A 72,089-nucleotide genomic window follows, 5' to 3' on the forward strand; every position below is an offset into this window, starting at 1 on the left:
ATCTATTGGCTACATATTTATTTAGTTTATTTTGCGGGAACCTTTTGAAGACTTGGTTCAGGAAATAAACTGTCATAATCTAGGGCCGTTTGAGTAGTATTTTGTCCAGGGAATTGTCAGAACGGTGGTAGCTAGATTGTTGTTGTGGGCACCTTGTAATCTGCAGATTTTAGTCAAATAAGACAATATTGAGAGAATGAATTTCCTGATGATAATTACACCCATTTTGTGGTGTATATAAACAGGTTACAATCGTACTACAATTATTGTGTACTATTGTACTACAGAACATATACAAGGTAAGTAGTTACAACAATATATATTCCCTTGTAACCTATTCCTAATAGGGAACAAAGACTCACACTAACACTCCCCCTCAAGTTGGCGCATATACATCAACCATGCCCAACTTGCTTAGTGAGTCATAAAACGCATTCTTGGAAACTCCTTTGGTAAGTACATCAGCAAGTTGCTCTTCAGTTGGAACAAAAGGAAAGCTAATAATTTTGGCATCTAGCTTCTCTTTTATAAAGTGACAATCAACCTCCACATGCTTAGTACGATCATGCTGTACTGGATTCTGTGATATGTCAATAGCTGCCTTGTTGTCACAATACAACTGCATGAAATTTTTGAGTTTGAAACCCAGATCACGTAACAGATTTCTTAGCCACAACAATTCATACACTCCGTGAGCCATACCTCTATACTCAGCCTCAGCACTAGAACGTGCCACAACTTTCTGTTTCTTACTCTTCCATGTAACCAAATTACCTCCCACAAAGGTGAAGTAACCTGATGTCGACCTCCTGTCTGTGATATTTCCAGCCCAATCTGCATATGTGAAGCCACAAACCTCAAGAATGTTGTTGTGTTTAGAAAACAGTACTTCCCTTCCTGGAGCTGACTTCAAGTACTTCAGAATTCGCATAACAGCATCCATGTGACTCTCACTCGGATTATGCATGAATTGACTCACCACACTCACTGCATATGCTACGTCTGGTCTAGTATGAGCCAAATAAATCAAGCGCCCAACTAACCTCTGATAGCGAGCTCGATCAGTAGGTACCTGATCTGGATACTCAGCTAAACAATGGTTCTGCTCAATAGGAGTGTCAATATATAGGTCTGCAATCCAACAAACCTGTCTCTGTCAGCAAGTCGAGAACATACTTCCTCTGGCACAGATAGATTCCTTCTCTCCCCCTGGCTACCTCAATTCCTAAGAAGTACTTAAGCTCACCCAAGTCCTTCATCTCAAACTCAGAGGCTAGTTGTCTCTGCAACCTATCTATCTCAACAGTATCATTACCAGTGATTACCATATCATCCACATAAATAATTAGAGCTGTTACCTTCCTTTGTTAATGCTTGAGAAACAAGGTGTGGTCTGAGTTGCTCTGCCTGTAACCAACCTTCCGCATGAATTGTGAAAATCTTCCAAACCAAGCACGATGTGACTGTTTGAGACCATACAGAGATTTTCTCAACTTGCATACAAACTCACCAGGGGAAGCAACTACATACCCTGGTGGAAGGCTCATGTACACTTCCTCAGCTAACTCTCCATGAAGAAATGCATTCTTGACATCAAACTGTCGGAGTGGCCAGTTTAAACTAGCAGCGAACGAGAGCAGAACTCGAATAGTATTCATCTTGGCAACAGGAGCAAAAGTTTCATCATAGTCTATACCATACGTCTGAGTAAATCCCTTTGCTACAAGCCGTGCTTTATATCGATTCACTGATCCATCTGCATTATGCTTCACTGTAAACACCCAACGACAGCCTACAACCTTCTTGCCTTGTGGTGGAGGCACAAGTTGCCAAGTATTGTTCTTCTACAACGCCTCCATCTCTTCATCCATAGCCTTCCTCCACTTTGAATCACCCAACGCATCCTGCACTTTGTTAGGTACTGATACAGCAGATATTTGATTCACAAATGATTCATATGACTTAGACAACCTCCTAGTGGACATATAGTTGGCTACTGGGTATTTTGATTTGGCAATAAGAGAAGGTTCATATCTTTTGGCTGATTGACCTCGAGTAGTCCTATGTGGTAACACATATTGTTCAACATTAGACTCACTACTACCAGTATCAGTGGATGGACATACCTCAATTGGATGATCTTCAGTACCAGGAAGCTGTAGGTCAGGGGTAGAAGCGATGGCAGGAAGGGCAGTTGTGTCTTCAACCTCATTCGGAGGAGTGGAAATTGGTGCTTCTGCTACTGGAGGTAGCGAGCTAAGAATCTCAACCGGATCACTCAAAATACCTCCTGGCGGTGTTCCTTCTGATTCCTCCCCCTCTCCATGATACAGTTCTGATTCCTCCCCCTCTTCATGATATAGCTCTTCAAAATATAAATTCTCCCCCAGAAGAGCTGTATCGGAAGAGGAGAAATAACTCATGTCTTCAAAGAAAGTAACATCCATAGTGACATAATACCTTCTGGTTGGTGGATGATAGCACTTGTACCCCTTCTGATAGCCTCCGTAGCCAACAAACACACACTTAAGGGCCTGGGCATCCAACTTAGACCGCTGATTCTTGGGGACATGGACAAAAGCAACACAACCAAATACACGAGCGGGAAGATTATGAAATGATGGTAAGGAGACATGAGAGGCGAGAACCTCAAATGGAATTTTGCCCTAAAGGACACTGGATGGAAGACAATTGATAAGATGAGAGGAAGCATGTATAGCATCGCCCCAAAGATACTTAGGCATATGAGCACTAAAAAGAAGGGCACGAGCCATATCAAGTAAATGTCGGTTTTTTCATTCGGACACTCCATTCTGTTCTGGTGTTTGTGGACACGTGGTTTGGTGAACAATCCCATGGTTTTGAAAAAATTCTTGGAACACATGGTTAACATACTCCCCCCCATTGTCAGAACGAAGGACTTTAATGGTGCTATGATATTGTGTTTGAACAAGATTACGAAATGTTTGAAAGGCAGGAAAGACTTCATCTTTGGTTTTAAGAAGAGCAACCCATGACAATCTCGTACAATCATCAATAAACAACACAAACTATCGCATACCCGATACAGTAGGCTCTCTAGAAGGTCCCCAAACATCAGAATGAATCAACTCAAAAGGAATAACACTTTTATTAGAAATACTAGGAGAATAAGTAGCACGATGACTCTTGGCCAAAACACATGTTTCACAATGTAAAACTGACTCATCCACACCAATAAACAGAGTAGGCATGGTTTTTTTTCATAAGACTAAAAGATGGATGCCCTAAATGGTGATGCCACAACCAAATTTCACTTAGCTTATCAGAATTCGAAGTCAAAGTGGCCCGGGACTGTACCCCTGGTTTCTCTCCTGCGTATGTCTGATCCAGATGGAACAACCTGCCCCTCAGATACCCCCGACCGACTATCTCCCTGGTGAGAAGATCCTGAAAAATCACATACATAGGATAAAAGGTTATAGAGCATTTAGACTCAGTGTTCAATTGTGGGACAGATATCAAGTGATGAGATAAGTCAGGCACATATAACACATTATGAAGTTCTAAAGTGGGGCTAATACGCACTAACCCTGACCCTAACACAGGAAAAGCGTCACTGTTGGCATTGGTTACATAGGATACTGGTGGGGAAGACAATTTAGTAAACTATGATTTGTCATAAGTCATATGATCGGAGGCACCAAAATCAATAATCCATGTATCAGAACCAACAAAGTTAGAAACCTTTAAAGCCATACCAATTTTACCTCGACCAGCTATAGAGGCTGTAGAAGTAGTTCCACCGGCTGTATGATGATCTTGGCCAGCCACTCCATAGAAATCTGGTTCTTGAACCAATTGAACAGCAGCTGCTTTTGCCTTAGGACGATAACCTTGCCTTTTAGGTTTGAGGTGCGGATTCAGTTTCCAGCAAGTCTCTCGAATATGCCCAACATCGGTGCAATAAGAGCACTGAGGACGAGGACGATTAGCATAGCCGGGCAGAGGTCCTTGCTGATGAACTGGGACTGATCTCTGCTGCTGATGAAAAGGTGCTGGTGCCTAAATAGCGAGGCTGGATACTACAACTTGTGCCTGTTTGAGACTTTCTTGCTGAGACTCATCCTTACGAATGCATGTAAAAGCTGTGGTCAAGCTAGGAGGATCTGGCATTCTAAGCAGTTCTCCTTTGGCACTGTTATGTTTGGTATCAAGTCCTCGCAAGAATGCATGAACCCGCTCAAGTTCCTTTTCTTTCTGGTACCATGCAATATCCTCCTGGTTCTTGATCTTGCAAGGACGCTTCTGATCAATTTCAGCCCATACATTCTTCAGCTTGGTAAAAAACACTGACACTGGTTACTCGTTTTGTTGCATTCCTGCAGCTTTGCACATCAATTCATGAACCTGTATAAAATCAGACTCATTTGTATAGAGATCTCCCAATGTCTTCCATATCGCCTCAGTAGTTTCACATTCCTCTACCATCTGTAGCACATCATCAGTCATGGCTCGAAATAGAACCGACATTACAAACCCATCATCATCTTCCCACTTAGCATAGGCCTCCTTATCATCTTCACTAGGAGCCTTGATTGTTCCAGTCACATGCCCCATTTTGTGTATCCCACGGAGATAAACAAACATAATCTTCTTCCATGTTCGGAAATTGGTACCAGTGAGTTTGGTACCCCCAAAAGAACCACCTTCTGAGCTCTTGACAGAGACTTCAACCCTCTAGACCTCATTGGTCTTAGAACTTTGACTTTCACTGTCAGCACCACCCATTGCAATAATACAATAGAAAAATATACGAATTTCAAAATACGTAGCGGAAATAAACAAATAGTAACAATTGATTTTTTTATTTTTTTTTTGGAACCTGACTGAGTTTGACCGAGCGCGCGGGTTGACTGAGTTTGACCGAGTAAGAGAGTTGGAAAGGACGCCGACTGAAGCAGGTGACTGGAGAGGAGGGGACACTGATTGGCGACGACGATCGGAACGGAGGGCGCTGGCAGTCTGGACCGCAACTGGACTGGGCTGCTACTGGAGTGCAACGCTGCTACTGGAGTGCAACGCTGCTACTGGGCTGCGACGATTTGGACTGATAAGCCGATCGAAGGTTAGCGCCGGCGAAGACGAAGCCGATCTGGACTGACTGAAGATAAGACGAAGTCGATCGGAGATGAGGCCAACCAGACTGACTGAAGATGAAACACGACCGGTCTGAAGAAGCACTGGATTTGACTCGGCCCGATGGAGGCACGGACTGGTGCTGGTATGGAGGCACGGACTGGTGCTGGTATGGAAGTTTGGAACAGAGGACGAGTCCGATCTTGGGACAGATGAAGGACGACGTCGTTTGGAGTGAAACAGACAGACAAGGAGCCGATCTGGAAAGATGAAGGCTGCCGTCAGTTGGAGAAGAAACCCTAACAACCGGGTAAAAAGGATTTTCCTCTAATTAAGAGAAAAATAAAGGAAAAACAAAGAGACAAAGTCCGATCTTTGCTTTGATACCAAGTCAAATAAGACAATATTGAGAGAATGAATTTCCTGATGATAATTACATCCATTCTGTGGTGTATATAAACAGATTACAATCGTACTACAACGTACTACAACTATTGTGTACTATTGTACTACACAACATATACAAGGTAAGTAGTTACAACAATATATTCCCTTGTAACCTATTCCTAATAGGAAACAAAGACTCACACTAACAATTTTGAACTATCATTACCTCATCTGTTGGCAATGATTGAATTATCTTTGCGCTTTACTATGAACTTGGACTTGAAAATATAAACCCTTCATGCAGTTACTTTTGCACGATAATCGTCAATTTTTGTGAACTGCACCGGAAGCTTTTAGAGTTAGAAGTTGCCAGGCCACTTCAACTTCTTACATAACAGCATATATGATTCACAGGCAGTATTCATGGTGTTTGTTGGTTTTGATATTGGGATTATTCTTTTATACTAGTGTGAATGATGGTATTTTAACCAATGGAGAGCAATCTGCTCATTGTATAAGGACTGAAGGATGTCAGAATAGTATTAGGTTATTCAGTGTTTGAGAAGCATATGCAGATGCTCTTAGAATATCTGGTGTTTGTATTATAATGTGATGAATTCCATTTTGGAAAATTCATTCAAAGTCCAAAAATCAATCACTATATTATTGGATGTTATCCGGGCATATTTTTTTTGGCTAATTGCGGTCCAATGACTCATCTGTCACATATGATTTATTTCATTTTTGTTCAAGTAAATCCAGAACATGTGTCTGGCTCAAACTCGAGGTTACTTGATCTAGTTGAAGTAGGGTTTATATTGAAGATATTCTCGGAGAATCTTAGGAGATATCCAACCAATGTACGATTATGTTTCCATGTACAATTCTATCTCTATGCTTGTAATCCTCTATATAAAGAGGCCTCTATTATCAATGAAAGTACGACTCAATTCTCTTCAAATTCAGTTTTCCTTAAACACGTTATCAGCACGAAGTCCTAACCCTGAAACAAATAACCAAACCTGATTCAAGAAGCTATAAACCTTGAATCCAAATACAAAACCTTGAAGTCTTTTCTGCCTCTACCTCACAGCTTGAAGAACTCAATCTCAGGAGTCTAGAACCGGTGGCCCCACCCCAAGAACAGGCCTGAAACCTACCGAACCGGCCACCGGAAGCTCCATACAACTCGCAGCATATATTCCACCGGTTCACTACCTTTTGAACCTCCGATTGCTACTAAATTTTGCCCACAGTAGCATCTCGACCTCAGAATTCAGGAACCGGAAGCAGAACAAAAAAAACGGATCTAAATGTTGTTGAACCGGCCTTCAGAAAACCCGGTAGAAGAGAAAGAAAAGAAGAAAAAAAAAAGGGGGGGAGAAGAAGCTTGGCCCAGAAAGAAAGAAGAAGGAGCCCAGCCCAAAGAAGAAAAACCCAGAAGCCCACTGACCTGACCCGGCCCACTGACACACTTGACACACTGCCACGTCAGCACTTCCACATCAGCAACAGGACCCACTGCCACGTCAGTCCCCCGATCAACGTTGGTCAACCCCCGGTCAACGACTTTTTAGGCCACTTTCCGGCCATTTTTCGGCGACTTTTTCGGATGACTTTTTCTGGCGACCTATTTCGAGGTATTTTTTACTAAACGTTCCTGTTTTTTAATTCAATTTCTCTTCTTTTTCGGGGACTTGCAACATCCCTTCTTCTACCCCCCTTTTCTTCATCATAGGGGAGACTTAATTAAGCCGAACTGTAGAGGTTCGTGCTCACTCCAAGCTTGGAGCTTGTTGAGATCTCCAAACTTAGAGTTTGTAGAGAATTTATGATCAACCACTTACGTCATTGTTTCGATCTAATCCAATACCTCTTGAAATTGAATTTCTTGGAAGCAATTACGCTAAGAAATTCCTAATTTCTTAGGAGCGACTACGCTCAGAAATTTTATATGTTTTTGTGGTAGCCTTTTACGCTCCGAAACTAACCCTAATTTCTTGTTCTCTTTCAGGATGAGTAACTTGAACAAATTGGACTTTGCTCCATTGGGAACAACTGGTTATGGATATCACAGGTGGGTTCGTGATGTCCGCCAGCATCTCAAGGCCGATGGAATCCTAGATACAATTCTTGAGCCTAGCCAGAACGTGCTAACTGTTGAGCAACCTCAAACTTTGGAAGCCAATAGAGCAGCCTTAGGGGCAAATAAGGCGAAAGCCATCATCCTAATGACTCATCATATGGATGATCCACTCCAATACGAATGTATGAATGAAGAAGACCTAGAAGGCTATGGGTCTCACTCGATGAAAGATTTGGCAACGTCCGTGACTCCCTCCTTCCTGACCTAGAAGTGAGATGGCACAGCCTCCGCTTCTGTGATTTCAAGTTAGTTCTTGACTACAACTCGGAATCACTTCGCATTAAATCCTTAATGGAATTCTGTGGTAAAGAGATCACAAATGCGATACTGATTGAGAAGACTCTCTCTACCTTCCTCATCTCTGCATTGATGGTTGCTAAGAACTATCGAATCGATGTTACTGCAAGACGAATCACAAGGTTTCATGAGCTCATTAGAGCTATGAATGTCGCTGAAAAGCATGACAACATCCTTGTGAAGAACAATAATTCAAGATCCGTGGGAACAGAGCATATTCCGGAATCCAATTATAGTCCCACCCCAAAGAGAGGGCGCCAAGAACGAAACCCTAATCTTAGGAATACATTTGGACATTCTGGTCCATATAATCACTCTACTTGTGAAGGTAAACGTCAAAATAGGCGAACATGGAACCGAAGAGGTCAACATGGAAAGAGAGAGGGAGGCAACGCCTCTGGCCATGTTGGTGGCGCCACCAACACTAAGAGCCATCTAAATGACGCTTTCAAAGAGCCTCAATCAATGGAGTTTGAGCAAAGATATATATGTTCTCGATGTGGAGTGTCTGATCATTGGGCACACATTTGTAGAGCTCGTGAAGAAATTGTCACCGCCTACAAAGCATATTGTGAAGCAAGAGAAGCTCACTATGTGGAACAAGAAGATCAAGAAGATGATCTAGAGTGAAGGGTTGAAGACTATAAATCTGGTTGGGATCAATAGATCGCCAATTCTGTTTAAGTCTTTATTTTTCCAAGAGATGTAATAGGCAATTGCCATATATTTTTGTAGTAAATGCCAATGGTTTAGTTTTTCTTCAAAGTAGGCTGACTCAAAGTAAGTGTGATGTCTAGGAAGGTTCTGAAATTAGTGGTACTTAAGCGAGCCTTGCTCTACCGACGTCTCTCTACTTACCTAGTCACATTTATTTTGGAATTACCAAAAGAAGTTAGACGACTACCATTGTTTTGCATTAGCTATCATTTTGGATTAGATTTTCTTTGGTCAAAGAGACAATGATGTAACTCCGTTGGCTTATGAATAAAATTTCGAGTTCTTTTCATTATGACTCCATTTTGATTCTGAGCATATGACTTTTGTGACTACGATGGCTGGGCCATCAGTATTAATTCAAGGACATGGAATAGCCCAAGTTCCACTTGCCAAATGGCACCTTAATTACTGTCACAAAAACTCTCTACGCTCCTAGGGCCAATCGCACCTATAAGTAGCCAACGGTTTCCATGCGAAAAACGCATGTAGAGAAAGAAAATGAGTTCCTTTGCAATACCTCTAATGATTGAGAACAAAGGAGCATCTTAGAGAAGTTTATGTGTGTCTCTAGTGGATTCTATGTCACTATTCGAGCTATTAATCCAATAAAGTTATGAGAGAAGATCTCTTAGATTTAGACACATATTGGCTTTGTCACGATAGGATAGATCATCCTAGTCATGATATGATGATCCTTCTACTAAAGACTTTACATGGACATCATTTCTTTCGAGCGAACCAAATCATGAATCAAAAGTTGATTTTTGGACTAAGTGTGACCGAGGCAGCTTCCTAGGGCACCGCCTCTGTCCACCACTTGCCTAGGGCTGGCGCAATCCTTATCCATGACGCCATGGATGGCGTCCATTATGGTGATGGCGCCCTAGGTGATGCTGCAATCACCAACTTGCTTCAAATAGCGTTTCAGACGCTCAGGCCTAACCAAAATTCTCATTGGTTGCTTCTAAAACCTCTCGCTCGTTTTACAAAGCCCGTTCCTTAGGGAAATTAGGACTGAGACAGTCCTATGCAAAGGATATGAAAATACTCATTATGTTCTTACATAGAATCATGGATTCTATGGACTGATTCAACCAACTTGAGGACGTTTAAATATCTCATGATATTGGTTGATACGCAAACACGCTGGTCACGTGTTTTGCCATTGTTCACTTGTAATGCTGCTTGTGCTACACTCCTAGCAAATATCATATGACAACGGACTCACTCCCCGAATCATCCTATTCCGTCAATTGGACTTGACGATGCTAGCAAGTTTACATCGAAGACTTTCGATAGTTATTGCATTAGGACTGATGTTAGACATCATATTCCCATGAACACACCCAAATGGTCTCGCGGAAATGTCTACGATGGTAGTTCGGCCATTGGTAATGCACACTAATCTCCTTATATCTGCTTGGGGTGATGCAATATCGCATGCAGCTTTGCTAATTCGTCTACGAGCTACCGCCACTCAATCTACCTCTGCATTACAACTAGTAACTGGGTACAAGTATCGTACTTACGCATGTTTGAGTGTGTCATTTATGTGACAATTGGGCCGCCACAGTGCTCTATGATGGGTCCGTATAGACGAATGGGCAACTACGTTGGATTTGAGACTCCAACAATCGTCCGGCACTTAATGCCCTTGCAAGGCGATCTCCTTACTACTAGATTTGTGGGTTGTCACTTTGATGAGACAGTCTTCCCGTCGTTAGAGGGAGATAAGAACACGGATGTTCAACAGGAACGACATGAATTATCGTGGTCTGTCCCCACTATGTCTTATCTCGATCCCTACTAAAGTGACGAGATCACAAAAATATGTTGCAAACATGCCTGCAAGGAAGGACATCCCTACGAGAGGACGTAGCGCCACCCTACACGGAGGTAGGCATGGCACCAACGCCAAAGAGAGTGGCACTCTGGCGTTACAGGCCATGGCCCCAGCTAGGATGCTTGAGAGGCCCGTAGGTTCGAAGGATGCTTTGGTACACTCCAATCCTTTGATCATCGACACTCAAAATCCGTCTCATGAGAATCTTCCGGATAATGGTTATCGTTGGGAGACGCCTCAACGTCAGAACCTATTCATGAGAATATAGAGCTCTATGAAAATTACACTAGTGTACATGAGACGTGGGATAGAAACTCCATCATAATTGATGATGTAGTCACGCACTTCGTTGCACATGAGTTTGTTGAGTCCGATGATATCAAATCATACTCCGTTGATGAATGAATGCCAACGTAGAGAGATTTGGCCTAAATGGAAAGATGCGATCCAGGTTAAGATGGATTCTCTAATGAAGCTGAAGGTTTTCGAGCTAGTGATGCCAACACCTCCTAACATAAGACCTGTTGACTAATGGGTCTTCGTTAGAAAGCGTAGTGAGAAAAAAAGATGGTAATCTCGCCTTATGGCGCAAGGCTTATCATTAAACGCCCTGGAATCGACTACGATGAGACATATTCTCTCGTAATGGATGTCATTGCACTCCACTACCTTGTCAGTTTGGTAGTTTCCAAATAACTGAACATGCAGCTTACAAATGTGGTCACTACGTATCTCTATAGGGATCTAGATATGGAATATACATGAAGGTCCATGATGAACTTCATTTACCCAAGTCAAGTGGCTCTAGACCACGGAGCGCGTTTACAAAGTGATTGAAACGCTCGCTAAAATGACTACTTGATTGGGAAGGGATATGCCCACTCCTTTCCATAACAAGTTTCATATTCCATCGCGGTACATGTTAGACATGATCTTCATTAGAAGCCCTTAAAGAGTTAAGGGAAATCACTGAACACTTGAAATTCGATTTTGAGATGAAGGATTATGGGAGAACACGATTATGTCTCGGTTTGGAACTTGAGCATCGTGTCGATAGATGCTTAGGCATTTTAACAAGGTCAAACCTTCAAGCACCCCCATGATCGTCCGTAGTCTTAATCCTGAAAATGATCCTCTTCGTCTGAAGGATGATGATGAAGATGTGCTAGAGGCAGAAGTGCCTTACTTGAGTACACCGGACATCTCATTTGCAGTGAACTTGTTAGCTAAAGTATAGCTATGCGCCAACGTGACGCCATTTGGTTGGTGTAAAAGATATCTTTCGGTACTTGAGATGTACGATTGATATGGGCTCGTTCTATCCCTATATAGAGATGATGGATTCAGACCTATCACACACCAGGAACGCCACCAACACTGGCCTGCGTCTACTATCCCCATCCCAAAACGACATGTATTTTGGAAGGTTTTGCTGATGTTGGGTATCTTTCTTACCCACACAAAGGTCATTCCCAAAATGGTTAAGTGTTCACCATGGGTAAACACCGTGCTATCTTGGAGGTCTACATAAATAGACCCTAGTCGCTATATCTTCGAACAATGCAGAGATTATTGCTCTTCACAAAGTGGTTTGTGAATGTATATGGATTGGATCCATAATTACGCATGTTCGAACAATTGTGGTTTGAAGTCTACCACAGATAAGCCTACGAGCATTTAAGATAATGCTGCTTGTTTTGAATAAAGAAGCAAAGGCTACATCAAAAGAGACAACACCAAGCATAATCAGCAACAACAGTCTCTTCTCAAGATCAAAGTGAACTAGGTTCGATCTGAGGACAGTGTGGCAGACTTGCTCACTAAGTCATTGCCTAAAATATTCCACTTTCGAGAAACATGTTGGTAGCATCTTTTGCGGAAGTTATCCGAACTCCCTTGACCGTTGTCATCAAGGGGAGATGCATACATCAAGGGGAGATGCCTACATGTATGGTCTCGAAACGTGAATGGTGTGTTGTGCTCTTTTTCCCCTTCGACCGAGGTTATTTTTGTTCCATAGGGTTTTTGTTACTCGGCAAGGTTTTTAATGAGGCAACGAGAGGAGCACCACGTTTGGGCGACACAAGGGGGAGTGTTCAAGTAAATCCAGAATATGTGTCTGGCCCAAACTCGAGGTTACTTGCTCTAGTTGAAATAGGGTTTATATTAGAGATATTCTTGGAGAATCTTCGGAGATATCCAATCAATGTACGATTATGTTTCCATGTACAACTCTATCTCTATGCTTGTAATTCTCTATATAAAGAGGCCCCTATTATCAATGAAAGTACGACTCAATTCTCTCCCAATTCAGTTTTCCTTAAACAATTTTCAATTTTATCCAACTTAATTTTATACTTTTGCATGCCTATTATACCTTTTTGTAATAAACTGTAGTAGATTGTCAACTTAATTAATAGTAATAATTAAGGTCAAACAAGATTTCATCGAATAACATATTAACTTTAACTAATAACTTTTTTCATGATGCCTCGTTTAGTTTGCGAAAAGAAAATTAGTCCGTTGGCCTTTCCTATGAGCATGGGAAAATGAATTTCCCACTAGTTTCCTTACCAATGTTTGGGAATGTCAAAAAAGTAATCTGAAGATGTATTTTACTTTCCTTTCCAATGTTTGGTTTGAGCATGAATAGGAACATAAGCAACATTAAATTTCCAATAGTATCCCTAATATCTAAACATAAACAATTCAAGAGTCAAAAAATTTGTGGATAAATTGGTAATTGTTTAAGGACACATCTCATTTATGTGTCTAGCCCAAACTCTAAGTGACTTGTCCAAGTTGTAATAGGGTTAGTATTAGAGATATCATCGGAGATATCCTATATATTCATTGTATGATTCAGTTTCCTTGTAAGACGCAGATTCTTTGCTTGTAATCCTCTATATAAAGAGGCTCCTATTATCAATGGAATACACAGATCATTCTCTTCTGATTCTCTATATTTCTGATTTCCTAAAACACATTATCAGCACGAAGCCTTAACCCTGATTCAAGAAGCCAAAACCATAAATGTGAATACAAAACCTTGAAACCCTTTTTGCCTCTGCTGCACACCTTAAAGCCCTCGACCCCATGAGTCCAGAACTGGCTGCATAACTACCAGAAATGGTCTCAAAACTGCCGACCCGACCTCCGGAAGCTCCAAACGGTCTGCCGCCTTCCTGACCGCCTACGGCCTCCAAACTTGATCACCATCAGCTCCTCGACGCCAAAATTCAGGAACCGGAAGTAGAACCTCAAGAATCGGTCTGAAAGTTGCTGAACCGGCAGCTAAGTCACTGAACCGTAAGCAGAAAAATCGGACATAAGCTATTTAGAGTAGTTCAGTGGCCAGAAGCATCTTTTTCCAACCAACTTCTGGCCAAAAGTTCCCGCGACCCCCCCGTTTATCATTTTCAAGGTATTTTTTTCACTAAAATTCCTGCTTTTGTGCACTTTTCTTTAAGATTTCAATTCTTTTCTTTCTTTGGGGATTCGCAATTTTTCTTCTTCTACCCTCCACTTCTTCTTTTATGGGGAGACCTAAGCCGAATTGTGGGGGTTCGTGCTATCTCCAAACTTGGAGCTTGTTGAGATCTCCAAACTTAGAGTTTGTAGAGAATTTTTGATCAACCACTTACATCATTGTTTCGATCTAATCAAATACCTCTTGGAATCGAATTTCTTGGGAGCGATTACGCTCAGAAATTTCTATTGTTTTTGTGGTAGCTTTTTCTGCTCCAAAACTAACCCTTTTTTCTTGTTCCTTTTTAGGATGAGTAACCTGAACAAACTAGATTTTGCTCCATTATGAACAACTAGCTATGAATATCAGAAGTGGGTTCATTGTGTCCTCCAGCATCTCAAGGCCCAAGGAATCCTTGATACGATTCTTGAGCCTACTCAGGACGTGCTAACTGTTGAGCAAGCTCAAACTTTGAAAGCAAATAGAGCAGCCTTGGAGGCAAATAAGGCAAAAGTCGTCATCCTAATGACACGTCATATGGATGATTCGCTCCAATACGAGTATCTGAATGAAGAAGACCCTAGAAGGCTGTGGATCTCGCTCAAAGAACGCTTTGACAACATCCGTGACTCCCTGCTTCCTAACTTAGAAGTGAGATGGCACAATCTCTGCTAGCTTCTATGATTTCAAGTTAGTTCTTGACTATAACTCAGAAGCACTTCGCATTAAATCCTTAATGGAATTCGGTGGAAAAGATATCATAGATATGATGTTGATTTAGAGAAGTCTCTCTACCTTCCCTGTCTCTGCTATGATGATTGCTAAGAACTATTGAATCACTGTTACTACAGGACGGATCACAAGGTTTCATGAACTCATTGGAGCCATGAATGTTGCTGAAAAGCATGACAATATCCTTGTGAAGAACTATAATTCGAGATCTGTGGGAACAGAAACTATTCCGGACTCCAATTATAGTCGCGTCCTAAACGGAGGACGCCAAGAGCGAAAACTTAATCTGAGGGATACTTTTGGATGTTCTGGTCCATATAATTGCTCCCCTTGGGAAGGTAACCGCCAAAATAGGAGGACACGGAACCGAAGAGGTCAACATGGAATGAGAGAGGGAGGCAACGCCTTTGGCCATGTTGGTGGCGCCACTAACACTAAGTGTCATCCTAATGACGCTTTCAAAGCACCTCAATCATAGGAGTCTGAGCATATAGATGTATGTTCTCGATGTGGAGCATCCAGTTATTGGGCACACATTTGTAGAGCTCGTAAGAGTATTGCCACCACCTACAAAGCATATTGTGAAGCAAGAGAAGCTCACTATTTGGAATAAGAAGATCAAGAAGGTGATCTCGAACTAAGGCTTCAAGACTTCAAATCTGGCCAAGATCAAGAAACTGGCGATTTTGAATAAAGTCTTTATTTCCAAGAGATGTAATAGGCAATTGCCATATATTTTGTGCTAAATGTCATTGGTTAAGTTTTTCTTCAACTAAGCTCATCCAAAGTGAGTATGATGTCTAGGAAAGTTTTGAGATAAGTGGTACTTAAAGCAAGGTTTGCTCAACCGACATCTCTCTACTTACTAGTCATATTTATTTTGGAGTTACCAAAAGAAGTTAAACGACTACCTCTATTTTGCATTAGCTAGTTTTAGATTAGATTTTCTTAATGGTTAAGAAACAATGATGTACACCGTTGGCTTATATATAAAATTTTGAGTTTTTTTGTTCTAACTCCATTTTAATTTTAAGCATATTCATCTGTGACTACGATGGCTGGACCATCATGATCAGTTCAAGGATATGGAATAGCCCAAATTCCTCTTGCCAAATAGCACCTTGATTACTATCACAGAAACTCTCTACGCTCCTAGGCCAATCAAACCCTATATAGTGAATATATAAGATGGGAAGGTGTCAGCTTTCCTTGGAATAATTCATCATTGCGATCCATCCAAATCCCACGACAAAAGAAGGCTACCAAAATCATCTCATCTGGAGATAGGACTATAAAAGCATGCTGTAACAGACATAAAAAAGAAGAATTGGACCAACCGCCCATCGCTTCACGGAATGAGGTAGGGTGACTAGGGTCCAAATGGCCTTTGCTTTTGGGCATCGTCAAAGTGCGTGCAAAACAGTCTATTGCGATAATTTGCACCGAGAACAAATAGGTGAGGAAAGAATATGCCTGCGATAAAGAGCAGATGCCAGTGGTAGAATATCATGCACAACCCGCCAAATCAAAAGATGTATCGCCGGTGGAACTTTTAGAGACCAAATCGACTTCCAAACTGGATCCAGTATTGAAGATGAAGTCCCTTCTTCGCCCAAATCATGTTCATGAATAGACTGCAATAAATGATAACACTGCGAACACTGTACCTTCCTAATTTAGTATAATGCCAACAAAGTTTGTCAGGGACTGGATGCAAAGGTAAAGGGATTGAGAAAATTGCAGCTGCCTCAAAATCTAAAAAACTCCGTTCTATAAGAGTACAATTCCAACCACCATCTTCATTAATTAAGCTGGAAGCCATGGAAATTAAAGGATCTTCATTAATTAAGCTGGAAGCCATGGAAATTAAAGGATCTTCATTAATTAAGCTGGAAGCCATGGAAATTAAAGGTAGTAATGGTGGAGAAGACACCCTGAAAGAATAAGGAATAGACAGCCAAGGATCCTCAAACACTCGAATTGATCTTCATGAGTTTAGCACGAGGTGGAGGTCGGGTCTGGGTTTGACGATAATGGCGGTGCGATCAATAGCTGGCGGCTTTCTCGTGATGGCTGGCCATGTTTAGGTTAGGGGATGGCCCTGAGCAGCGTCGGGATCTCTATCCAGGCTAGACTGGCTTGCCGGAGGTCGGGAGTTGGTCACTCTTCTGCTGTCGTCCTTGAGTTGCTCAGGGATTTGAGTTTGGGTGGCAGCGACATCAGCCCTAGCGGTGGCTCAGGCTTTGAGCTTCCACTTTTGTTAGGATCTGTTTTGTTGTTTTTAATTTTCCTCTTTATTTTGTTAAGATGGATGGGGAATCTGCGACCTCTCTGCTTAGACGAGATGTTGCCAAGGCTGGTTACACTATCTATGCCTCTTTGATGCCCCATGGGTAGTGATGACTAGATTTTGGATGTGATTCATAGGATTTTAAAAGGTTGAATTGCTTATGTAATGGTTTTTTTTTTTTTTGTCAGTTCCACGTGGGTAGGTCATTATGTAATTCTGCTGAATTATAAAAAAGTTGAAAGATCGTTATAAAAAAATTCATTTCTCCTATAATGTGACTTAATTTGCAACTACCTTTATAATAGACTTGGTAAGAAATTTTTTGCATATCAATGGTATGAATCGATTATGATGTTAGTCAACCTTTGTCATAGAATTCGATTAGAGATTTTTTATTTCACATTCATTTGCTTTACAGCCTTTACCTGTAGGTAAATTCGAGTTTCCATATATATTACTGTCAGTCTTATGTTTTGGTTCATTAACTTGATAAGTCTCGCCCACATTCATACATATTTTGGTTCATTATGGTGGTAATCATATAAAAGCGGTTTATTCTATTATTGCTTGTAATCATATATAAAAGCGGTTTTCTTGTCCTATAAGGATTTTAGCTAGCATTTGCATTTATAAGTTCGATTTCCAATCCCTCAATGGCCGGTCTTCATTCTTCAATCGTCTCTGCATCAGTTATGGCTACCACAAAGAACCCCAATTCAGATAAAAAGCCAACATGGCAAAACCAGAAAAAGGAAGCTCATGATGACCAAATGGCGGCCATGGCTGTGGACACAGTATTAAGCCGGCCTCAGTTACCTGACCACATTATCCACCAAATCATCCAACTCCTTCCTACCAAATCTGCTGTCCGCATGAGCTCTCTTTCCAAGCAATTTGAAGCTGCATGGTACACCCAACCTGTACTAGACTTCGATGAAGGCAAGCCACGCGATGATACAACTGACAGCAACCTTCAACACATAAAGTTCATCAACATCTTGGATAGGTATTTGGACTACTTCCGTAATGATGAGAAAATCAAGCAGCAACTCTTAGATAAATTCAGGCTTCGCATCACTACAAACTTCTCAGTTAGTGAGTCTACTATGGTAGATGAGTTATTGAGTCTTGCAGTTCGAAGAAACGTCAAAGAGTTGGACATTAGCATTGGAGGTAAACATGCAGCCTTATACTGTTTAACCCCGAAGAAGCCACTCAATTTGGCGAAGTCTATAACTACCTTAAGTTTGGAGCATGTGACAATTAATGAAGATGAATCTAATCCTCATCTAAGCTTCCCGTCCTTGAAAACAATGTCGTTAAAAACTCTGCGATTCAGTCACTCCTTGATATCTAGGTGCCCTTCCATCGAGACTTTGTCAGTATCAACCAGTTCTATGTGTGATGGCTCGTCAACATTCGTAGTTTCAAATTCCAATCTCAAATCCTTGGACATCACAAACTGCGATTTTTTTCAATTAGAACTGAGAACTACGAATCTAGAATCTTTTACCTTTGTTTCGGAGGATTACATTAGGCTCATCAGTTTGTCCAAGTGCAGAAACTTGAAATCTTTAAACATCCTCGCACAAAAACTGCACTACCTTTATATATCTGGATGCGGACATTCTGTGAAGGCCACAATCGATAGTTCCAGTCTAGAGTATGTTCAGTTTACTGGTTTTTTGAAGTACAAGCTTTCCATAAAAGCTCTAAATTTGTCAAGGGCAAGAATTACTCTTTGTCACGAAGAGCAGAGCTTCAACGAGCCATGGGAACATTTTTCTTCACTGAGAGATTTTCTTGAAAGTTTTGCTTCCTGCTACCAAGAAATAATCCTACGTGTTGATCATGCTGAGGTGAGTTTAAATCATATGCATGGTTTTTTTTTTCTTTGGCAAGGAATATATGCATGATACATATTAATCGTTTTTCTACCTTATTAGATTTTATCTATATTTGTTAAACATTCATTTGATTTCCCTTTTTTCTACTTTTTTGCAGATGGTGCGGGCTCTCATCTTTCCAGAAAATTTCAGGAAGACCGTCTCTCCACCATTGCCTATTCTTAAGCATTTTCGGGTTCGCATCACTTCTCCGATGTTGGCGCGAAATTCTGACTTGATGGACTCATTGACTTGGATAGCACCTTCTGCAGAGATTCAAAGAATATAAAACCGCGGAATTAAGAGATTTGGAATCTGTTGAATCAGTGTACGCTAATCCAGTGTACAAATTTACTTCGATCAGTTAACTTTGATTATTGTTCAATTATCTTCATTTAACTTTAGTTATAAGTTGGTTACTTTGTAATTAGAGCAGTTAAGACCAGGTAATTGATATATATTGAATTATTGATATGCATTCTAAGTTTCTAACACTTTACCAATCACCGCCAAGTGTTTCATAAATTGTTTTTCGGATAAAAATAAGGACATCATCAAATGATGAAAATCAAATCAAAGTTTCTCTGAATGCCGAATTCAGTTTGTATTATTAGTCACTACAAACAAATAGTTATACATGAAGTCTTTTGCTCAAAAAAAAAAAAAAAGAGGTATGATAATGTGCCATATTTATTGTTCTCTCCGGTTGACCTCGCACAGTTTTGATTGATCCTGATCAGCTTCTATTCCAAAATGCATTTGCTATGTAAATGTGTGTCTGGATGCACATATAAAATACTTAATATTTGAATTGGAATTATCGGCGATGTTGCTGCAGGCCACATTTTAATTACATCTAGCCAATCCAAGCCTCAATTTTTCCCAGAACTTCTTCTCTTTCTCGTTGTTACGGATCTCCAAATACCTTTTTAAGATGTTGATGAACTTTGTGTACGTGTTTAAGTATCTCAACCTTTTCATCGCGTGGCAGCTTACCTTCATCGAACTCTAATGCAGGGAGGGAAAGCCACACGGCTTGCCATTGCTTTGAGAGAGAGCTCCTGAGAACGGCAGATTTTGTGGGACGGAGTGGGAGGATTTGGTAGATAATGTCGTCCACAGCCATGGGGTTCATGGCACCTTCCATTGTTTGGCCTTGGATTCTGAGGTTTTTAGTTGAATTTGGGTCCTCTGGGAACTTGCAAGATGTTTTTGTTTTGGTAGCCATAGAAGCGGCCTTGTGATCACTGACTACAACATCCATATTATGTACAAGATTTTTAGGAGCAAAAGTTAACCCGAAACCCTAGTCAAAACTGAAACCTATGTTTTTTTCCCTCGAATAATGAAATGTAAGATATTGCCTCTAAAACAATCTAGTGATTCTACTCAAATCTCATTGAGTGACACGAAATCTTATTAAACTTTTTTTTTTTCCATCAAACGCATTTTATCAATCAAAATCGAATACCTACAAATAGAAATATAAACTGCACAAGACGACCATATGACAAGATAAATGGTTCGCCACCTTATTAGGACAAAAAGGCGCACATAGTGCATAGACCGGGACTTCCTCCCACAAGATGTTGGTAGGTCCATAACCATCCCAAACGGCCATACACCGTCCCTTGAACTTGACCCATGACCTCCATTGCCTGATTTGCCTCGAAACTATTTCGTACTGGAAAACCCGACGCCGACCACCCTCCACCATTCCTCCAAGCACAGCAATCCTATAGAGCCACAACCCGAACACTGAAAACAATCACCCCTCCGGTGGCATCAAACCTCACAACATCGCGCAAGGCCAACAACCAGCATGACGTTGGGGCACCACCGGACGAGGGAAAAACCCCCCACAAAACCTAAGACTAGACTAGGGTTAGGGTGCGTATGGCGTCTTCTCGAAACTCTCATTTGAGTTTAAATTGTAAAATCTTCCTAAACCTTTTTACCACAAAAAAAACCCTTGAATTATGTGGAAGTATATATACATCAAAACATTAACTTCTATCGCTTCCTTTCTAAATGCTGGTTACAAAATTGTGCAACTTCATAGCAATATTAAAAGCAAACATGAATTTGCTTCCCCAAAAACAGCCAAAAAACGGTTTCTCATACCATCACCAGGAAGTTGTTTGATGTGCTTCTGAAAAGGTTGAGGTGAACCAAATCTTGAAAAAGGAAATCTGATTTAGTGATTTCAAACATCCATACACAAGTGCGACCCCCCTTTTCGGTGACTACAGCAAACGAATGCATGCATCAAACAGAAAAAATATTCGGCGGGGATTGTGGAGACCCAGTTTCAAGCAAGAAGCTTCTGCTACAATATGACCTGGATGTACTTGAAGAAGAAGCCAGATATCTCCCATCCCCACTGTGACAGATCATGTCATTCCTATGCATCTTGCCTTTACTGTTCCTTCCTCTTCCTTCTGTCTCTCCGTACTCTTCGTCGTCTACAGATGCTATAAATCCACTATGCATCGGGTCCGAACTCTCATACAAAAGCCTAAGCACCTGTTTAATTGAAGGCCTGTCCTGGCCTTCTCTCTGGGTGCACCAGCTGACAACAGAAATGAGTGTTTGAAGCTGATCCAAGTTAAATGAGTCCCTTATACTGGGATCGACTAAATCAGGTACCCTTGATTCCGATTCCATGTATTTTTGTGACCATTCAACCAAATTCCTGTTGTCTTGTATCGCTCGTCTCCCAGTCACTACCTCCAACAATAGGACACCATAGCTGTATACATCACTTTTCTCTGTTAACTCCTGAGTAACGACATACTCGGGATCCATATAACCTGATGATATCCGACATTCTGAAGATCTTAAGCACCAAATATAAAGTTCATGTTTCAGTCTAATAAATAGAATTTCTCTAACCTGGAGTTCCCCGGATATCAGTATTTACCGGTTCAAAGAAAACTGAACCATCTTTTGATGCATGTACAAGGCCAAAGTCTGCAACCTGAAAAAGAATAAATAAACTTGGTTCAAGGAATTTATGTCTTCCTTGCATGTTATGGAAACTAAATGCAAGGAATTAAGGTATTCTTTGTATAATACAACGTATTGCAAGGAACTTATCAATCCTTGTATATCAATCCGTTGTATAAGCCCAAATTTGTTGTAGTGGGTGTCTTGGCATTCATTCCCTTCCAGAAAGAATATGCCTAAATCTTAAAAGATATATTATAGTGTCCGTGCATCTTAAATGCCTCAACTCAAAGAGGAGACAATTAATATGTGTTGACTGTTAGAGACATATTCAAGATCAATGATATTAGCACATTTATTAATGGTAATTGTGCATACAGCCACTATTTACCTTGGCCACAAAATTTTCATCCAGTAAGATATTGCTGGACTTGATATCTCTATGGCAAAGAGGAGGATCACAATAGAAATGGAGATACTCCTGCATGTCAAAACAGCAATTAAAAAGTGTAATTAATATCTTTTACTATGTATCAGGCTATAGAAAAGAAGCTAGAAACAAATCTGAAAGGTCAGAATAATTGGAGTAGTCAGTCCCAAAATGAGAAAATTCGGCAAATTACCAGAGCATTAGCCACATCAATGGCAATTTGAACTCTAGTCTGCCAACTTAGAGGAGTTCTATTGGGAGCTGCATGAACATGAGAGCAAACTTAAGGATCAGAAACCATGACTTTAGAAAATGTTACTTTGAAATTGAATCAGAGAAGGGTAATATTAATGTCTTTCCTAGCATTTGAATGCCTGTATTTATCATCCAGAAAAAGAAATGAATCACCATAGGTATTGTGATGTCACCAAGATTTTAGGAACTAGTGCTGTTAAACAGTCATAATTGTTTTGCACTGTTGGAGACCAAAACTAAGTTGTAAGGGATGATTTCAAATGCAGTAAAAAACATCATGAAACTATCGTCATCCTTATAATTGTTTTACAGTTGCACCATTCTCAGCACAAGTGATTGAAGAGATGGAGAAACATACAATGAAGATGATCCTTCAGGCTACCATTTGCCATGTACTCATACATCAGAAACCTGCCATGGAAGTTTAAACACAATCCAGATAAAACATCGAGGCATGTACATGATGTCCACAAACATGCACAAATTCATTTTCTGATCAGATATATAATTGTGTACCTCTCATGTTTCTCAATGCAGAAGCCCCTAAGAGAAACAAGATGCCGATGATGCAACCTGGCAAGAAGCACTATCTCTCTGCAGAACTCATGCTCCCCCTGCTCGGAAACTTTGTTCATCCGCTTCACTGCTGCTACTAAACCATCACTAAAGTGAGCTTTGTAAACAGTTCCAAATCCCCCTTGTCCAATGGTAGTATTGAAATTGTCTGTCGCCTTCTTTATCTCCTTGTAGCTGAATTTTTGAAACATAGATGGAGGACCTGCACATCAGTCACATCCAAGAGACCCCCAGTGAAATGATTATTTACAATTACCAGACATCAAGAAGACAAACTATCAGGAAAAAGACAGAACTGTACCTTCATGAAATTTCCTTAAAGGACGAGGTGGGGGAAATGATTTTGATGTCTTATCTATATCTCCAAAATCCACTAGCTCTCTGCTTTTCTTACGAATAAGAACTATCAGGACTAAAAGCATCATTACGGCAACAGCAGTTACTGCAATGCCGATACCTGGAACCAGGGTCAGATGGTAGGGATGATGTTTTTCACTTAAGGCTACACCTGACAAGTGTTGGTTTGGGCTAGCAGCCACCAATGGACTTGGAGATGCCTTTGGGGTGGATGATGGTGATGGCTCTGAAACTAGTAACACGATTGCAACAAAGAATACTGAATTATTATTGTATCAGACTTTGGATACTAAAATATATGGAAAACTAATCCATTTTTAACAAGTGCTGCATCACATAACTACCATGAATATATGTTATACCTGCTGAGTTATGAACTACTACAATTTGATGCATGATTAAAATATTGAAATAAACAGATTAGAACAGAATTCCAACTAGTAAGGGAAAAAATGATATTAAATTTAAAGATCACTAAGAAGTTTGGAAAATGCCAGAAAACTAGAACTAGAACATTTCCTCTGTTACATGCAATATAAATCTTTTCTGCCAAAATTGTGAGTACCTGGTAGGATGTTAAGCCCCTGGACTTGAAAGAAACAGCTTGCAATGCCAACAGCTGAAGCATTATCAACTTGGCTTGCTACTGCAGCAAAAGTTGCATCACGGCAGGTACTGAATGTAATGTTATTTTCAGTTCCTAATAGGTTATGAAGATATACAATGCCAGCATTTATACACTTCTTGCAATTACTTTCCCCTGACAGTGGTACTTTGCAATTTTCCACGACATCAGGGAATTTCGGAGACTGCACCATCTGTGTAACAGTTGTTCGACCCTTACACTCATAATTTACTGGGATTTTTGTCCCCAAACCACAGAAAGCTGTTGCATTTTGGGGAATTCCATGCAATTCTAAGGTTTGTGATATGAAATCGAGGCATGCATTGGATAAATTTGAAGGCACCCCTAAGTTGCTTGTTGCATTTGCATACTGAGCAATAGATACTGCAACGAAAGCATTTATGTAGCGGCAACATTTCCCTCTGTCATCTCTATTCAAGCACAAAGAGGCTACTAGAGTAGCATTTGATCCACTTAAATTCAATGGACAGTCTGCAAGCGTAAAAGGTATTGTCATGAACTCATAATGAAAATTTTCTGGTGTTGATCACAAGAAACCATAATTCATTTAAAGCTCATCATGTGATAAAATTATGTAACAAAATAAACTTATAGTAGCTTTGTGAAGGACACAAAAGATTCTGTGCACAAAATAGATAAATACATTAACAACCCAAATCTTGCATTGGCAATGTCCAATGTACTAACATGAAATTTTAAATCTTCTATTTGGCCCAGCTCAAAAGTGTGTGGGTCTCCAAACATGTACTGTTTCTTTTTTAGAGACTAGATGGGATTGAACTTACTAAGTATCTTAATCCAAACCCTGTTACCCAACATCAAATTTAGGATGCATGCCCTGCTACAGAGAGAAAAAGAAAAAGGCTTTGAATACAGAAGATAGACTCAGCAGATTTTTCACAATAAAATAGATACTTAATCAGCAGTGACTCTACCCACGGAAGAAGATTCTTTTTACTTTTTCTTAGATTGTCCCAAGGAGTTCAGTTAACTTCTACTGTAATGAAGCTTGAAAACAAAGAAAGCACAAATAAATGTTCCTTTACTTGTCATTGATGCAATCCTCTATCGACCTCACCATGTTGGTATAGCATGCAGGATCAAGCAAGCACATATAAGCACATTAAATTATAAGATACAACCTTCAATTTTAATGAAAGACAAATACAAGATACTCGATGAGGAAATAATAATACTTAAACCAGAGAGGTTACTCAAACTACAAAGACCCAGTTGCAGTCCACCACTTTGTTTATGAACTCCTATGGAAAGAACCGCAACTTTGAGAGAAAAAAAAAAAAAAAAAAGATTCTGAAACGTCCATTGAGCTGAAACGAAGAAACACACTACAAAAGGAGCTGAAAACTTAAACACAGAGCACGCTAATTACATCCAGGACCACCACCAAAGCAATGAGTTTGTCAAATTCCAAACTTCCCAGAAACTGATACATTCCAGAAAATCCACCATTGAAAATCACAGCAAAATATAATAGGAAAAGCCAAAAAAAAAAAAAAAAAATAGAACTCACGGGTTGCCTCAAAATAAGAAAAGTCGAGGACTAGAAATAGACCCATCTCCAGAATTAGTACATATAACAATAAATAACCCAAAAAGGGCCCAAAACATGAATTTCAATGAGAAGGAGAAAGAAACTAAGCTGCGCTTAATGATAAACAACTAAACTTAAATGCAGCCTCTTCAATCACATGAAAGACAGAACATAACAAAGCAAAACCAAACAACAAGAAACCAAAGCAGAGCTATAAGAAACAATAATGCCAAGTGTGACCCAGAAAATCTACTAACCAGCTATTGTTAGAGGGATTAGCTGCACTCCAATAAAAGCAAGAAAACCCAGAAGAAATCCCAGTCTGTAAAACACCATGGTGGAAAAGAAGAGGGAAAGCTGGGCTCAGCGAGAGAGAAAGAGAGGTGGGGTTGAAGTGGGGTTTGGGAAGAAACAGCGACTGAGTGTGTTAGCACATTTTGGAACCATAAAAATGAAGGAAGGCTGTGAGCATTTTTTGTGTTACTGTGTAAGTGAAGCATGTGAGAGAGAGAGGGGTCAAGGTTTTGTTTGACTCTCGGAGTGTACTGAAAATGGGGCCCGCCCAAGTTCTGGAATCAAATTCTTTCAATTTCTCATTTACTGAAATTTATAGTAATAGTGGGTGTCACTGAGCATTGTCTTCTAGGAGGTAGGAACCCAGATTAACTGAGATAGGGTACATAATGATGAAATTCACTACCCTCAATAAACTATGAATGTGAAATGTAACTTGGTTTGATTGATGAATCTTAACTTGGGCCGCGTTTACAGATCTTGTCCGGGCTTTGGTGGGTCTTTTTATTTTGTATTTACATTTTTGGTTCAATGGTTACTTTGGTGGAAGATTACTTTTTATTTAGTGTATTTTTTACGTAAAAGATACTTGGACAGTCATATCACCAGTTATATTTAAAAATTATCCTTTTATGGTCAGTCACACTATCAGTAACAAATGTGGAAGATTGTCCTCTTTTCGATATAAGATGTGTGAGGAATATGCTTAGTCGGTCATATTCATATCACCAATTACATTAATAGAAAATTGTCCTTTTATAGTCGGTCATACCATTTGTAACTTTTTCAATAATGCAGTTTATATCTGGGACTTCATTAGATGCGTTATTGCATCTATTCGTATTCTTACTAAGTTTATTTTTCGATGCATTGTCGCATCTCGTTTTATCCTTATTATTTTTTATTTTAATGTATTTTTTACATTTGTTAGTTCTAATTTTTTGTATTATTAATAGAGTTGTCATCTTTCTGTTGGGAAAAAAAAATCACTCTCCTATTATAGCCTGAAAGAAACCATAGCAAATGCTTCCATCTAAAACAACAATAGCAAATCTTTCCATCTGAAAAAACAAAAGATTAATGCAGGTATATACTTCTGTCCAAAAAAAATATGTTGGTATAGAGTAACTTGTTTGTAGCTGTGGTCCAATTAATGAATAAAATGAAGATACCTATCGCCTTTCATGGGAAACCATCCTGATGTGTCCAATCATCTCATGCTGGTGGCCTGACAGCTTGTGAGGACTACACATACTCTTTCAAGTTCAAAAGGATGGTTGGTTTTCGGCCCGCAATAATCTTTTGTTTTTTTGGGTTTTTCTGAAGAGAAAATTACTCTGCTAATTTTTCAACTATAATAATGTTTCTTTGACAGCAGTGCATTGATGATATTTTTAGGTTTTCATTTGTCATATTGAAAGTTGATGATTTGGTTTTGGGAAAAATTCACCAACGGTGTCTGGACACTTAGGGACTTTCAGAATGATACCTGAACTTACAAAGTTATCAATGTGATACCTGGACTCATTTTTTCGTATCAATGTGATACCTACGGCCAATTTCCGTCACGGCTCCGTGACGGAAATTGGCCGTAGGTACGATGTTGATACGAAAAAATGAGTCCAGGTATCACATTGATAACTTTGTAAGTTCAGGTATCATTCTGAAAGTCCCTTAAGTGTCCAGACACCGTTGGTGAATTTTTCCCTTTGGTTTTTTTAGTTGGCATGAAGAAATACATGATGATGTTTTTTTTTTTTTTTCTATAGCATATATAAAAGAAATCTCTCTCATGTTATGGTGATGTGCTAAAAAATGAGCAGATTAGAGACAAATATTCAAAGATTATGTTGCGCTCATATATATATATATATATATATATATATATATATATATTTCAGAACTCAAATTCAGCTCAAATTTAAGTAAAATTCAATTTGATTAATTATCTCTGACTTAGTCTTCACCGCTAGGATTTTCAATATTTTTTAGTAACGAGATTTGCTCCCCAAACTTCCTAAATTTTTTAAGCAACCATGCATATGTAGTTTTAGTTTTAGATTAGACTTAAGTTTTAGATTAAACTTCCTAAGGATCTACATGAGTTTGAGCCATCTTCATCATCGCTTTCTCCTCTCTGGTTGTACTATTTGATGTAATGACACAAGTCTCGATCTCACTTTTGTGAATCAGATATCTTGAATTCGATTCAAACTTATTGTGTAGTTAGAAAAAAAAAATAGTTTAAAATAGAACTGCATCTTTTCGTTGGAATTAAAGGAAAAATTTTAGGAAAGTTGCCGGTAGTCTTCTTTAATTATTGTCTTCTTCTTCACTACAACAAACTAATGTTCTAGATATATTACTGTAATTGTTAACTAAAAATTAATTTTATACAAATTGAAATGTAACTTTCTGAGTTTATTAATTAGTCCACAACAAAATAATAATCTGGAAGGGAATTAATTGCTTGAGCTGTAGACTAGTTGCTTGTGACGGCTAATCGAGGAGTACCTGAAAGACAACATTAAACATTCGTCTACGTTGTTGTTACTATACTCGTGATGAAGCAACATTGCTTGTGAGACTTAAGTGCACTTTTAAGAGCAACATATGTCAAATTTGTTACTTATAAGTTGCAAGATTCTAAAGAAAGAAGCTGCTTCAAGCAAACACCTTTCTACCGGCCAAAAAACAGAAGAAGCAAACACCATTCTCTTTTTTCGAGTGATCTTCAAGCAAACACTTGAAGACGGAAGGGACTCTAGCTTATAGACATAATTGATAATTCCAAAATGTGATTCAATAAATAAATAGAGAGGGGATTCAAACACTCTAATATCGGGTATCAGAGAGTATATATTTTAATATCATACATTCCACAGTTTTTTTTTAGTTGAAAATGTCATCTATTATGCAGTTCAGTAAGCAATCAATAACGACACACCCCTAGGCAGGGGCGGCCCTGGGGTTGTTCAAATGGAGCAGCCGCACAAGGCCTCCGGTTCTCGAAGGCCTCTTAGTTCAATTTTTTAATGGCTTTAACAAATATATACATCAAGAATGTTAGTAGCTATAGAATTGCTGTCCAGTTCAATTGGCAACTCTGCTTTAAGTTGTTAGGCTTGATTGGTTTTGGGTTCAACACCTATGGGTGCTTAGCTCTGTTTAATTTTTTCTTTGCCTTTTTTGTGATCTAATTTTTTCTTTGCCTTTTTTGTGATCTTCTCTCTTCTTTTAATTGTTTTTTTTTCTTTTCATTCCTAAGGCCTCTCTACTTTCTTCTTTGATCTTGTGTTATGTTTCTTGACTTTTTTTTTTGTCTTTATATTTTTCCTTCCTTGTTTATGTTTTTAGGCCTCCACTATTTTTTCCTTCTATTTATACAAAACATTTTTCTTAGTTTTTCTAATTGAGGTCGTGATTAATAAGGCATCATTTAAATTTTCACACTAGGCCTCTTAATTTTCAGGACCGGCCCTGCCCCTAGGGGTCGTCAAAAGTAGCCGGTACATAGAATGCACTACCAAGTACACCCCTAAATAGAGTACACTACCTAGCACACTTGTAGCACACTCACTTTTTTAGGATTACACTCAAAACAAAGAAGACAATAGCCCCAAAGAGAAGTAAATAGACAACAGGAATACTATTTTCTTTGGAATCTCTTCATTGTTTTAGGAAAATTAAATTGGGAGATAATTAAGTCGTGCTTTCATTGATAATATGGGCCTCTTTATATAAAGGATTACAAGTATAGAGACAGAGTTGTACATCGAAACATAATCGTACATTGATTGGATATCTACTAGGATTCACCAAGAATATCTCTAATATAAACCTTATTACAACTAGAGCAGGTAACCTAGAGTTTGAGCCAAACACATATTCTAGATTTACTTGAACACTCCCCCTTGTGTCGCCCAAACGTGGTGCTCCTCTCGTTGCCTTGTCAAAAACCTTGCCGAGTAACAAAAACCCAGTGGGACAAAAATAACCTCGGTCGAAGGACAAAAATAACACAACACACCCTTCACGTTTCGAGACCATACATGTAGACATCTCCCCCTGATGTTTGCATCTCCCCTGATGACTACGGTCATGGGAGTTCGGATAACTTCCCAAAACGATGCTACCAACATGTTTCTCAACAGTAGAATTTAGGCAATGACTTAGCGAGCAAGTCTGCCATACTGTCCTCAGATCAAACCTAGTTCACTTTGATCTTAAGGAGAGTCTGTTCTTGTTAATTATGCGCTTGGTGTTGTCGCTTTTAATGTAGTCTTGCTTCATTTGTTCAAAACAAGCAGCATTATCCTAAATGCTCATAGGCTCATCTGTGGTAGACTTCAAACCACAATTGTTCGAACATGTATAATTATGGATCCAATCTATATACATTCAGGAACTACTTCGTGAAGAGAAATAATCTCTGCATGGTTCAAAGATATAACGACTAGGGTCTGTTCTGTAGACCTCCAAGATATCACGATCTTATCCATGGTGAACACATATCTAGTTTGGGAATGACCTATGTGTGGGTTAGAGAAGTACCCAACATCAGCAAAATCTTCCAAAACACCAATGTTATTTGGGATAGGGATAAAGAATGTAGGCCAGTGTTGGCGGTGTTCTTGGTGTGTGATGGGTCTAAATCCATCATCTCTCTGTATGGATAGAATAAGCTCATATCAATCGTACATATCAAGTATCGAAAGATATCTTTTACACCAATCCAATAGCGTCGCATTGGCACCTAGCTAACAAGTTCACTGCAAATGAGATGTTTGGTCTTCTGCATTGAGCTAAGTACAATAATGCACCTATTGTACTTAAGTAGGGCACTTTTACCTCTAGCACGTTTTCGTCATCATCTTTTGGATGAAGATGATCATTTTCAAGATCAAGACTACGAACGATCATAGGGGTGCTTGAAGGCTTGACCTTGTCAAAATGCCTAAGCATCTATCAACACGATGCTCAAGTTCCAAACCGAGACATAATCGTGTTCTCCTAAGATCCTTAATCTCAAACTCTGATTTCAAGTGTTCAGCAGTTTCCCTTAACTCTTTAAGGGCTTCCAATAAAGATCATGTCCAACATGAACCGCGATGGAATTTGAAACTTGTCTTAGAGATGCGAGGGCATTGATATATTCCTTCCCAACCAAGTCGTTACTTTAGTGAGCATTACAACCTCATTGCAAATGCACTCCATGGTCTAAAGCCACTTGACTTGGGTGAATGAAGTTCACCATGTACCTTTATATATATTATGTATCTAGATCCCTATAGAGATACATAGTGACCACATTTGTAAGCTGCATGTTCAGTTATTCGGAAACTACCAAACTGCTAGGGTAGTGGAGTGCAATGACGTCCATTACTAGAGAATATGTCTCATCGTAGTTAATTCCAAGAAGTTTTATGAGAAGTCTTGCCCCATAAGGCGAGATTACCATTTTTTTTTCTCATCACGCTTTCAAACGAAGACCCATTAGTCAATAGGTTTTATGTTAGGAGGTGTCACTGGCTTGAAAATCTTCCTCTAAATTAGAGAATCCAACTTAACCTGGATCACATTTTTCCATTTAGGCCAAATTTCTCTACGTTGGCATTCATTCATCAACAGAGCGTGGCTTGATATCATTGGACTCAACAAACTCATGCGCAATGAAATGTGTGAATACATCATCAATCATGATGGGGTTTCTATCCTACATCTCATGTACACTAGTGTAATTTTCAAAAAACTCTATATTCTCAATAATAGGTTCTGACGTTGAGGCAGCCCCCAACGATGACCATAATCCAAAAGATTTTCATGAGACAGATTTTGAGTATAAATGATCAAAGGATTGGGTTGTGTCAAAGTATCATTCGAAACCATGGGTCTCCCATGCATCCTAGCTGGGGCCATGGCCTGTAATGCCAGAGTGCCACTCTTTATGGCGTTAGCGTCATGCCTACCTTCGTGTAGGGTGGCGCTACGTCCTTTAATAGGGACGTCCATCCTTGCAAGCATGTTTATAGCAGATATGTGTGATCTTGTCACTTTAGCGGGGATCGAGATGAGACATAGTGGGGACAGACCATGACAATTCCTATCATTCCCACTGAACATTCATGTTCTTAACTCCCCCTAACGACGAGAAGACTATCTCATCAAAGTGACAATTTTAAAATCTAGCGGTAAGGAGATCGCCTAGCAAGGGCATTAAGTGGCAGACAATTGTTGGAGTCTTAAATCTAACTTAGTTACCCATTCATCAGTAAGGAACCATCATCGAGCGCTGTGGCAGCGCAATTGGCACATAAATGACACACTCAAATATGCATAATTACGAGATACTGGTACTCAATCACTAGCTGTAACGCATAGGTAGATTGAGTAGTGGTGGGTCGTAAATGAATTAGCATAGCTGCATACGATATTGCATCACCCCAAGTGGATATAAGGAGATTAGTGTGCATTACCAATGTCACGGCTACCATTGTAGTCGTTTTCGCAAGACCATTTGGGTGTGTTTATGGGAATATGATGTCCAACATCAATTCCAATGCAATAACCATTGAAAGTCTTCGATGTAAACTCTCTAGCATTGTTAAGTCCAATTGACTAAATAGGATGATCTGGGGAGTAAGCCCGTTGTCATATGATATGTGCTAGGAGTGTAGTATAAGCAGCATTTACAGTGGACAATGGCATACCACATGATCAGCATGTTTGCGTGTCAACCAACATCATGAAATATTTAAACGTCTGCAAGTTGGTTGAATCAGTCCATAGAATCCCCATGGATTCTATGTAAGAACAGTATGAGTATGTTCATATCCTTTGCATAGGACGGTCTCAGTCCTAATTTCCCTAAGGAATGAGCTTTATAAAATGAGCGAGAGGCCTTAGAAGCAATCAATGAGAATTTTGGTTAGGCTTGAGCGTCTAAAACGCTATTGGAAGCAAAGTTGGTGATTAAAACATCACCTATGTGCTATCACCATGATGGACGCCATCCATGACGTCATGGATAGGGACTGTGTCAACCCCATGCTGGTGGTGGACGACGGTGACGCCATCGGAAGCAGCGGCGGTCACACTTAGTCCATGAATTAACTTTTGATTCATGCTTCATTTTGCTCGAAAGAATGGATGTCCGTGTGAAGTCTTTAGTAGACGGATCATCATGATTATGATGACCTATTCTGTAGTGACAAAGTCAATATGTGTCTAAATCTAAGAAATCTTCTCTTATAATTTTATTAGATTTAATAGCTCGAATAGTGACATAGAGTCCACTAGAGAAACACTTAAATTTCTCTAAGATGCGCATTTGTTCGTAATCATTAGAGGTATAGAAAGGAACTCATTTCCGTTCTCTACATGTGTTCCTGCATGGAATACCTTGGCTTGAATGGTTCAATAGGGTTTGATTCGCCCTAGGAGTGTAGAGAGTTTTTGTGATAATAATCAAGGTGCAATTTGGCAAATGGAATTTGGGCTATTCCATGTCCTTGCACTAATATTGATGGCCCAGCCATCGTAGTCACAAATTAATATGCTCAGAATCAAAATAGAGTCATAATGAAAAGAACTCGAAATTTTTTTTATAACCCAAACAGGATTACATCATTGTCTCTTTAACTAGAGAGAATCTAATTAAATCTAACAAATGCAAAACAAAGGTAGTCGTTTGACTTCTTTTGGTAACTCCAAAATAAACATGACCAGGTGAGTAGAGAGATATCGGTGGAGCAAAGTTCGCTTATGTACCACTTATTTCAAAACCTTCCTAGACATCATACTCATTTTGGATGAGCCTATGTGAAGAAAAACTAAACCAATGGCATTTACTACAAAGTATATGGCAATTGCCTATTACATCTCTTGGAAAAATAAAGACTTAAACAAAATTAGTGATCTATTGATCCCAACTAGATTTGAAGTCTTCAATCCTTCATTCTAGATCATCTTCTTGATCTTCTTGTTCCATATAGTGAGCTTCTCTTGCTTCACAATATGCTTTGTAGGCAGTGACAATTTATTCACGAGCTCTATAAATGTGTGCCCAATGACCGGATACTCCACATCGGGAACATTCATCTCTGTGCTCAGACTCCATTGATTGAGGCGCTTTGAAAGTGTCATTTAGATGGCTCTTAGTGTTGGTGGGGCCACCAACATGGCTAGAGGAGTTTCCTCTCTCTCACTTTCCACGTTGACCTCTTCGGTTCCGTATCCGCCTATTTTGGCGGTTACCTTCCTCATTAGAGCAAGAATAAGTACCAAAACGTCCAGAATTGTCCCTAGATTTAGGATTTTTCTCTTTGCGCCCTCCCTTAGGGGCGCGAATGTAATTGGACTCCGGAATGTGCTCTGTTTCCACAGGTCTCGAATTATAGTTATTCACAAGAATGTTGTCATGCTTTTCAGCGACATTCATCGCTCCAATGAGCTCATGAAACCTTGTGATCCGTCCTGAAGTAACATCGATTCAATAGTTCTTAGCAACCATCAATGCAAAGACATGGAAGGTAGAGAGATTTCTCTCAATCAACATCGTATCTATGATATCTTTTCCACAGAATTCCATTAAGGATTTAATGTGAAGTGCTTCTGAGTTATAGTAAATAACTGACTTGAAATCATAGAAGCAGAGATTGTGTCATCTCACTTCTAAGTCAGGAAGCAGGGAGTCACGGACATTGTCAAAGCGTTCTTTGAGCAAGATCCGCAGCCTTCTGGGGTCTTCTTCATTCAGATACTCATACTGGAGCAAATCATCCATATGACGAGTCATTGGGATGATGGCTTTGCCTTATATGCCTCCAAAGCTGCTCTATTTGCTTCCAAAGCTTGAGGCTGCTATATTCTCTTCTGTTGGTTTTTCTGCAGGAGGTTCAATCTCTGTGGCAGTCGGTTCAACAAATTCTAGACTGGTTTTTAGGGTTCTACTTTCGATTCCTGTATCCTAGGATTGAGACGCTGTTGCTGGCAAACTTTAGTAGCAATTGGAGGTCCGGAAGGTGGTGAACCAGTGGAGTATTTGTTGCGGGTGGTTTGGAGCTTTAGGTGGCCGGTTCGGTAGTTTTCCAGCCGGTTCTAGTTGTTCTACTGCAGGTTTTGAACTCCTTGTGTCGAGGGCTTCAAGGTGTGCGGCGAACCCCGCAAGGGTTTCAAGGTTTTGTATTCAGATTTAGGGTTTTGGCTATTATGTTTTTGGGTTAGGGCGTCGTGCTGATAACGTGTTTTAGGAAAACTGAATTGGGAGAGAATTGAGTCGTGCTTTAATTGATAATAGGAACCTCTATAGGATTACAAGTATAGAGATAGAGTTGTACATGGAAACATAATCGTACATTGATTGGATATCTACTAAAATTCTATGAGAATATCTCTAATATAAAATCTATTACAATTAGAGCAAGTAACCTAGAGTTTTAGTCAAATACATATTCTTGATTTACTTGAACATTTATGACTTTTTTTAAAAAAAAAAATTATAGTATAGTCATGACTTCATGAATTGCTTGCGCGCAGTGAACCATCCTTGAGGCTTCATGAAGTGCTTGCAGTGAACCATCTTTGCTAGTCTATCAGCAGTGAAATTTGCCCAGCAAGATGTGGTGAAAAGAAATCCAGCTAGCCACTTGATGTCTCATATAATTGTTTTTAAGCGCCCAAGAGGGGAAAATTAAAGAAGCCATTAATGCTATTAATGAGAACCGAATAGTCACATTCCCCTTGGATATCTTTGATTTCATTTTGTAAAGCTTTAACAAGACCTTCATGAAGTGTCAAACCCAAGGTTTTAAATATCGGTATTTTCATATCTATCGGTACTTTGAAAAAGGGAGATATCGGATACATACAGTGTACGAAAATATCGTTTTTGAAAAAAGTCAATTTATTAGAAATTTAGAACTACATATAAATACATATGAATGTAAACTTCATCTACATCCAAAAAGAGACTCTAGGCGGTTGAAAAGCCGCTCCCTGGTCTACGAAAATGCAATAATCAGACCAAGACATATGACCCATATAGTGCGAATTGTAGTGATGAACATGATAGTTATAGATCTCTTTAGAGCTGCCGACTGTTTCCCCTATAAGGGGATAATAAGGATGAACCCAACTAGATGACTGATCATATACTTCTCCATATTGATTATATCCATAAGCATTATAACTAAATTGATTGTTGGCTCATGAGATTCATTTGAGATCCCACTGCGCTCTGTGCCTAAACTGATAGAGTCAAAACTTAAGGCAATTGAAGAAACATCAGATGGGGTAATTTGATCATCAGTTGCACCTCTAGTCCTCCTCCCATATCGGGTCTTCTCTTGAGCACCATGACCAGTTGTTCTCACTCCGTGGTCTTCATCTTGGGTGGCATGATCAAAATTACCTTCACAGGTAAATTGGAATCCTCCATCCACAGAAGATTGTCCATATTCATATCTTTCACCTCCACCACCTGTTCCGCTTCCACCCTCTCCACCAACATCAGAACTATCTGGAGTTGCTGTACCACCCCACGCATCATCACTATCTGAATTATCTTCTGGGTTTTTAACAACTTCTTCATGTAAGACTATCTCTACATTGATTCTAGCATTAGTTGCAGTTTCTACAACTTGTGGAAGAGGTCTTCCAGCTTCATCATCGAGGTGTGCAGGCATAATCCAATCATGAAGTGGATCAATACCATTATCAAGCAGCTCGCTTGCAACATAAAGAAGATCTATATAGTTGTTTTCATTGACCACCAAATTATTATTCAAGTCTCCCACCAATAATTTCTATGGGAAATTGGTAGGAAATTTCCTTCCCTGATCAATTTGGGGCCCTTTGTATAGTTTTATAAACATTGCACTTAATAAAATAAAATCAATAAAAAAGATGAATTACATTTAACTATTTAACCGTCTGTAGTTTGCTTCATATCATATATCACTTTCTATTTTTAATTATGTTGATCCACTAAAACAAGAGACAACTTCCAAAAAAAATTTCAGGTTTAAGACACAGACTACACAATAGCTTCGTTATTCCTCACTTTTTCAAGATGCATAGCCAAAATTTAATACTCCGTACTCTGCACTCTCTTCTCATCATGTCATCCATATATGGTTCCTTGACTTCCTTCTGCAATGTCATTTGTCCTCATTTGAATAATTGAACCTTTATGGCTTTATCTTCTTTCTATTATTCAACTACAGAGTTACAAACTACATACAGAGTTACAGAAATAGTCACAGACTACACGGTACCAAATCTCTCCTCATACAGATTTGCATTTAGACTTTTAGAGAATTACTTCTCACCCAAAATCACCTTGAGGGTATTTATCCAATTCTCCTCACCTAGATTCGCCTTGAGCGGATTTTTTTCCTCACCTAGATTCGCCTTAAGCGGATTTTCTACTCACCTAGATTCACCTTGAAGGGATTTCTCCTCACTCAAATTTGTCTTTAGGAAATCTCTCTTCACACAGATTTTCATTTAGAGAATTACTGAGTTTTTTTTTTTTTACCTCAAATTTTACAGATATTTCTTCACTTTATCGGGATATATCGCAAATATATAATATATCAGGGATATTTGACGATGTCGGAGAAATTTCGCAGAAACGGTGACGGATAAGATATTTACCCCCCTAGATATATCGGTCCGTCGAAAAAAGGAGATATCGGGGGATATATCGGAAATATCGCAGAGATTTAGAACCTTGGTCAAACCCTCAGCTAGGAGGATGTTTGTGATGCCAAGATTTCTAGAGCCTGCCAAGTGCCAACAAGGGACTTTCTTGGGCATATCTGGTAACAAAACAAGCAGCAATATTATTTGTATTGTTGATAATAGAGAGTTCAATATTAACTTCATGTGAATCAGGTGGATGCCATCAAATGTAACAAGCTCGATCTGGAGCCCTTCTTACTCGAGTATGATTTTCCTTCTAAAAATTTGAACCACTAAACGTTATTATTGTCCGTAAAATTTGAATTCATAACTTCTACAAACATCAAATGAAATTGACAAATAATAAACATCAAAAGAAATTGACTAATAATACACAAAAATTCTGTACGCTACCAAAGTAGCAAGTACAACAATCGCGTTGTCAACTTGGCAGCTTTCATTATATTGCATGTAAGAGAAAGATGTTGTGTGGGACCAAACCTAAGCATGTCATAAAAGAACTTTTGAATACTAGACAACCCCCTCCAATTCAAATTGCTGGACTCGGTTTTGGAGTACTAGTTGGTCTCAAAAGAAGAAGTTTTCTTCAGTCTGTTTTTATTTTGTTAGATTTCTGTGTGCAGCAATTTCATTGAACTTGTTATTCTCTCTGCAATGGATCATGTAATCAACTTCTTCTTAATCATCATCTTCTTTCCTTCCTTCTTTTGCTTTATGTATGACTTACTAATCCATCTCTGGTTTTCACTTGCAGAGACTCTTGCTCATTGCAACTCTGTTTTCTTTGCTTTGTCTCCTTCACCTTTCTTCAGCCCGCAAGGTATCTCTCTCTGTAATCTTAAATTTTTCATCCAAAAGAATCAAAACTGAAAACCCTTTCATTTTTTGCTCAAATTTCACACTTTTTCGTCAACTAAAACCCCAACACCAACCATCAATCATACTCTGTTTTCTCTACTTTTTCCAGGAGGGAGAGAAATGCATCAAGAACAGTGACTGCGACTCAGGATTGCACTGCGAGACTTGCGTTGCAAACAATAATTTTTTGCCGAAATGCACTAGAATAAAGCCCATAAGTCCAATTTCTCAAGTAATAGACTTGATTTTTAATTTTCAGTTTTGGTTTTGGCTCTTGCATGTCCTTTCAGTAATGGTGTGGCCACTTGAACAGGTGAAAACGCTGCCGTTTAACAGGTATTCCTGGTTAACAACCCACAATTCCTTTGCGAAACTCGGTGACAAGTCGGCGACGGGATCTGTGATTTTGGCTCCGACTAATCAGCAGGACTCCATCACCGATCAGCTTAATGTATGTGTCCTTCCTTATCTTCCTTAATTATCTTCAAATTATATATTTTTTCTTGTGTTTTTTCTCGGAAAGAACGAACATATATTATATATATGTTTTTTTTTTTTTTTTTTTTGTGATAGTGATATTCAACGAGATATTTAACAATAGCATACAACCTTGTAATATAGTTGGAAAAAAACCATACCTTACCAGAAAACAACAAGGCATGAATGATTGAGGGAGATTAGATTGCGGGATGAAAATGATTTTTTGTTCTTTTTCAATAATATGTGGAAGTGGGAGAAAGCCGAGATTCACACGACAAACACATTGTTAACATTTCTTTTTTTCTGTTTTTTTTTTAAAGGATTGTTAACATTTATAACATGTTTAAAAGAGTCTGGATTCAAGATTATATGGTTTTAGATTATCTCACTTATATCATAGGTTCAATATAAACCTCAAGTACTATGTTCTAAATCCGAAATGAATGGTGCTTGGACCATGATCACATTTAAAAATTACCAGTTTATTATTTGAACGTGGTGATTGTCCTCCTATAGTCTGATTCTGCTATATATGTTTGCAGTTTTGTACATCAATAAATATCATGGTAGTTGAAATTGAAATTGATAGCTTAGCTTGGCAAAATTTGACGCGGTTTGAATTAAAAATGGACGCTTCGGTAGCTGCGGTAGGATTCATCATGAAATAGTGGTCCGAGCTAGGTTTTATCTAGGTCCTAATTTAAGCATTGATGGGCATTTATCCATGTTGGAATATCCTACCTAAATTTTGTATTGGTCTTTCAATCTATGTGATACTCATGCACGGATATGTAAGAGATTTCCAGTAACTGCTGAATCCGGAGTCATCTGCAAATATCACAATATTCATCTACATTTCGAAATCGTCCACGCGCGTGTAGGTCACTTAAACTACGTACCATAACTCTAGGAATTTAGGAACTTTGGATTACATAACAACTTGACAATGAAGATGAAACAGTGATCAACTTCAAAAACACTTCTAAAGAAAGAAGCAAAAAAGTGTTGTACTTTATGAGTCTTCGCTTACCAGCAAGAATATCATGTTACTTATGCTTGTACACCCGTAGAAGGATAGGCAAGTCTGAAGGGTTTTTTACCTGACTTTTATTTTAAGATCAAATTGTTATGGATTACGTGTGTTTTGACTTCGATTTTTTTTCTCTTCCTCTTTTTCCTCTATTTTCTATTGAGCAAGAAGGGAACAAGCATATACTTATAATATATAAAATCTCTAAAGAACTCAGCTATATAATTATAATATTGATAATGATGATGATGATGATGATGATTGAAAAAAAAAAAAAAAAAAAAAGGGGGCTATATTATGATATTGATGATGATGACTACTTGCAAAACGTACCTAGCATGCTTGCTTTATAATACAAGCAGACCATATGAATCAGTCTAACAATAAACATATGACCCATGAGGGGAGTCAGATATATATTGACCATAAAAAAAACTAGGGAATCAGATAGATGATTCAATATTAATAATCATTTCTACGAATGGCAAAAATAAGTATTTATTGCCATGATAGGATAAATAATTAGGCGAGTGCGAATATTCTGCATTGTTCTATGTACTATTCGTATTAGTTGATTTCTTGTTGCACTTCAAAATTATGAGATATGTTTACGAAGTTGTATGATCATCTTGCAGAATGGTGTTAGAGGCTTAATGCTGGACATGTATGACTATTTAGGTGACATTTGGTTATGTCACTCGTACGGTGGCAACTGCTACAACTACACAGCTTTTGTAAGTGTATATATGCAGAGTTGCGGACGAATGAAATTATTTTTAAGTTACTAGAATCCTAGTTAATTATTCACATCTTTGCTTATAGATATTTAAAAAGCTATTTTTTGAAGACGTACATAGTGATTTGGCACTCCACGTGCATTTCAGTACATTTGAACTGTTGAGTCGTTAAAAGTGAAGTAGAGTGTGAAAGTAGAGCGCCAAAATCACTCCATACTAATCTTTCATGATCTGATTTATGTATCAGCAACCTGCCATTAGAGAACTGAAAGAAATTACAGCATTTCTTGAAGCAAACCCGTCTGAGATTGTGACAATCATAATTGAAGACTACGTTACATCACCAAAGGGCTTGACCAAAGTGTTTGATGCTGCTGGCTTGAGAAAATTCTGGTTCCCAGTATCAAGAATGCCCAAAAAGGGTGGAGATTGGCCAACGGTTGCTGATATGATCCAGAAAAATCAGCGTTTGCTAGTCTTCACTTCTAAGCAAAGAAAAGAGGCTGATGAAGGCATTGCCTACCAGTGGAGTTACATGGTGGAAAACCAATGTGAGTCCCATTTTTTATTCTCTTCCAACTTCGTTACAATTGATTCTCTTTGTTTCTGTAAATTAATTTTGTGTTTTAATAAAATTAGAGACAATTCTGATGTATCTGAAATATATAGATGGAAATGGTGGCATGAAAGCTGGATCATGTCCAAACCGTGCGGAATCATCAGCCATGAACACAACAACGAGATCATTAGTCCTAGTGAACTATTTCCGAGATGTCCCAACCCTCCCTCAATCTTGCAAAGATAATTCAGATTCATTGCTTGACATGGTTAATACCTGTTACAATGTGGCTGCTAAAAGATGGCCTAACTTCATTGCCGTTGATTTTTACAAGGTATGAATGATTTTTAAAAAAATCAATAAATCTAAGTACTAGAAAGCTAGTAGTTAACTTAGGTAGATGCTCAGTTTATTCGAATATATATGTTTAATTCATTTTCCGTAATCAACCAATTCAGAGAAGTGATGGTGGCGGCGCTCCTAAAGCTGTAGATGTGGTAAATGGTCATTTAGTTTGCGGGTGTCCAAGCATAGCCAACTGCAGGGTGAGTACTAAATATCCCCAACGTTATTTATCTCCTGTTGTTAGATCAGCAAGACCAATCTGAACAGCAGTTTCAAATTACAATATTACCTATGTCTGCTTGTAAATTTGTAATGTATTCTCATGTTGACACAGGCGAATGTGAGCTATGGAACATGCCCGCCTGAGGCTGCTATAGTCCCGGAAAGTGCACCAGAAATTGGTGCTAGCAGCTTTGGTTATTCAAATAGAGGACCAGTGTTGTATGGGCCTGTTCTTGTGACCCTTACCTTCTTGTTGTCATTGTAGATTGTATAACCTGATCTATTTATTCTCTTCTATATACATAACATAATTGAAAACAAAAAGAAATTCTAGCCAACATGCAATTGTGGACTATCCAATTTGAAATTTGTAGTAGTGTTTAGTGGAACTCATGTGATCCTCCAAGATGTACGTATAGAAAAACATGCACTATGTCTGTATAATTCTTCCAGCTTTTTCTTATGGTGGCTGTATGTATAGGACTATAGGAATTACTTTTGGACTGAATATTTTGGCATTGTGCACATGAATTGTCCATTTGTTTAAATTATTGAGCTGCTCTTTCTGTTAACTATTTTATGATTGTCCTGGTGACCTGGTTGGGACAATTTGTTGGTGACCATGTGAGTGTTTGATGTGAAGAATCATGTTCATATCTTTGTCTACTCTGGCTGCCAGTCAATTATGGTGCATTATGAATTTATGATCTATAAATAAATATAATGGGTGTCACCACCTAGAGGCTAAGAGGTCATCGGAATATCATTACAATCAAAGACCATAATATTCAATAATGTAGTTAACAAACCCATACTCGACGTAATTATTCTAACAATTATCCCTTTCATACAAAACGACCATAAGAATAAATAAAAATTCTTTCGTAATTGATTTAAGTTTTGGGTGATTAGCTTTTGGGCTTTTCCTAACTTAAAGTCCATCTTGTTACAGTATTTGAATTGATAAAAACCGATTGATCTTTAAAAATGTTTTCAAAATTCCTATTCGGAAGTGTATTCTGCTTCTTTGTATACTAACTACAGTAGACAGCAACCATTTGCATTGGAAGGAAAAGAAGTGATCGCTCCTTAAGTGGCTGCCTTCTCACCATAATTATGTAAAGCTTTGAGGGTCTGTTAGGCAAGATCATAGAGGTGTAGTTGGTTTCATGGACACACTATGATCCAAATGAAACTGGGGTGATCCGATTCTGGCTTTCCTCTAAAAATCTTGGCTACTCAGATGTAGTCTAATTCCAGGTTTACTACATGGACACATGCACTATGATCCAAATGAAAGGATCGAGATTCTAAGTTGCTGATTGATACTTTAATAGTATCAGTGGTTCTATTGCAATCCCCTAGAGAATCAGAATGCTGATCAAGGATATTGATACCATACATGTTCTTTTGAGTCAATTCACTTCAAGCATAATTGGAGAGAAACAAACTTTATGGCTAATGCAATCACAAACAAAGGACATTTAAGTTTAGTGACGGCATATTAATGCAACTCTCTTCCATTATCTGCTATTCAAGCTTTCAATTTTGTCAGTAAGCTGTGATCCATTGGTAATTTTAACTCCAACATTGTAAATATTATGGATTCGATTCTCACTTACATATGTAAAGGTTGGATGAATTAAGGGTTTAAAAGAAAAAAAAATTTTGATAGGTTTACGTAGTACTAGAGGAAGTTCCTAGTAATTTATTTTCCTTTAATAAAAAAAGAAAAACTTAAAGTCAGTTTTGTTAAACCGGAAAGGGTGAGATATATTATAGCAAGGGATTAGTTATCATATAACCTAGCATTCTGCTAGGGATGAGAGCGGCTGCTCTCTGGGCAGCTGCTAGCATCTAGCATCTGCCTCTATAGCTATGAAGGTTCTTGGCGGCCTGTTGCGTGAGGTCGAGAACAGTCAAAAAATCTTGTCTTTTGACCTTATAAAGTGAGGCTGTTTGCATGAAAAAAAGGCATCTAATGAAGCTGGGGTGATGAAAAGGCTATTCAAATATGGTGGTGGAAAGGTGTAGCAAAGATGCGGCGGTGATGTGGAGCTTGCGCATGTCAAGACCAATTTTGATGCTTGGAGCGGTTACGGGCAACCACCAGCACTCTTGGGTGCTTCGAGCGGTTGTGCGAGGTCCTAGTCAGGTTATGTCAAATTGAAGTTGCACCTGGGCAACTAGAATGGTGGTAGGGTTGAAGTATGGATACAGGGTCGGATCTTGTTGGGACATAAAATTTCGGGAGAGAGATTTCCAATACATAATCTCCCACCTTCAATCTTCGAAAAGTCTTAGACGCATCCATCTTCTAAATGATCATGAGGAGAAGGGAGTTGCAAAAAACACTTTGATGACCTTGTAATTGATACATATTACCGTTGTTATCCATGATTCCTCCCCCAATTCCTCCATAAGCTTAAGAATTTATAGTCCTCACTTCATGTTTCTTGGCCCTTATTCCATGTTGTAGTGGAAGGAGTGATGTTTGCATGTTCTCCACTACCGATCATGTTCTACTTTCTTTCATTTTATCTAGTTGTTAGTTTCTTTAGGGCTTCACCATCGAGCATGGTTTAATGGATGGGGGGCCAAAGCCAAAATTTTACACTCCCATATATTTAGACATGTTTTCTGGTCCAGGGCGGTGGCTGCAGTGGTATCCATAGTATGCATGAGGGTGAATATGGGGGTTGGATCCAAATTGAGTCTAGTTTTGGACTTGGTACTTCATTTGGGCACACGAGGACGTATCTTGACTCTCAAAGTTAATTATCTACTAGTAGCTTAGAGAAAATGACAAATATATTTTGCGATTAGAGTTTGAGTTTCTTTGGCTCATTGTGTTTATAATTGTTGGTGAGGAGTTCTTCTTCTCATATGGAGAAGTTGAGATTTACAGTCATTCCTATTGTTGCACTCTTTTAGGCTAATAAATAAATTTATGGGTGGTTCTATTTGGATTTCGAAATTTAATATATGGACCCCATCTTTTTTGAATTGTTATTAGACTTTGTCAACTCATATGAAAAGACAAAGGGTGGTTCTAGTTGGACCTCTAAATTTACTATTTGGACCTCTCATACTTGGAAAATGATTAAGACACCAAATTTCTATACCAAATTTTTATCCTAAATGATGTGGCATTAGCCACGTCATTTCCAACATGGATTGCAAATGCCACGTCATTGCCAAATTGTACTACTTGAATTTCTACATTTACTTATCAGTTCATTGAATTTCCCTGAGGGTAAGAACAAGCTAAAAAATCTGAAAAGCTCAAAACCAAAAGATTTCTCAAATCTTCATCAAATTCAAAACCGTTAATTTTGAAGTTTAAATTGTACAATTTGGGTTTATATTGATATGAGAGCATGTATGATGAATGCTGTAGAAGATCAATCAACCATAGAAAAAAGATTTCATTATGATTCGACAAACATAACCAGAAGCCATAAAGTTGCATAGCAAATCATTGTTCCAAAAGATAAAAATTTTATCAACTACGTGTGTTGGCTAGATTGGAGACTTGGAGTTCAAATATGCTTAATTGAGTTGGTATTGACAACCAAAGATGCACCTCAGATTTTCATGAAGCTTCATATTTGTAGATAATCTTATGGTGGCAATTTCAATTTTGTTTGGCATAGGCCTCTTATGCGGGTAGCAGACTGAGAAGAGTTAATGAGATTAGTAATTAGGGTTTCAAAATTTGAAAAGAATTCATTAAATTTTGCTAAGCTAATCAGAAAATCCATGTTACTAGTACTTGTAAAAAGAAGTGTTGATGTGGCTAATGCCACATAATTTGGTATTCTCTTTTGGTAAAATATTTTAGGATATGTAGCACTACTCCTCATACGTAATACAGTTCTAATTTACTTTTTAGAATACTTGAAAAGCTAAGTAAACCTCCTTTTTTTACCAAACTATCCTTAAACATGAGATGCAACAATTTGTTACTCTACTTTTTATCTGTATCTTCAACCATGAGAAGAAGAATGAATCAAAATCACATGATATTGCTCTCTTATGAGTAGGTATCTCTTCCACCAAAATTAATCAGAGGTTGGTTCTCAATCTTGATGTTGCTAGAATCTCTTTGAATTTGCTAAAAGAAGGATTTCAAGGGTTTTGGGTTGGAGGTAATAACTATTTTATAATATTCAATTAATTTAGTTTAAGGAAATTCCAAATCAGATTGTTTTGAATTTAATTTTGTATTCAATGATAATTATTAGTTTTACTTAATTGTTTTAGGTAAATTATAAAAGGAAATATATAGGCAATATAAGGAAATTCCGGGAAAAAAAAATTTATTGAATGTTATTATTTGGGGAGGTACGTCGCTGCTATGTCAAAGCAAATGGAGTAGTCAGTAGTGCACCCTTTGCTAGCTAGTGCATGTTAGAATAATAGTGTTTGGTAGAGACTCCTGATATTATTTCTGAATGTTCTCTAAATGTTTATTGTAATAAGGGGTTTAGGCTAAATGTTCCTCCCCCCCCTTCATATCCGACAGTTTCATTAATCAAGACTTAAGGGTAGCTGCACCAACCCTTTATTCAAAAAAAAAAAAATTTCCTTCCATTTTTATCTCTTTGTCCTTATTTGTCTTTTCATTTGACTTGACAAAATCTATTAATAATTGAAAAAAGTTGGAGATCCAACTAGAATCACCCAGAGACAAATAATAATAAAGAGAGAAAAAGAACAAAAAAATGTAAGTGTTCAAGTAAACCCTAATTTGTGTTTGGCTCAAACCCTAGGTTACTTGCCCTAGCGGTAATAGGGTTAAATTAGAAGGATCTAGATTCCTATTCAATGTATGATTACTTTCCTTGTTTGATTGAGATTCTATGCATTGTACTCCTCTATATAAAGAGGCCCCTATTATCAATGAGTATAAACAGAAAATTCCTCTCAATTTCAGTTTCTCTACAACACGTTATCAGCACGAAGCCCTAACCCTGAAACAAAGAGCCAAACCCTGATTCAAGAAGCTAAAAACCTTGAATCCGAATACAAAACCTTGAAGCCTTTTCTGCCTCCACCTCACACCTTGAAGGACTCGATCCCAGGAGTCCAGAACCAGCTGCCCCACCCCAAGAACAGGCCGAAAACCTGCCGAACCGGCCACCGGAAGCTCCATACAACTTGCAGCAAATATTCCATCGGTTCACTATCTTCCAGACCTCCAATTTCCACCAAATTTTGGTAAGAGAAGCCCCTTGATCTGACGTTTCAGGAGTAGGAAGAAAAAGCACATAAACCGGCTTAAAAGTAAGTGAACCGGCCGTCTGAATCTTCTGCAAAAAACCGGCAGAAAAGAGAAAAAAGAAGGAAAAAAAAAGGGGAGGAGGCAGCCCTAGCCGAGCCCAAGCCGCAGCCCAAGCCGAACCCAAGCCGAGCCCAAGCTGCAGCCCATGCAACGGCCCACTGACGTAAGCCCAAAGGCCTGCTGACGTCATCGTCCACGATAGCTACGCCGTGTCATCAGACACGTCAGCAGATCTGCCACGTCAGTCCACCGGTCAACCCTCGGTCAACGCCAGTCAACCTCCGGTCAAGTACTTTTCCAGCCATTTTTCGACGAATTTTTCTGGTCAAATTTTCCAGGGACCTATTTCGAGGTATTTTTTACTAAACGTTCCCGTTTTTTTTTAGAGTTTTTAAATTCAAATTCTCTTCTTTTCGGGGACTTGCAACCTCTTTTCTTCTACCCCCCTTTCTTTATCATAGGGGAGACCAAATTAAGCAGAACTGCGGGGGTTCGTGCTTACTCCAAACTTAGAGTTTGTTGAGATTAAACGATCGACCACAAACATCATTGTTTCGATCTAATCCAACCCCTTTTGGAATCAAATTTCTTGGAAGCGACTACGCTCAGAAATTTTATTTGTTTTCGTGGTAGCCTTTTTCGCTCCGAAACTAACCCTAATTTCTTGTTCTCTTTCAGGATGAGTAACCTGAACCAATTGGACTTTGCTCCATTGGGAACAACTGGCTCTGAATATCACAAGTGGGTTCGTGATATCCGCCAGCATCTCAAGGCCGATGGAATCTTGCATACGATTCTCAAGCCTAGCCAGGACGTGCTAACTGTTAAGCAAGCTCAAGCTTTGGAAGCAAATAGAGCAGCCTTAGAGGCAAATAAGGCGAAAGCCATCATCCTAATGGCTCGTCATATGGATGATTCGCTCCAGTACGAGTGTATGAATGAAGAACCAGAAGGCTGTGGGTGTCACTCGAAGATAGATTTGGCAAGGTCTGTGACTCCCTGCTTCCTGACCTAAAAGTGAGATGGCATAGCCTCCACTTCTGTGATTTCAAGTCAGTTCTTAACTACAACTCAGAAGCACTTCGAATTAAATCCTTAATGGAATTTTGTGGTAAAAAGAGATCACAAATGCGATGTTAATTGAGAAGACTCTCTCTACTTTCCCCGTCTCTGCATTGATGGTTGCTAAGAACTATCGAATCGATGTTACTGCAAGACGAATCACAAGGTTTCATGAGCTCATTGGAGCTATGAATGTCGCTGAAAAGCATGACAACATCCTTGTGAAGAACTATAATTGGAGATCCGTGGGAACAGAGCATATTCTAGAATCCAATTATAGTCGCGCCCCAAAGAGAGGGCGCCAAGAGTGAAACCCTAATCTTAGGAATACATTTAGACGTTCTGGTCCATGTAATCGCTCTACTTAGGAAGGTAATTGCCAAAATAGGCGAATACGGAACTGAAGAGGTAAACGTGGAAAGAGAGAGGAAGGCAATGCCTCTGACCATGTTGGTGGCGCCACCAACACTAAGAGCCATCTAAATGATGCTTTCAAAGCACCTCAATCAATGGAGTTTGAGCAAAGAGATGTATGTTCTCGATGTGGAGTGTCTGATCATTGGGCACACCTTTGTGAGCTCGTGAAGAAATTATCACCGCCTTCAAAGCATATTGTGAAGCAAGAGAAGCTCACTATATGGAACAAGAAGATCAAGAAGATGATCTAGAGTGAAGGGTTAAAGACTACAAATCTGGCTGGGATCAATAGATCGTCAATTCTGTTTAAGTCTTTATTTTTCCAAGAGATGTAATAAGCAATTGCCATATATTTTTATAGTAAATGACCAATGGTTTAGCTTTTCTTCAAAGTAGGCTCACTCAAAGTAAGTGTGATGTCTAGGAAGGTTCTGAGATTAGTGGTACTTAAGCGAGCCTTGCTCCACCGACATCTCTCTACTCACCTGGTCACATTTATTATGGAATTACCAAAAGAAGTTAGATGACTACCATTGTTTTGCATTAGATATCATTTTGGATTAGATTTTGTTTAGTCAAAGAGACAATGATGTAACTCCGTTGGCTTATGAATAAAATTTCGAGTTCTTTATGACTCAATTTTGATTTTGAGCATATGACTTTTGTGACTATGATGGCTGGGCCATCAATATTAATTCAAGGACATGGAATAGCCCAAGTTCTACTTGCCAAACGACACCTTAATTACTGTCACAGAAACTCTCTACGCTTCTAGGGCGAATCACACCTATGAATATCCGACGAATTCCATGCGAAAACGCATGTAGAGAACGAAAATGAGTTCCTTTGCAGTACCTCTAATGAGTGCGAATAAAGGCGCATCTTAGAGAAGTTTATGTGTCTCTCTAGTGGACTTTATGTCACTATTCGAGTTATTAAATCCAATAAAGTTACGAGAGAAGATCTCTTGGATTTAAACACATATTGGCTTTGTCACGACAGGATAGGTCATCCTGGTCATGATATGATGATCCGTCTACTAAAGACTTCACATGGACATCATTTCTTTCGAGCGAAACGAAGCATGAATCAAATGTTGATTTCTGGACTAAGTGTGACCGACGCAACTGCCTAGGGCACCGCCTCCATCCACTATCAGCCTAGGGCTGGCGCAGTCCCTATCCATAACGCCATGGATAGCGTCCATCATGGTGATGGCGCCTCAGGTGATGCTGCAATCACCAACTTACTTCAAATAGCGTTTCAGACACTCAGGCCTAACCAAAATACTCATTGGTTGCTTCTAAAAGCCTCTCGCTCGTTTTACAAAGCCCGTTCCTTAGGGAAATTAGGATTAAGACCGTCCTATGCAAAGGAAATGAACATACTCATTCTGTTCTTACATAGAATCCATGGGGATTCTGTGGATTGGTTCAACCAACTTGCGAACGCTTAAATATTTCATGATGTTGGTTGACACGCAAACACGCTAGTCATGTGTTGTGCCATTGTTCACCTATAAATGCTGCTTATGCCACACTCCTAGCACATATCATATAACAACAGGCTCACTCCCCAGATCATCTTATTCAGTTAATTGGATTTGACTATATATGCTAGAGAGTTTACATTGAAAGACTGTTGATGGATATTGCAATGGGACTGATGTTGGACATCATATTCCCATGTACACACCCAAATGGTCTTGCGGAAACGACTACGATGATAGTCTGGACATTGGTAATGCGCACAAATCTCCTTATATCCGCTTGGGGTGATGCAATATCGCATGCAGCTATGCTAATTCGTCTACGACCCACCGTCACTCAATGTACCTTAGCGTTACAGCTAGTGACTGGGTACAAGTATCGTATTTACGCATATTTGAATGAGCCATTTATGTGCTAATTGCACAGCCACAACGCTCTATGATGGGTCCTTACAGACGAATGGGCAACTACGTTGGATTTGAGACCCCAACAATCGTCCGCCACTTAATGCCCTTGTAAGGCGATCTCATTACCGCTAGATTTGCGGGTTGTCACTTTGATGAGAGAGTCTTCCTGTCGTTAGGGGGAGATAAGAACACTGATGTTCAGCAGGAACGGTAAGAATTGTCGTGGCATATCCCCACTATGTCTCATCTCGATCCCTGTTAAAGTGACAAGATCACACAAATATGCTGCAAACAAGCCTGCAAGGAAGGACGTCCCTACGAGAGAAAGTAGCGCCACCCTACACGGAGGTAGGCATGGTGCCAACGCCAAAGAGAGTGGCACTCTGGCGTTACAGGTCATGGCCCCAGCTAGGATGCGTGGGAGGCCCGTAGGTTCGAAGGACACTTTGGCACATTCCAATCATTTGATCATCAAGACTCAAAATCAGTCTCATGAGAATCTTCTGAGTTAGGGTTATCGTTGGGGGACGCCTCAACATTAGAACCTATTCCCGAGAATATAGAGCTCTATGAAATTTACACTAGTGTACATGAGACGTGGGATAGAAACTCCATCATAATTGATGATGTAGTTGCGCATTTCGTTGCGCATGCGTTTGTTGAGTCAGATGATATCGAACACGCTCCGTTGATGAATGAATACCAACGTAGAGAAATTTGGCCTAAATGGAAAGATGCGATCCATGTTAAGATGGATTCTTTAATGAAGAGGAAGGTTTTCGAGCTGGTGATGCCAACACCTCCTAACATAAAACCTGTTGACTAATGGGTCTTCGTTAGAAAGCGTAGTGAGAAAAAGATATGGTAATCTCGCCTTCTGGCACAAGGCTTCTCATAAAACGCCCTGAAATTGACTACGATGAGACATATTCTCTCGTAATGGATGTCATTGCACTCCACTACCCTGTCAGTTTGGTAGTTTCCGAATAACTAAACATGCAGCTTACAAATGTGGTCACTACGTATCTCTATAGGGATCTAGATACGGAATATACATGAAGGTTCATGATGAACTTCATTTACCCAAGTCAAGTGGCTCTAGAGCACGGAGCACGTTTACAAAGTGGTTGAAACGCTCGCTAAAATGACTACTTGATTAGGAAGGGATATTCCCAAGCGTTTCCATAACAAGTTTCAGATTCCATCGAGGTTCATGTTGGACATGATCTTCATTAGAAGCCCTTAAAGAGTTAAGGGAAACCGCTGAACACTTGAAATCCTATTTTGAGATGAAGGATTATGGGAGAACACAATTATGTCTCAGTTTGGAACTTGAGCATCGTGTCGATAGATTCTTAGTCATTTTGACAAGGTCAAACCTTCAAGCACCCCCATGATCGTCTGTAGTCTTGATCCTGAAAAGGATCCTCTTCGTCTGAAGGATGATGACGAAGATGTCCTAGAGGCAGAAGTGCCTTACTTGAGTACAATAGGCGCATTATTGTACTTAGCTCAATGCACAAGACCGGACATCTCGTTTGCAGTGAACTTGTTAGTTAAGGTATAGCTCTGCACCAACACGACGCCATTTTGATTGGTGTAAAAGATATCTTTCAGTACTTGAGATGTACGATTGATATGGGCTTATTCTATCCCTACATAGAGAAGATGGATTCGGACCGATCACACACCAGAAACGCCGCCAACGCTGGCCTGCGTTCTCTATCCCCATCCCAAAATGATATAAGTGTTTTGGAAGGTTTTGTTGATGCTGGGTACCTCTCTGACCCACCCAAAAGTCGCTCCCAAACTGGTTAAGTGTTCACCATGGGAAAAGATCATGATACCTTAGAGATCTACAGAACAGACCCTTGTCGCTATATCTTCGAACCATGCAGAGATTATTGCTCTTCACGAAGTGGTTCATGAATGTTTATGGATTGGATCCATAATCACGCATGTTCGAACAATTGTGGTTTGAAGTCTACCATAAGATGAGCCTACGAGCATTTAGGATACTGCTGTTCGTTTTGAACAAATGAAGCAAGGCTACATCAAAAGCGACAACACTAAGCATAATCAGCAACAACAGACTCTCCTCAAATACCAAAGTGAACTAGGTTCGATCTGAGGATAATGTGGCAGACTTGTTTACTAAGTCATTGCCCAAATCCACGTTCAAGAAACATGTGGCAAGAATTGGCTTGCGGACATTATCTGAACTCCCATGATCGTAGTCATCAGGGGGAGGCGCAGACATCAGGGGGAGATGTCTACATGGTTGAATTGATAGTGATAAAAACAAAAAAACAAAATTTTGTTTTAAAAAAAGGTAAGAATGAAGAGAAAAATAAGAACAACAAATTTTTGAAGGTACAAATTTAATTGTTTAAGGAAGTTTTGGTAAAATTAAGGATGTGTGCTTAGCTTTTTAAGTATTCAAAAAAGTGAATTAGGTTTTTTTTTTTTTTTTGAAAAGGGGCAGGTGTGACTGACCTCAAGGCTTGATTAATGAAACTGTAGAATACAACGGGGGAACATAGAGATTGAACCTCATACTACAATAAACATCAAGAGAACATCCTGAAATAATACCAAGGGTCTCTACAAAATTTAGGCATTCTAACATGCACCAATTAGCAAAGAGTGCTCGACTGGCTACTCCATTTGCTTTAACAAAGCAGTGACATAACGGAAAAATAACTTTATCATGAAGAAGCATCATTGCAAATAACACTGCTTTCATACTATGTTTCCACGCGAAAATAAATCCGGCGACACTACATTTCATCTTGCCACTAGGAGGTTGTGTTTATTTGATCAAGTAAATGGTCACCACCTAGCTAGGCCAGATAAGGCACACTGAGTGTCCAATCTAGAACAAAGTCCACGTCACCTTACCAAATAGTGGTAGGGGCTTATTACCAGCATAAAATCATGTTTAACTAAAATTAAAATGCCATACATCAAAACAGAGAAATAAATTGGAACCAAGGCCGAAGCCCCGGCCCAAATACCACCAAGTCTAAGTTGAAGACAGCAGAGGCTGTGACACCACCATGTCGTATACAAAGCTATAGCTGGCCCACCACCAGTAGCATCTTTGCCATCACCTGCTATGTGCCGAGCAATCGCAATCCATACCCGCCATCATTCACTAAACGCCAGTAAGGAGCACCATTCCTCCAATCCACATTCGTCCTTGGATAGGATCCTAAAACCCTAAACCAGATCAGAGCTTTCCGATCAAATCTGAGAACCACAAATCTTGACATCGCCACACATCAACTAACTCGATCCGTCTGCAAGGAAAGGAATCCAAGATCCCATTGATGACGGACGCACTGCCCTACCCACCATCATTTAGCCCGTCTCCGTAATTCCTTACAAAATCCTCCGATCTCAGACGAGACCCCAGCGCTGTCAACCTCACCTCTTCCCCTCTGATTAGTCTATTTCGGGAGATCCCAACATTGTTCATAATGGACCCATCACACTAAACATGAAAAGGAACCATCTGCCGCTCGTCTATGAGGCCAAAATCCCCAGCCGACTAGGAGGGCTGCCAGACGAGAACAGATTTACGACTTAGAGGATTTGGTATACATACATGCAGCGCGTTCTATTCTAATAATAAATAAATATATATATATATATATATATAAAATTTAAAAAAATGAAAAAATGCATATGCCTCTAAATTGGAGGTTTAATAAGTATGAGATATGTAAATATTAAATTTGAAGGACCAACTATAGCCACCCTAATTTTTTCTCAATTCTAAAAAAGAAAAGATACTGTGGGGCTTAATTCTCTTCCGAGGAGTAATATATGAATAGGCCTAAGCCTTAATCTCAATACGTCGAACAAAATTTGGAGAGCTTTCCAGAACAAGTCCAAAGGATATGCAAGAGTTCAAGCATGACCGTGGACCGTGGTCAATTGGAAAACCCTGTGCATCCTCCAGTGGCCAAGTCATGGCTGGTATTTAATTTGTGATCAAGGACCATCACACACACAAAAAAAAAAAAAAAAAAAAAAGAGCAAGAGTTTTATGTCTCTCGGACAAAAGGATTTACAGGTTTGACAATATATTACCAAAAGAAGAAGACTATGGAATGGTTGGGTGCTTACTCAATGTCTCCATCCTGATCCTCAAGTTGCAACAAAAAAGCTAAATACCCTAGTAAATCCACTCTTGAATGCTGAACTTATGAATCAAACATGAAATTCCAGTACTCACGTTCAGCCATTAAAAAACTCATCCTTGTTGAGAGACCCGAGACAAGTAGTGAAGACACCATAGGTGATTCTTCGGTTATCACTCTTTTAATTAGTTTTACTTACAACACAGGGAGAGTCTATGATATCTCTGTGTGGTAAGCCCGGGCCAAGTTATTTGTGGGTTGGATGGTCGGCCGGAGTCACAGGTCCTTCGACAATATGGTATTTCACAAGAAAATTATATGCCTTGTACATTGATGAGCGAGACAATAGAGAATTAGAAGTGATGTGTTTTAATGTATCATCAACATTGGTAAGTTCAGAGGCGAAGCCATGTCAGAGTCAGTCCTAAGTCTTTCAAGGCCCCGGACGAGAGTTATTCTTAAGCCTCGTATTTGTATATTGATAAACTTGAATATAAGTCATTGTTTCTAAATTTGTCAAGAGTGCAACAAAGTCTATATAAATTTTAATTTCATAATTTTTTGAAGATCAACACAAATCAAATGAAATTTCTTTCTTAATTGAAATGAAATTAAAAAATTAAAAAATAAATTATCTTTCAATGAACATGTCAAACTCTATTGCAAAATTCCAACAACCAAAAAAACCCTTCTGCAAAACTCAACAAAATCATAAACAAAATGTGCATTAGTATTGAGGGTTAACCAAATTCATTAAAAAAAAAACATAATCTCTTTCTCATTCTCTATTGTAGTCTAAAAAAGTAGAAGACATACCTCTTTTTATTATTTCGAAAACCCTAATTTCTGGAGATGCAACAAAAAAGAAAAGAAAAAAAAAACACGGAAGAGAAAACCATAGAAAAGAAATATCATATGCGGCAATGACTCGATGAGCTTGTGAGAGAAGATGGATTGAGAGAGATGTGGAGGGAAAAGTTGAGAAAAGAGAGTGTCTTCTTGTTTTATGGAAGAAGAGAGAAAGACATTGGTCACGTTGCAAAGAAAGAGAAGAAGGACCTGGGACAGAGATCCCAACTTATATTTTAATTAAAGAATGGTGTTATTCGTAAACTCATTTTCTCTATTCACACACCCCATCTATTTTTTCTATTACTTTAATTCAATTTTTTTTACAAATTACCTTAACTACCCTCCTTTGCAATTCTTTTTTTTTTTTTCTTTCTTCTATTTGGCAAGTCAATTATCCACAAATTCTAAACCCTGTTTAAGTAAATCTAGAATATGTGTCTGGCCCAAACTCTAGGTTACTTAACCTAGTTGTAATAGGATTTGAATTAGAGATATTCTCAGAGATATTCATAGATATCCAATTAATTGTACGATTATCTTTCATTGTACAACTCTGATTCTATGTCTTGTAATCCTCCATATAAAGAGGCCCCTATTATCAATGAAAGCACAATTCAATTCTCTCCCAATTTCAGTTTTCCTTAAACACGTTATCAGCACGACATCCTAACCATGAAACAAATAGTCAAACCTTGATTCAAGAAGCTAAAATCCTAAATCCGAATACAAAACCATGAAACCTTTCCTGCTTCCACCGCACAACTTGAAGCCCTCGACCCAAGGAATCCAGAACCGGTGGCAGAACCACCAGAACCGGCCAGAAACCTACCGAACCTGCCACCGGAAGCTTCAAACAACCCTATGCAAATATTCCACCGGTTCACCACCTTCCGGACCTTGAATTGCTACCAAAATGTGCTAGCAGTAGAGCTTTGATCCCAGTATTTCAGAACCGGAAGAAAAACCATGAAAACTGGCCTAAAAGTCACTGAACCGGCCGACTGAACTTTCTGTAGAAAAATCGGCAGAGAGAAGGAAGAAAAAAGAAGAAGAAAAAAAAAAAGATCCTAAGCCGCAGCCCAGGAGCCCAAGCCGCTGACGTCAGCAGCCACATCAGCAGTTGTGCCACATCAGACCACTCCAGACTTTCCACGTCAACGACAAGTGCACATCAACAGCTCCAGCGACAGGTCACCTCGGGCCATTTTCTGGCTACTTTTCCTGTTCCTGTCAAATTTTCCGGCGACCTATTTCAATATATTTTTTACTAAAAGTTCCCGTTTTTGAAGTTTTTATTTCTTTTCTCTTCTTTTTCCCAGGGACTTGCAAACTCCCTTCTTCTACCCCCCTTTCTTCATCATACAGGAGACATAGTTAAGCCGAATTGTGGGGGTTCGTGCTCACTCCAAGCTTGGAGCTTGTTGGATCTCCAAACTTACAGTTTGTAGAGAATTTATGATTGACCACTTATGTCATTGTTTCGATCTAATCCAATACCTCTTGGAATTGAATTTCTTGGAAGCGATTACACTCAGAAATTCCTAATTTCTTGAAAGCGATTACGCTCACAAATTCATAATTTCTTGGAAGCAATTACGCTTAGAAATTTTATATGTTTTCGTGGTAGCTTTTTTACGCTCCAAAACTAACCCTAATTTCTTGTTCTCTTTCAAGATGAGTAACCTGAACAAATTGGACTTTGCTCCATTGGGAACAACTGGCTCTGGATATCACAGGTGGGTTTGTGATGTCTGCCAACATCTCAAGGCTGATGGAATCCTAGATATGATTCTCGAGCCTAGCCAGGACGTGCTAACTGTTGAGCAAGCTCAAGCTTTGGAAGCAAATAGAGCAGCCTTAGAGACAAATAAGGCGAAAACCATCATCCTAATGACTCGTCATACGGATGATTCGCTCCAGTACTAGTGCATGAATGAAGAAGACCACCGAAGGCTGTGGGTCTCACTCGAATAAAGATTTGGCAACGTCCGTGACTCCCTGCTTCCTGACCTAGAAGTGAGATGGCATAGCCTCCGCTTATGTGATTTCAAGTCAATTCTTGACTACAACTCAGAAGCACTTCTCATTAAATTCTTAATAGAATTCTGCGGTAAAGCGATCACAGATGCGATGTTGATTGAGAAGACTCTCTCTACCTTCCCTGTCTCTGCATTGATAGTTGTTAAGAACTATCGAATCGATGTTACTGCAGGACGTATCACAAGGTTTCATGAGCTCCTTGGAGCTATGAATGTCGCTGAAAAGCATGACAACATCCTTGTGAAGAACTATAATTCGAGATCCATGGAAACAAAGCATATTCCGAAATCCAATTATAGTTGCGCCCCTAGGAGAGGGCACCAAGAGTGAACCCCTAATAAGGGATACTTCTGGACGTTCTAGTCCATATAATCGCTCTATTTGGGAAGGTAACCCTCAAAATAGGCGAACACGGAACCGAAGAGGTCAACGTGGAAAGAGAGAGGGAGGCAACGCCTCTGGCCATGTTGGTGGCACCACCAACACTAAGAGCCATCTAAATGACTCTTTCAAAGCGCCTCAATCAATGGAGTCTGAGCAAAGAGATGTATGTTCTCGATGTGGAGTATCCGGTCATTGGGCACACATTTGTAAAGCTCATGAAGAAATTGTCACCGCCTACAAAGCATATTGTGAAGCAAGAGAAGCTCACTATGTGGAACAAGAAGATCAATAAGATGATCAAGAGTGAAGGTTTGAAGACTACAAATCTGGCTGGGATCAATAGATGGCCAATATCGCATGCAGCTATGCTAATTCTTCTACGACCCACCGTCACTCAATCTACCTCTGCGTTACACACTACTAGCAAAAAGAGCTATACACACTGATTGAAATCAGTGGGTATAAACCCTAATAGCGACTGAAATCTTTGTGGGAAGCCCAATGGCTACCCTACACTCACAGATGTTATGTCTGTTCATTTTGGGGGGGTGGTCTTTGGTCTTTCCCCACTGATATAAAAATCAGTGTGAGTTTTTTAGTGGGACCCATTAATATCTTACATTACACAAATAATATTATAACATAAATCTAGGAATTAAAAAATCAGTGAGAAGTTGGAAACTAAACTAAAATCTGTGTGAAAGGAGAAAATGCATGTACAACAGTACCCACGTAATGATACCAGTAATATTAAAATGAATTAAATCTCATTATTAAACACCAAATTAAAAACAAAAACTGAAAACATAAACATGGAAGTACAAATCCACAACTTCATTAAAACCCCAAAATTCCATTACATCAAAACCAAATGCACCAAATCAACAACGTTTCATGCCTTCGTACACAATCTAAAAAGCAAAAGACCACAAATTGCTCTCACATGATTGAACACCTAAAACCTTACAAACTAGTGAAAGTATCAACCACTTTACTTCCTAAATCAAGCAAGAGATCTACGGTTTCCTTTTCAACTGCAAAGAACAAACAATGAAGGCCCGGTATAGACAGCACCAACAACAACTAATGGGATAGTAACAACATCAAGAAACGATGTCTTCAAGAATGAGCTACGAGGACCCCTGAGGATGATGACAAGGACAATGAAGGAGATTAGGAAAGTCAATATCATAAACATAAAAACAAGGAAGCTAACTAGCACACTAATTTTGATTTAAAACATACCTAGCGTCAGATCATCAAAACCCCTCAACAAATTTCTGAACTCTGCAACTCACACAATCAAACTAGCAAAAACCCAAATGTCTAATCTCATAAATCCCAAGCCAAATGCCAAAAATAGTAGAGAACATATACCAACTCACCTCACATCCTCCAAAACTAATTTGAGCCAGCGACTCGTGAGCCTCCTAGATCTGGAACAAAAAAGTCACCCAGACTCCCGATCTGAGCAACACAACGTTGGATCTGGCATAACCACCGCACGAATTGGTCCACTAGCCCGAGCCTAGTTCGGATTTGTAATCCCCATTAGCCCGAGGTCAGATCTGCAGCGTATGCCTCACCATATCTTCTTCCTTCGTCCTCTGAGCACCAACCCGTGACTGCAACTAACGTGGGAATCAAAAATGGATGATCACATTCAGACTCTCCTTTCTCAGGCCTGGAGAGAAAACTCTCACTTAGAAAAACGAAAAACTCAATTTCTGCTGCGCGTGCAAAAAGGAGTTAAAGAAAATAACCTACTTTGACGAGAGAGAGAGAGAGATCTGATCGTTTTAATCCTTAATTACACTGATATCAGTGTATATTAACAACAATAATACACACTGATATTCGTGTGAGATGCAAACACATAATATTCAATTGTCTTAATTAAATACTCACACGGACGTCTGTGAGAAAGTACCAATTGCCACAGATAACTGTGTAAAAGTTAATACAGATATCAGTCACTTTTTCACATTCTTTAATACACACTGATATCAATGTGTATTAACAACAATAATACACACTGATATCCGTGTGAGATGCAAACATGTCACATCTATATATGTCAATCAAATATTCACACAGATATCTGTGGGAAAGTAGCAATTGCTACAGATAACTGTGTAAAACTTCATACAGATATCAGTAGCTATTTCACATTCACACGGACGACAGTGTGGAAGTAATTGTAATAGATGTCTTTACGAATTAAAACTCATCTTGCAAATGATAATTTTTCTACTTTTTACAGATATCTGTGTATAAATGCTTTACACAGATATCAGTACAAACAAAATACTTAATACATACTGACATCTGTGAGAAAATCTAGACACACTGATTTCAGTGAGTAAATGAGTAAGCATTTTCTTGTGTGGGACCCAGTCATTCAGCTCTCACAGATGTCTGTATCTACAAGTTAAAGCCCACTGATTTTTTATTAGTGTGAGAGTTAGTGTGTTTAAAATCTGTGTGTGTTGCTCTTTTTGCTAGTAGTGACAGCTAGTGACTAGGTACAAGTATCGTACTTATGCATATTTGAGTGTGTCATTTATGTGCCAATTGCGCCGTCACAACGCTCTATGATAGGTCCTTATAGACGAATGGGCAACTACATTGGATTTGAGACTCCAACAATCGTCCGCCACTTAATGCCCTTGCAAAGCGATCTCATTACCGCTAGATTTGCCGGTTGTCACTTTGACGAAACAGTCTTCCCATCGTTAGAGGGAGATAAGAACACGGATGTTCAGAAGGAACGACAGGATTGTCGTGGCCTATCCCCACTATGTTTCATCTCGATCCCCGTTAAAGTGACGAGATTACACAAATATGTTGCAAACATGCCTGCAAGGAAGGACGTCCCTACGAAAGGACGCAACGCCACCCTACACGTAGGTAGGCATGGTGCCAACACCAAAGAGAGTGACACTCTAGCGTTATAGGTCATGGCCCTAGCTAGGATGCTTGGGAGGCCCGTGGGTTCGAAAGATACTTTGGCACATTCTAATCCTTTAATCATCAAGACTCAAAATCCGTCTCATGAGAATCTTCCAGATTATGGTTATCGTTAGAGGACACCTCAACGTCAGAACCTATTCCTGAGAATATAGAGCTCTTTGAAAATTACACCAGTGTACATGAGACGTGGGATAGAAACTTCATCATAATTGATGATGTAGTTGCGCATTTCGTTGCGCTTGAGTTTGTTGAGTCCAATGATATCGAATCACGCTCCATTTATGAATGAATACCAACGTAGAGAAATTTGGCCTAAATGGAAAGTTGTGATCTAGGTTAAGATCGATGGATTGTTTAACGAAGAGGAAGGTTTTCGACCCAATGCCAACACCTCCTAACATAAAACCTGTTGACTAATAAGTCTTCGTTAGAAAGCGTGACAAGAAAAAGATATGGCAATTTCACCTTATGGCGCAAGGCTTCTCATAAATCACCCTGGAATCAACTATGATGAGACATACTTTTTCATACATTGCACTCCACTACCTTGTCAGTTTGGTAGTTTCAGAATAATTGAACATGCAGCTTACAAATGTGGTCACTACATATCTCTATGGGGATCCAGATACGGAATATACATGAAGGTTCATGGTGAACTTCATTTACTCAAGTCAAGTGACTCTAGACCACGGAGCGCGTTTACAATAAGGTTGAAACGCTCATTAAAGTGACTACTTTATTGGGAAGAGATATGCCCACGCGTTTCCATAACAAGTTTCAGATTCCATCGTGGTTTATGTTGGACATGATCTTCATTGGAAGCCCTTAAAGAGTTAAGGGAAACCGTTGAACACTTGAAATCCGAGTTTGAGATGAAGGATTTTGGGAGAACACGATTATGTCTCCGTTTGGAACTTGAGAATCATGCTGATAGATGCTTAGGCATTTTGACAAGGTCAAACCTTCAAGCACCCCCATGATCGTCTGTAGTCTTGATCCTGAAAATGATCCTCTTCGTTTGAAGGATGATGACGAAGATGTGCTAGGGGCAGAAGTGCCTTACTTGAGTATAATAGACGCATTATTGTACTTAGCTCAATGCACAAGACCGGACATCTCATTTGCAATGAACTTGTTAGCTAAGGTATAGCTTTGCACCAACACAACGCCATTAGATTGGTGTAAAAGATATATTTCGATACTTGAGATGTATGATTGATATGGGCTTGTTCTATCCCTACAGAGAGATGATGGATTCGGACCCATCACATACCAGGAATGCAGTCAACACTGGCCTGCATCCTCTATCCCCATCCAAAAACAACATGTGTTTTGGAAGGTTTTGCTGATATTGGGTATCTCTCTAACCCACACAAAGGTCATTCCCAAACTAGTTAAGTGTTCACCATGGGAAATGACTGTGATATCTTGGAGGTCTACAGAATAGACCCTAGTCGCTATATCTTCGAACAATGCAGAGATTATTGCTCTTCATGAAGTGGTTTGTGAATGTATATGGATTGGATCCATAATTACACATGTTCGAACAATTGTGGTTTGAAGTCCACCATAGATGAGCCTACGAGCATTTAGGATAATGCTGCTTGTTTTGAACAAATGAAGCAAGGCTACATCAAAAGCGACAACACCAAGCATAATCAGCAACAACAGACTCTCCTCAAGATCAAAGTGAACTAGGTTCGATCTGAGAACAGTATGGCAGACTTGCTCACTAAGTCATTGCCTAAATTCCACTTTCGAGAAACATGTTGGTAGCATCGTTTGCGAAATTTTTTTGAACTCCAATGAACGTAGTCATTAGGGGGAGATGCAGACATCAAGGGGAGGTGTCTACATGTATGGTCTCGAAACGTGAAGGGTGGGTTGTGCTCTTTTGCCCCTTCGACCGAGGTTATTTTTGTCCCACATGGTTTTTGTTACTTGGCAAGATTTTTAATGAGACAACGAGAGGAGCACCATGTTTGGGCGACACAAGGGGGAGTGTTTAAGTAAATCCAGAATCTGTATCTGGCCCAAACTCTAGGTTACTTGACCTAGTTGTAATAGGGTTTTGAATTAGAGATATTCATAGATATCCGATTAATTGTACGATTATTTTTCCTTGTGCAACTCTGATTCTATGTCTTGTAATCTTCTATATAAATAGGCCCCTATTATCAATGAAAGCACGACTCAATTTTCTCCCAAACTGCCTTATACAAACCCTTATTTTTCTGTAAACAAAGAGTACTTCAAAACTCTTTGCAATTCTCTGTTTTCTTTTCCATCAAAAACTTCTCTAGCTAGTCATTCAATATTACGTAGAGCATCTCCAAATTTTGTTTACATCATCGGCTGTAGTGTGAAAGCTTATTGCTAGAGTGGATAAAATGTTGATTTCATATTTTGTTTGATCTGAGGATTATGCACCTAGATTAAGAATCATAAACAAACAAGCATTGAGTCTGGTGCTTTGCAAAGTATGAGGACAAACTTTGCAATTTAGATTCAGTTGGATGACATATTCCTTGTCTAATAATACAGGTCATTCCACTCAATGAAAGTACTATTTCTCCTTCATTTATAGGTAAAAAAATTTGATTTATTGTATAATGATTTTTGATTCATGATTCATAATTGAATTGCCAAATAAAAAAAATTAAAATAAAACAGAATTACAAGAGAGAGTAGATAGGGTAATTTGTAAAAAAAATTTGAATTAAAGTAATAGAAAAATAGAGGGGGTGTGTAAATATCAGCACCTAATTAAATACAACTTCTTTGACTTTTCAGTTTTTCTGATCAGTTTTTTTTCCTATATCATTCCAAACATGCCGTCTCAACAAACACATATATACACTAATATATACATTGGGCTCTTACAATTGGTGCCCCATTTCTTCTGTGGCCCTGGGCTATCGCTAAGGCCGGGCCTAAGCCATGTTGGGGCACGGTGGATCCCGTGCCCCAGTGAGATTTTCATCATATTTGTTTGTGGTTTCATATTGACACAAAAGGTTGTCATGTACATGTGTCATTCTGGTTTGAGTTGAATGAGAATTGCTTGGTTAAAAAAAAATAAATAAAAAAAAATAAAAGGTTGTCGTGATGCAGTGGTAGAGGTAAATAAATGTGGGGGCTGATCTCAAGTTAGAATGCTGCTACTATCAACAATATAATATTTTGTCCCCCTTTCATGCTGAGCTTGCAGCGCTCAAAGATGGGATAATCATGGCTCAAACCATGCAGCACTCCGAGGTCATCTTTGAAAGTGATTGTGCTTTGTTGGCCCAAGCCATCCAGATGGTTTCACATGATATCTCTACTGTGAATGTTTTGATTGAAAAGGTTAGATCTTTATTACGAGATAATCCTGGATTTAGCATTATACATGTCAAAAGAGAAGCTAACAAGGTTGCACATCTGTTGGCTTCTCATGCTATTAGGAATAATGTAAGCCAACTTTGGTTGGTAACAGCTCTCGAATTTATAAGGGATGCCATTCGAAACGATGTAATCGTTATCTGATTCAATGAAATCACAATTTCAAAAAATATGTTAATATTTTGTTTTATTTCTTTCTGGTTTTAACATTAATACCATTCTTACTTCTCAAAAAAAAATCATTAACTGTTAAAGGAAAAACACATTATATGCCTTCGTCAAAGTGATTGACGGAGAGGGAATCAAGTAATTAGCAATCACCATCAATCAGCATGGATCAAGGATTAATCAGCATTTAATGTCATCATTGTAATTGATATTTCCGTTGTAATTCTCTCCCTATATAAAGGGGATATAAAATGAAATGAGTAGACCAATTCCAATTGCCATTTTATTTTAACACGTTATCAGCACGCTCAGAGCCAATAGCCAAGGGAACGATAGGAATTGTCGTGGTTTGTCCTCACTCTGTCTCATTTTGATCCCCGCACTTCACAAAGTGAAAGTGAAGTGAAAAGAATAATCGAGCTTCAGAACGCAACAGAATCGATGCCTGATGTGTTTACTGATATCATAAAAGTGACGAGATCACATATACCAGCTGCAAATGTGCCTGCAAGGTTAGAAGTCCCCAACAAGGGGCACGGTGCCACAGATAGAGGCACTGCAACCGCACTTAGTGGAGGTGTGGTTGAGGCCGCGGCTTCCCAAGGAAGAGGGGGAGGCCACTTGGTTCGATTGACACTCACCCAAGGAAGAAGAGGGTGAGTAAGGCACAAACCAATCATCAATGTATAGAATCCCTCTCATGAGATTGTCTCTGATTATAGTTATGTCCATGAATCAATACTGGAGGACGCTCCGATGTTAAAAATGATTCCAGAGAACAAAGAAATCTCAGAGGATTATGAGAGTGCGTATGAGTTGATAGAAAGATCTTCCATACACATTTATGATATATACTGTTGCTCAAGGAATCATAGAGCACGATGATATCGAACCACGCTCTATTGCAAAATGTCAACAAAGAGCAGATTGGCCTAAATGGAAAGAAACAATCCAGGCAGAATTAGATTCTCTGACAAAGAGACAGGTATTTGGTCCGGTAGTGCTAACCCCACCAAGTGTAAAGCCTGTAGGACATAAATGGGTCTTTGTCAGAAAGCGTAATGAGAAAAATGAAGTCCTGAGGTACAAGGCTCGTCTTGTGGCTTAAGGTTTCTCACAACGCCCTGGAATTGACTACGAGGAGACATACTCTCCCATAATGGATGTTATAACGTTCCGCTACTTAGTTAGCTTAGTAATTTCCGAAGGACTGGAAATGCAGCTCATGGATGTGGTTACTACATATCTCTATGGGGATCTAGATTCAGAGATATATATGAAAGTGCCTCACCATGGCTTGTGGGTGTCTCAAAGAGGACGTTACTTATGCTTGATGATGTGGCAAATCCTCCATGCATAGTGAGAGGTATCTACAAGTTGCAAGCTAAAATAGCCTGGATACCCACAATGGTTGAACCATGCCCCATGAAGGAGTACACTTTGCCAACAATCTCCAATCATCCAAGTTGCATCGTGCTTCCACCATGTGCCGTTGCTTTTGACATAAAGCCGGGGACTATTGCAAACTTACCCCTCTTCTTTGGCTTGCCAAGTAATGAGCCATACTTGCACCTTCAAGAGTTCAACGAAGCATGCTCGACCGTTCAACTTTTGGGTATTGATGAAGGCAACTTGCATCTTCGGCTCTTTCCCTTTCATTGAAGGACAAAGCCAAGAAATGGTTGTACAAGTTACCCCCAAGTAGTATCCACACTTGGGAAGAGATGCAAAGGGTATTCCTCAAGTTCTATTTCCCTCCTCACAAGTCCAATTCATTGAGGAATGAGTTGATGAATTTCTGAGAGCTACCAAATGAGTCATTCTATGAGACATAGGAGAGATTCAAGGATATAGAAGGTGGTGTTCCCAATCATGGCCTCTCTAAGGTAGCAGTTCTAAGTGCCTTCTACATCGGGCTTTCACAAGACACAAGGAGGAGAGTTGACAATACTTGTCGGGGATGTTTCATGAACAAGACCGAAGATGAAGCGATGAAGATCCTAGATGAAATGAGTGAATCTTCTCAACTCTATGATAGTGCCTTGGATAGAAAGCCAATGATGATGAAGAGTGCACAAGTACATATGAGGGAGCAAGAGCAAAGGAGAGGCATGTATAATGTTGACATTCCAAGTGTTCAAATGCAATAAGAGTTGAAGCGGATAGAAGGAGATATGCAAAAGAAGTTTGACATGATTCTACAAGCACAAGGAAGACCCCTCAATTAAATGGCATCACCAAACCAAATTCGAGAGCCTAGTTTGGGAGTAAAAGGCATGGAGTAAGCTTGCTTGATTTGCGAAAGTGTGTATCATAGCACAATGGAGTGTTCACAAAGCGACATGTATCCGGAATTGATAGAGCAATGCAATCTCCTTGGCTACCAAACAAAGCCAAAGAATGACCCTTATAGCAACACTTATAATTCCGGATGGAGGAACCACCCTAATTTTGGTTGGGGTGGGAATCAAAACCGTGAACAAGGTCAAGGTTACCAAAGGCAAGGAGGTGGATATCAAGGTGCAAGTAGCTCACACTTCAACAATCAAGGAGAAAACAATGCTTATCATGCTCCTAGACCACCTTATCAAGCACCACCTCAACAACCTCTACCTCTACAACAACCCCAAGTACCAATACAAGAAGCAAGAAAGACACCTACCTTTGAAGAAATGATGGCGGCCTTTGTGAATAATCAAGCAAAGCAAGATGAGAAGATCAATGTCATTCAACAAAGTGTGAGCAAGCTTGAGGTACAAATGGGGCAACTAGCTAATGAGTTGAGTCAAAGGAAGCAAGGTGTGTTTCCAAGACAAGTGGAGAATAACCCAAGGCATGAAGCCAAAGCTATTACCATTTTAAGAAGTGGAAGGCAAGTGGAGAACAATGTGTACATGCCTACCAATGAGGAAGATGTAACTCCAAGGGAGCCACCTGGTTTTGAAAGAAGATCAAAGGGGAAAGCAAGAGAGTTGTCACATGGAGAAGTCATCTTAGGCTTTAATGATGGTGAAGAAGAAGTTTTGAATGATAAGATGAATGCTTATGCCAATGAGAAGCAAGAAGAAGCCTTGAAGGACAATTTTAATGCCAAGGTCGGAACTCATGATAATGAAGCCTCTCCTTCTATTCTAAATGAAAGACCATTCCAAAGAGGTATCACTTTTAATCCTCCTTTGAAGATTGTGCAAGAAGAAGAAGTGTCTCTCCCTTACCCTCAAGATATATGGCAACAAGAGAAAAAACTCAAGAAAGAGAGCCAATTGAGGGAGATGATTGATTTGTTCAAGAAGGTTCATATAAACATTCCACTCCTTGAAGCCGTGAAGACAATTCCATCTTATGCTAAGTTCTTGAAGGATATGTGCATGAAGAAGAAAAAGTTCAAAGAACATGAGCAAGTAGCTCTTTGTGAAGAAGTGAGTGCTATCATTCAAAGAAAGCTTCCACCAAAGCTCAAAGATCTGGGAAGCTTCACTATTCCAAACAGGATTGGAGAAACTACTTTTGGCAATTGCTTGATGGATCTTGGGGCAAGTATCAATTTAATGCCCTATTCGGCTTTGAAGAAGCTTGATCTTGAAGGAGGTTTGAAACCAACTTCAACCACTCTCCAATTGGCGGATAGAAACGTGAGGTATCCTAGAGGAATCTTGGAGAATGTGCTTGTCAATGTTACAAGGTTTGTGATACCGGTGGATTTTATAGTCCTAGACATGGAGGAAGCCCCCATGGTTGATAATGAGCTTCCTATCATCTTTGGAAAAGCTTTCATGGCCACTGCCGGTGTCAAGATTAATGTGAAGAAATGCACCATGAGCATGAAGGTACTTGGAGACAAAATCAAGTTCCAAATCTTTCCTTCCCTTCAAATTCTGGATGACAGGAATGAATGCTACTTTTTGGGTTACTATGGAGAGGCAAGAGTAAAGGGAGATGAGAAAAATAAGAAAGAAGTTTGGGCACCTCTTCCGGTCTTACCATGTTCACAAGGCTTTGAGTCACTCCTCACCCCCATCAAGAAGAAGAAACACATTGGAGGATTGCTCAAGGGAGCACTTGTTGACATGGGAGCTTGCCTTAGAAGTTCAAAGAAGGTAAACAAGGGAGATGGTTGTCTCAAGAAGCCCCCTTGAGTGAATGAAGAATCAATGGACCGGCAAGAAGTCTTTAAACAAAGCCCTACTTGGAGGTAGCCAAGCTCATAATGCAAGTGAAGGAGGAGGAAAACCCTTGGAACCATTCTTGAAGAAATGACACCATTAAAGTTTAGCTTGGAAGGCAAGGGCTTAAAGGCTTGCATGTTAGTGATTGTTGGTGAATTGAATGAACTTCATGGTCTACAAGGGGGAACATTCCTAAACCTTTTTCTTGCTTTATGTACTTCATTGTGTTTAAATTCCGGTCACTTCTTTGTTTTTGTGATAGTTTTGCATGCTCTTTCTTACCATGCTTGACTCTTTCATTGCAAAGTTTTCAAGAAAACACTTTTCAACATTGAGGACAATGTTAAGTTCAAGTGTGGGGGGAATGTCTAGTTTAAATTCAATAAATTCAAATTGTTAAAAAAAATTTTAAAAAATTGTTTTTAGCTTTTAGTTGTTTCTAGTTTTTGTGTGTTTTGTTTGTGTTTAGTTCCTTCCAACTCCTATGATGAAACTTGAACTTGATTTGTAAAGGGCTAGAAAGTATGCCTATGTCTTGTGAACTTAATTTTTCAAATAAAGGTTATGGGACCTATGTTTAACTTCATTGTTACCTGTGATTGTCAAGTTGATGCATTGAGATATGGTTGGCATGATGAGATTTGTGAGAATTATTTGCACCACAAATGTGAGTTTTGAGCCTAATGAAAGTGCATCCAATAGCTCTTAGCACTTTATTCTTCATATGTGATCAATTTTTTGTGAATTGTATCTCTAGAACTTGCTTTATATCTCTCAAAACTTTTGTCAAGCATGTATACATTGCGGAAATGATTGAGGCAATAGGAATTCCACCATGGCCAAATAAGCTCTTGTCCTAAAAAGATGATTATCCTTAGATTGCCAATTTGTGCCTTTTGTTAGCCTTTCATTTCTTTGCACCACAAATGTCTTACCTTCCAGCTTAAACACTAGCCTTACCCTTTCTAAGTTTTCTTAGTGAGCAATGTGAGATTGTATATGTCAAGATACTTCAAGAAACAAAGTTTGGGGGTACTTGAAAAGAAATAAGTGTGGGGGAGTATTATGTTTGTTGTGCAGTTGTAATTTCTCTTTACATTTCAAAAAAAAAAAATAATAATAATAATAATAAGAAGAAGAAGAAAGAAAGAAAGAAAATCCAAAAAGAAAGTTTCTCTAGTTCAATAAATAGTTTTTAGTCTAAAGTTTGGGGGAATGGTTAAGAGAGTGAATCATATGAAGCATCTTAAGGTCTTAAGTTCGTAAAATCTCAATAAGGGAGTTGCTTGCTAAGTTGTTTGGAATTTGTGATTTCCTATCCATTTCATTTCTCTAACCCCTTGCCCTAAGCCTCATTACAACCTAATAAAAGTCCTTTTTGATCCAAGGTGGTTTGTGCATGACCCGTGGAGATGAGATTGAAAAGCAAGCATATGGCGGCATTTGCATGAGCTTGTTTGAGTGATACTGTAGCTAACCTCTAAACACTTGTGTGAAAATTAGAGTGAAAATCTAGTAAGTTTATGGTTAGCACGGTTTTGTTGTGCAAGCTTGGTTTTGGTGCATCAAAGTGACAATCATGACATGACATACATTTTACTCTAGTATTTGTCCCATAGCTTCATAAACTTTTGAGACATGACTTGATTTTCTTGCCTTGAGCAAATTGTGTTCTTTGAGGATAATGTTGGAAGGATCAGGTTGTGTTAGTTTTGTTATGTTTCGAATTTGGGTTAATACTTTTGCTTGAGGACAAGCAATATTCAAGTTTGGGGGTATTTGTTGAGGCATAAATTACTTATGCAATTGTGCCCCATAATTATGAAAATTGATTTGTCTTTCATGCTAATTTTACCCTTTTTAATCCATTTCCTTTTATTTGTAGGAAACCTTGCATTAAGAATAAAATGACTATTTGAGGCTTGAAATGCGGAAATTTGAAGCTACGGGAAGAAGACATGGAGATTGGAAGAAAATTGCAAATCGACTTTTCCGGCGACTTTTCAGGCAAACTTTTCCGGCGAGCCGCCACTCATGGAGGATATTTTCTCCAACAAAGGAGGACCATTGTTGTGAGAATCTCCCATCACTTGAAATTCAAATATCTCCCTACACCTTGTCCTTTTATCACCTTGCCAATTTGGGACCATTTGGGGGACAATGGTGTAAGAGCATCTCTTGCACACTTGGGGACCAAAAGAGGACATACATAGCTAATCAAAGAGAGGCCAAAGAGGAATTATTGAGAATTCTTGACTCCATTCAATCATCTTCATCCTATCCAAGATCCATTTTCTCTCTAGAGAAGAGACTACCATTCCACCACTAAAACCACCATCTCCACCTCTAAAACCTCCATTTCCACCACTACAACCTCCATTTTCCTCCACCACTCAACACCACAACTCATCTTAGAGATCCCAAATTTCACTATTCTTACCAATATCAAGAGCTTGGACCAAGGAGAAGGAGGTGACTACCACCGCATCATGTTCTTGGAGACCCATCTCCACCACCTCTTCCGGCATCATCAATAGTCACCCTTTACTCTCTATCTCTTTATGTATTTGATGTTTAATAGAATGTTGAAGCTTGTGTATCTAGCTATGTGTGAGTAGTGAACTAGTTGGGGCTAGGGTTGAAACCCCTAGCCAAACTTGCTTGTATTGATGCTTTTGTTTATAAATTGATGCAAATTCATGTTGTCATTCTCACATACTAAGTCAATAGTTGAATGCATTACTTATACCTAATCAATTTGAGTTATGTGTTTGCCATGACATGAAGTTTTTCTTAGAGATTGATTACCTTTAGGCAAAAAGGGAGCATGAAAGCCCACCATGTGTGCATGTGAGGGTAGTGAGCTAAAATCACCTAGAGATAGGATTGGTTTGCTTGCTTGGTTACCTAAACTCTAAGCTTTATGCATTTAGGGGCAAAGGATTGAGACTTATTCGGTAATTGAATTCGTCTCTAGGTAGTTAGCTCTACACTTATCCAGTTAGAGTTAATAAAATGAAAGGGGTTTAAGCTTTAGTAGTCCTATCCGGATGCTAAGAGGGTAGTTGGACAATTAGTTTTGCATCATTCATATTCAATTGCTTTAATGCTTGCAAGGGAGGCAAAATGTGAAACCCGATGCCCTAACTCCCATCCATTTGATAACAACTTGTTTAGTTTAGCTTAGTTTATATTACTTGCTTTCATTGTTTCAATTTGAATAGAAACCAATCTCAAAGTCAAAATCAAATCTCTACACACCATCTTGCACTTACTCACCATGAACTTTGATTCACGTGTGAGCCTTTGTTTGTGATTGTACATTTGCATATTCTTCTAGTTTTTCCTTAGGTTTTCCCTAGCTAGGAAAGGATTTACCAATCCTCGTGGGTTCGACATCCTTACTTAATCCCCTATTCTATAACTTGTA

At 39.2% G+C, this 72,089-nt stretch overlaps 2 protein-coding genes across 4 annotated transcripts; one reads left to right on the top strand and one right to left on the bottom strand.

Annotated features, from left to right (window-relative positions):
• Positions 1–20,337: 20,337 nt before the first annotated feature.
• LOC112169621 (probable receptor-like protein kinase At1g49730) lies at positions 20,338–26,147 on the bottom strand. 3 transcript variants are annotated; one of them, XM_040507868.1, is made up of 10 exons: positions 25,908–25,988; positions 24,884–24,939; positions 24,018–24,569; positions 23,397–23,684; positions 23,036–23,297; positions 22,878–22,930; positions 22,458–22,525; positions 22,226–22,315; positions 21,781–21,865; positions 20,338–21,716 (listed from the first exon to the last, which is right to left on the bottom strand). In XM_040507868.1, the coding sequence occupies exons 2-10, from the start codon at positions 24,915–24,917 to the stop codon at positions 21,154–21,156; spliced, it is 1,995 nt and encodes a 664-aa protein (XP_040363802.1). In that variant the 5' UTR covers positions 24,918–24,939; positions 25,908–25,988; the 3' UTR covers positions 20,338–21,153. The 3 variants fall into 3 exon arrangements, with proteins under 3 accessions (XP_040363802.1, XP_040363801.1, XP_024162445.1); XM_040507867.1 differs by lacking the exon at positions 24,884–24,939 and having other exon boundaries at positions 20,340–21,716; positions 25,908–26,147; XM_024306677.2 differs by lacking the exon at positions 24,884–24,939 and having other exon boundaries at positions 21,154–21,698; positions 25,908–26,147.
• Positions 26,148–38,128: 11,981 nt separating this feature from the next.
• LOC112173091 (PI-PLC X domain-containing protein At5g67130) lies at positions 38,129–42,429 on the top strand. The gene is made up of 9 exons (XM_024310638.2): positions 38,129–38,313; positions 38,405–38,470; positions 38,618–38,740; positions 38,822–38,959; positions 40,654–40,752; positions 41,003–41,306; positions 41,425–41,648; positions 41,773–41,859; positions 41,994–42,429. The coding sequence occupies exons 1-9, from the start codon at positions 38,305–38,307 to the stop codon at positions 42,144–42,146; spliced, it is 1,203 nt and encodes a 400-aa protein (XP_024166406.1). The 5' UTR covers positions 38,129–38,304; the 3' UTR covers positions 42,147–42,429.
• The last annotated feature ends 29,660 nt before the right edge of the window (positions 42,430–72,089 follow it).

Source organism: Rosa chinensis, chromosome 6, assembly GCF_002994745.2.
Source record: "Rosa chinensis cultivar Old Blush chromosome 6, RchiOBHm-V2, whole genome shotgun sequence".
NCBI lineage: Eukaryota > Viridiplantae > Streptophyta > Magnoliopsida > Rosales > Rosaceae > Rosa > Rosa chinensis.

Bases quoted from the DNA above. Each gene is read 5' to 3' on its own strand.
- LOC112169621 (XM_040507867.1), bottom strand. From the start codon at position 25,986: ATGGTGTTTTACAGACTGGGATTTCTTCTGGGTTTTCTTGCTTTTATT. The intron at 21,866-22,225 runs GTAAATAGTGGC...ATTCTTTTTCAG, and splicing joins ATGAAAATTTTGTGGCCAAG to GTTGCAGACTTTGGCCTTGT. The intron at 21,717-21,780 runs GTTAGAGAAATT...TAAGATCTTCAG, and splicing joins TGATATCCGGGGAACTCCAG to AATGTCGGATATCATCAGGT.
- LOC112173091 (XM_024310638.2), top strand. The intron at 38,471-38,617 runs GTATCTCTCTCT...TACTTTTTCCAG, and splicing joins ACCTTTCTTCAGCCCGCAAG to GAGGGAGAGAAATGCATCAA. The intron at 41,860-41,993 runs GTGAGTACTAAA...ATGTTGACACAG, and splicing joins CAAGCATAGCCAACTGCAGG to GCGAATGTGAGCTATGGAAC.